Here is a 72089-nt window from a genome sequence, read left to right on the forward strand (position 1 = left end):
CCCAGGAATCCATAAGGATGATACCAGCTTAGACTACTAGCAATAGTGGAGAGGTGAACTGGCTTACCCTGGTAATCAGATTGGTGAATACCCTAACTGTCATCATAGAGCCTTCCTCCTGTACCTATTGGACGCAGATGCAGTGATCCACAGCCAAGCATCAGGCTGAACTCCAGGAGTCCAGTCAAAGAGAGAGAAGAGGAATTCTATGAGCAAGGGGCATCCAGATTATGATGGGGAAACCTACAGAGACAACCAAACGAAGCTAGTGGAAACTCACGAACTTTAGACAAACAGCTGTGGAGCCTCCATGGGACTAGACTAGGCTCTCTGTATAATCAAGGCAGTTGTGTAGTTTGTTCTGCTTAGGGGGCCCCCTGGCAGTAGTATCAAGATACACCTGTGGTGCATGCGCTGGCATTTTGGAGCCCACTACTTATGGTGGGACAACTTGCACAGCCTTGATCCAGGGGAGGGTTTGTACCTTCCTCAACTGATTGTACCAGGCTCTGCTGACTCCTCATGGGTGGCCTTATCTTGCTGGAGGAGGAAATCGGGGGAAGGGTGGGGGAGGAAAGGCTGGAGGTTGGGAGGAGGGAAGAGAGGGAGATCTGTGGTTGGTATGTAATGAATAAAACATTTCTTAATAAAAAAATAAAGTGGCACCAGTACTTTCTTCTGAAGTCCTTAACCTTACCATCCCAAGCAAAGCTGGCTAGGGTTCCACTGCCAGACATTTCCTTTATGTTAAGTGGGTCTTAAGTCCAATTAGACAGCTGTTGGTGACCACTGACATGTGATTGCTACTTCTAGCTCCTTTATGCATATCTCTCCATGCTGCTACTTGTCATGGTTTCTAGATATTGTATCAGAGTAGGACTGTTTTAATTATTTACCTCCCTCAGTAGCTTGCATAGTGTTTTGTAAAATCTTGGAGACTAGATAGCAGGAAAAATGTTAGATCCTGCTCAAGTTATCTGAATCTTGTGTTAAGTGTGTGGTGCCTTTAGCAATAGGTTTTGGCTATTAATTCCTGACAGACAATCCAGGGTTACATCAATCATTTATATTATTTTTGGAATCCCTTGAACTACTTTGACTGACCTTTTGAAGAGGGATGTTTCTCATGTCTGGTACTAGGTTCTATTTTTTTAATGTACCATTCTTGTAGGGAGTATTGTCAAACCAAATGACTTAACTTCCTTTAATATATATCTATATTATATATTATATATGTATATACTTAAATATATTTACTTAAATATATATATATACTTAAAAACATTTATGATGTTACATATTCTATTAAATATTATACTATATTACATTTATTGTATGATTACATAGAAAAGTGTGACTAGGGAAATAGCTGAGTAGTTCATTCAGAGATCACAGGGCAGAATGCATGTTGTAAACATGACACCTATAACTTTATTAGACATACACAAAATAATTTACTGAATGAGATCAAAGGCACAGGGCACCAACCTAATCATCTCTTTGGAAATGAGTGACAACAGCAAGTTTAAAAGTAACTATACATAAGTTATACTCTAGTTAATATTGTTGTGTCATTTGGTAAATGGTCTAAGGATTTTGAACTACTTTATATATCTGCTACATTTGGTAATAGAGATATTACTTAATTTTACAATAAAATACTACAAATAATCAATGAAAGTCACCTAGAGGATGCATTTGGTGGGTTATTTGAGATGATAATATCATTATATACCAATATTTAGTTACTTGAACTTCTAACCTATTAAGCTTATTAATATAGGAACTAATACATTAGATGTATTTATAGACATGTGTATGTACCTAATTTATGATCCACGTAATATATGTACACGTATATTCACACTCATATGTATATGACTCAATAAATAACAGGGCACAGAAATAATGGTACAAAAATAGCAGTGAACTATAAGGATTCATATTACTCAGAAATTGGCATTGTAAGGGACAAAGCTTCCTTGGAGAGATAGATGATTCTAGGACTTGAATCATGCAAGTTAATCCCTACATATTTTTTAGTACCTGATTAGAATAAAGTTATCATAATGAAAATTATAATAGTATGTCATAGAGACAGCAACCAAATATAGCAGTGTTTTTAGCTCTGTTAGAAGATTCAATTAACAGATAAGTAAATTTAGGTTAAAATATAGACTACAAAATGGATAACCAGGCTATACAATCCACAACTCCAGAGAAGTTAGGTAAAGAGGCGGACACTAAGAGGCATCACCCCAGGAAGGGAAAGGGTTAAAACCTCCTGTGTAAACTGGGAAGGGAGGAGATGGGAGGTGGGAACATGAGGGCTCCAGATGGCTGAGTTGGGGGAGACGACAGGGAGGGAGAGTAATGAAAGAGATAGCTTGACAGAATGTGCCATTAAAAGGATGGGGAGAAATCTGTAGTTAGAGAAATCTTTGGAACTCAGCAAGATTGTCCCCAGCTAAGACTCACATCAATGATAGACAGGGTGATTGAACTAGCATTCTTCTACTCTCAGATTGGTGTCTACCCTAATTGTTATCATAGAATCTACGTCCGGTGACTGATGGAAGCAGATGCAGAGACCCATAGCCAAATACTTGTCCAAGATCCTGGAGTTCAGTTGAAGAGAGGGAGGAAGGATTCTAAGAGCAAGGGGTTGGGGGACAGTGTTAGGATAAAGATGGTAAAAACCACCGAGATAGCTGACCTAAGCTAGTGGGAGCTCATGGACTCTGGAATGACTGCTGGGGAGCCTGCATGGGACCTCACTAAGTCCTCTGAATGTGGATGAAAGTTGTATGGCTTGATATGTTTGTAGGTCCCCTGACAATAGGACCAGGGCTTATTTGCATATAAGAACTGGCATTTAGAGCCATGCCTTACACAGCCCTGATAAGTGGGGAGGGGATAGTTCCGGCCCCAACTTGGTATGCCAGCCTGTGTTGACTACCTAAGAGAGGCCTTATCCTCTATGAGGTGGGGGTGGGGTTGGGATGGGGGTAAGTGGGGAGAGGAGAAGAGGAAGGAGGGGGAACCGGGATTGGTATGTAAAAGGAAAGAAAAACATTTTAAATAAAAAAATTTAAAGAAACCAAAAAAATGTAGCCTATAAATATTTATACTTGTTGTGTTGATTTAAGTAACTCTCTCTTACACCAGAACTCCAATTGTTTTATTTAGACAGTATCTTCCAAGTTATGAAGCTCATCTCTCCTACAGTTGGTAATTTTATTCAGAAGAGTACAACATGAAAATAGGAACAAGAATATTTGGGACATGGAAAATTCTGTATTCTAAAAAATGCCTAACTAATATGCCTGCAGTTTGTCAGGATCATCAAACACTTGAATTCTGAAAAAGGGTCCATGCTGCCTAGAGAGATGTTAATTCAATAAATTTGGTATTCTTCACAGGGTCAGAACTAGGAAAAGATATAGATAAAAGCTGAGACACTCCTAATAAATGGAGAACTTTAATCCATTGCAAGTAGTTAATACTGCTTCATTAATTATGATAAATGTATCATACTAAAATAAGATGTTAAAATTATAGGAGATTATTGGGTCTATAGAAATGGTCTGTTGTATCTATGAATTTTATAAATCTAAATATATTATTAAGCATAATAAGAAGCATGATAAAATCCTTATATAATTTATGAAATAATTGTACTTACAATGAAAAGTCAACTTCCATTTTAATTAGCAAGATTTTTTTTCCATATGGAGAAATGCACACTTGCTTTAGTGTTTTCCTTCAGTCACTTAGATGAGGACACATCTGGAATTGAGACTCTACTTAAAGATTCTGAAATTTTACATGTCTCCATATTTATTTTACTTATTAATATTCATTTGAACTTTGAATTAATAATTCAAAAGAACTAATTATTGAGAACTTAACTAGGGGGTTTTCCTTGGAAATTACACTCTACCTTTCTTAGTATAGAGAAAACAGCAATGTCAATATAATAAATGAAACATGTCAGAATATCCCATCTGGGTAGCAACACATCTCAGGCTTCAGAAAGGATGTCTGATCTCATAGTTCTTTTGTCCTTTCATAACTTTGTAATTTTCCATATTTTGGTTTGGTGCTGTCCCAATAGTCTTAAATATAAATTACATGTTGAGGCAAATTCTTCAGTCTTGTCCTGTTATCCTAGAGAAAAATTTGAATAACTTATACATCCAAATTGTTCTACAAGCTACAGTGGAAAATACTATTAAAGACAAAGCTTATAAAATATTTAGCATTCAAATATTTTAAACATCTTACAAGGTTTCGTTTCATAATGTAAGCATGTACTTCATTTATATCTAATTTTATAGTAAGCCATAGAAATGCAGACTATATTTATCTGTGAATAATAAACAATTTTATCCAAGACTGGCCTAGGCACTCCATCTGTATTGACCTATTTGACAGTGATGTTTCATTTGTAAGTCTTATATTCTAAGCCCCAACTTCTCTAAATTGGGAAATTCTATTTTTTATAATTGTTATACTTTGAAACAAAGATACACACACACACACACACACACACACACACACACACATTTACACATATATGTTTATATGTTTTCTTTGAAACAAAGAGATACCAGTTCATGGTGTGAAATGTAAATTTGATCTGAAATAGACAAAGAAAAAATCTTTGGTCAGTGAAGGATCAAAAGAGAAAGGAATTTTGTGAAATAACCTCAATAAGGCAAGAGTGAATTGCTTTTCACTGGAAACACTCATTAAGACAATTACTCATATCTTGCATATGACACATAGGAAAGCTCTATACAAGAGCACAAAAATATTCACTATCTTCAAATTTATATGGAACATGTGTCATAATGTGTCATTTTCTGGAGCATAAAACATAACCTAATGAATATTAAAGAGTAAACACCACATAAAGTATGTTCTTGGAATTCAATGAAATGAAAGAATTCAACAGTGATAAGAGATCTAAAAGACCCCATATACTTGGTGGTGAAATAACACATCTCTAACACTTGACTGTTCAAAAATTATTAAAAACAGTTAAATATCTTTAATGAAAACAAAATGTAAATACCACTTTTAGACATTGAGGGGTACATCAAAAGCAGTGTGGACAGGCAGTCTGTGTCATTGAACATACTATAAATAACCATGTACAGGATATTTTGTGTGGATGTAAGCACTCAACAACTTTGAGAATTTTCCAAGGAGTGTGAGTGGCACATGATTTGGTAAGTACACATTGTACCTTGTGAAAAACCACCAAACTGTCTTCCAGGTGACTGTATAATTTTGCATCTCAGTAACATTTTCCTGCTGCTTCTCATCCTTGTTAGCATGTGGTAGGTCAGTGTTCTGGATTTTGACTGCTGTCATAACTATGAATACCTGGACTTCTCATGGTTTCCATTTTGGTTTTCCTGATGACTTAAAATGGGAGTTCTCATGGGTATTTTTGCTATCTATTTATCTTCTTTATTGAGGTGGCAGTTAATGTCTCCAGATAACATTTTAGCATGGCTGTTTACTTTTTCATATCCAATTTAAAGGACCTTTTGTATATCTTGAATAAAACTTTTATCAGATGTGTCTCTTACTGATGTTTTTTACCAGTCTATTATTTGCATTCTTGTCTTCTTGACCTTGTATTTGTCACAGCACAGGTTGTTAGTTTGAATGAAATCTACATTACCAACCATGCATTCAATAGTTAATGCTTTGGGGTGTCCATTGTATTGTTGAAAGCTGTGATTATACCTAAGCAATGAAACCATCCTCCAGATAGCTAGAGGAAACGCCTTCAAAGATAAGAAATTATTTCCTTGCTTTGGGCCTGACCTCCTCATATAATCCCTATCGTTTAGACAAATTAGCAGTATCAAAGCTGTTTAGAAACTTGCTGCTTCCCTTTGAAACGGAAAGGATAAAGACATACCTTGCAGTACAAGTTGTGTGTATAAGCAAATATCAATAAACACACATAATGCTTTTTTTCAGGCATAGAGAGAAAGACAAGTTTAAGTGAGGATTTCTTAAACATAAAAATGGGAAGGAATGTACTTTATTAATGAAATGAGATTGAAGAAATTGATTTTTATTAATTATAATAAACAGCAATGTTCCAAGGGAAGCAAGTTCAAAAGGTAAAAGAGTCCAGGAAATCACAGTGCTCCTTTCAGAAATAATTTCAGCAATATTTTCTAAATGTTTATACAATATAGAAAAAAAGAGCAAAAGTAGGCCATTTAAACCCAGAGCTACATAATGATGTGAAATATATTTAAATTGGTGAACATTGAAAACGGAAAAGAACAAACAGGTCAAAGGTAGTTCAAAGCCATTCTTCTTGTGATAAAACACAAACAGAGGAACATTGTTTTAAGAGACATTCTGCATTTACCTGGAGAGAAAGCAAACAAAGATTCAACAGTTTATGTGAAGGTAATTGGAGTGGACTACATACCAAGCTAAGTTGCTATTATTTTTTTTTAAGATTTAACCTATGCTATACTATGCTTTACTTTTTGGAAGGATATCAATATGTGCAACCTCCATTTAAGATGTTTTGACAAATTCTTTGTTTGAGAAGACTGTGTCTATTTGATTAGGAATTATTTTTCAGGAGAGATTTGATTATCTGTCTAATCATTTAATAAATGATTTGTCTACATACATTTGAATTCATAGATGCTATTTTATGGTTTGATTCATGATTAAATACTGATTTACCTGAGTTTTCAAATAGTTTCAGCCTTGGGGGAATCATGTGGTAACTGGGGGTGTTTACAGCTAGCTGTCTTCCATATCCTTTAGATACCTATAAATGATGATCATTTTCAATAGTGTTTCTTTATTTTCTTGCACAACATGATGCTTCGGGTATTCTTGTACATTATCCATCATGGTCTTAAAATAATATATTTCTCTAGGAGGGCCTGATTCTCCTGTTTACAACAGTATAAGATCCTGGAGCTAAGTACAGTTATTGATATTTTAGGGCTCATCAACTCTAGAGTAGCTTTTACCTCACAGCAAGGAAGTTTACTTGAGCACACAGACACAAGTATACATCAACATCTGTATATATTTCTAATCTAACAACCCAAGTGTTTCTTATTAACTATAAACTAATTTCTAACATCAATACATTGTCACATGGGCTGATATAGCCTCGTCCTCTTGTTTATCTTTACATTCCTTCTGCAAATGTGAAAGCTGACTCACCATTCATCGCTTTAAGTGTGAAATTCCAGTGTTTGTGTAAAGCAGCGTCAGAATTATAGGACTGATGAAAAAACTCTATTCCCAAGAATTCAGCAGTCATAAAACTTTCTGGCCTTTGTTTTACAGAATAACTAATTCCCAAGATTAATTAGGTGAACACTTGTACACTAGTCCTGGAAATTGGCTTGTCCCATAGTACATTTTACAGAAAGACAGCTATAAGCGTCTCTGATCTTAAGGGGAAACTGGTAATTCCTCACTGTTAATACAATGTTCATGGTAGATGTTTCTCAGCATGTGGAAGAATTTGTCCTCTATTTTTAAGTTTGATGACTATCTTATTCTGAGTGAATACTTTACTATCGAATGCTCTTTTCTTATCGATTGGCATGGTATGCTTACTTTCACCTTACTGAAGTAGTGAAATATATGAATTGACTTGTGAATTTTGTAACCATTTTACTTGCCTAACAAACTCAGAGAAATATTTTGGTGAAATTCTGTTTGGCAATGATTTCTTGAATTTTCTTGTATTTATATTTATAAAATATACAAGTCTATTTTTTCATTTTGCAATGTTTCTATGGCCGCTTTTGTTACTAGCTATCACCTCAATTCAATTCATATAGGTATCTCCACCTCTTTAGAGGTTCTTTTTTAGTTTTGATAGCTTGTGATATTTAATAGTTATTATGTTTTTAATCTCAAATATCAAGTGTGAGAATAGCTGTCTGTGAAGAATCTATGTGTAAAACATCTTTGTAGAATCATTATATTATAATCTTCTCTAACTAGAGAAATATCTTCTTTCATCATTTTTGAAACTTGTAAAGATAGTCTTTTTCATATTAATGGTGTTGTATTAAATGATGTTTTACTGTACAAAATGATACAATTTTAAAATGCTGAAAATTGCTCATGGAAAACAATAATCAGGAAGTTTAAGAGTCTTCTCAATCATTTTAAGTTTTATTTTATTTTTTGAGAATTTCATGGATGGTCTTCTCTATCCCTTGTGATCCTCTGTCTGTCATCTAGCACCTCCTATGTACCCTTATTCCTCCCAAATTTATGACCTCTTAACATCATTGCACACACACGTGCACACACACACACATACACACACACACACACACACACATACATTCATCGGGTATCAAACAACTACCCATCAATATCTCTCTCTATATATGTATATATGTGCATATCAGGTATTAAATTATCTAATTAAAATGTTCTTTCAAGGATATCAAATCCTTACTTTGAATATTTTGAAAGTATTATGATTAAGGTAATATCTAAACTTTAAAAAAATATTATATTTTCATTATTTGAAACAAATTTCAACTCAAATATATTTTTATAATATTCTCGCCTTGCCCCGTTCTCTCCAGTTGCTCTTTCCCTTCCTCTTGAGAAAGAACTTTAAGCTCTTTCTCAAAAAAAAAAAAAAAAAAAAAAAACCACAATACAATAAAAAAAAACCCAAATCAAGAAAACAAACAAAAAACAAAACAACAACAACAAAACACTAGCACTGGGCTGAGCTCCTAGACTCCAGTTGAAGAGAGGGAGGGATCACAGGAGCAAGTGAGGTCAAGATCATGGTGGGGAAAACCAGAGACAGCTGACCCAAACTGGTGGGAGCTCATGGACTCTGGCCTGTCAGCTTGGGAACATGCATGGGACCAAACCAGGTCCTCTGAATGTGGATAACAGTTATGTGGCTCGATCTGTTTGGCGAGCCCCTGGCAGTGGGACCAGGACTTATTCAGGGTGCATGGAATGGCTTTTTGGAACGCATTCCCTAGGGTGGGTCACCTTGCTCAGCCTTGACACAGCAGGCAGGGGCTTGGTCCTGCCTCAACTTAGTATGCCAGACTTCGTTGACTCCCCAAGGGAGGCCAAACTCTCTCTGAGGAGTGGATGGGGGTGGGATTGTGGGAGGAGCGGGGGAGGAAAGCAGAGGGAGGGGGAACTAGGATTGGTATATAAAATGAAAAAAAAAAAACACTCTTTTAAAAATTTATGTCCTGTTTTAATTTTTTCTTTTTCTTTTTTTAATTTTTTTTAAAATTCATTTTACATCCCAACCGTAGATCCCCCTCTCATCTCTTCTCTGGCTCCCTGCTTCCCCACTGCCCCAGCATCCCTCCTCCAATAGGGTAAGTTCCCTCATGGGGGAGAACGTTCATTTGAGGAGGACCAAGCCACTCCCCACTTTATGAGGAGGATGAAAGGTGAAAGAAACAGATATCTTGATAGAAAATTTAAAAAAATAAAAATAATGAAGAAATAAGAAAGAAAGAAAGAAAGAAAGAAAGAAAGAAAGAAAGAAAGAAAGAAAGAAAGAAAAAGAAGGAAGGAAGGAAGGAAGGAAGGAAGGAAGGAAGGAAGGAAGGAAGGAAGGAAGGAAGGAAGGAAGGAAGGAAGGAAGGAAAGAAAACCGCATCCAAAAGCAAAACAAAAGTAAAGAAAATATGGAACTGAGACCAAGTACAAGCACATGCAAAAATATTGTGGAGTCTCATTATACATTTATCAACTACTCCTGAACATGAGGCTTGTCCCAGAGTGTTTGATATACCCAGTGCTAACTCTATTGGAGAAAACTGATTTTCCCTCTCCTAACAGATATATTTGTTAAAAGTTCAGTTGTTAAACTTTTACCCTATTGATTTGGTTTTAATTCTTTCATTCATTTAAAAAGTCTAACAAAATAAAATATAATAATATAAAACAAAAACTATCACATTGGAGTTGATCAAGACCAACAAACAGAGGGAAAAGTGTGCAAGAAAAGGCACAAGAATATCTAAATTTTATTCCAAAAAACATGTTAGCTGTAAAGTAACCATTATTATGATGTGGAGCCCATAGTTGAAGATCAGGGCAAAGTTAAGGACTGTGACCACAGCACCATTTTCTCTTTCTGAGCAAGTAGCAAAATCATATTTGTAAAATCTTTTGTGATTCACTTAGATGCCATGTGACTAGCTCATGAACAGTGAATGTGAACTGTAGCAATAGAAACTAATTACAGACTTCATGTTTAAAATCATCTTACACAACTCATTCAGATAGTTTTCCTTTTTAGGAAACATTCATTCTTGGATACCTTAGACTATACATGCATTAGATTTTGTAATCATAAGATGACAGTAGTCTGAGTGTCAAATCACTTTTGATGAACAGAAGTGTGTGATTCCTTCAGATATCACATAGATGAGACATAAATTATAGTGTATTAAGCACTTGAGATTTCTGTGTGCTTAGTTTAAATAGTATTAATTAGAATGATTAATGTAAGGATAAATAAGCATCTACTATTTTTGAGCAATAAAATGTTGTATATTAGTATATTAATCCAGAAACACCTCTCCCAGTATAGTCCTTGTTCTCTCTTCTAGATTTATGATCTTTTCTTGGAAACTGCTTCACAAATAAATGCTATGAAAGTTATTTGTTCAATAAATCGTCTTAATACATCTTGGATCATTCCATTTTCTGAAAAAAATATGTTTGTATCTGTCTGTCTTGAAAGAAAACAGGAATGATACTACGATTGGATTCTAAGGAAGAGAGACTTGAAAGTGAAGTCAGAATTGAATACATATATACATACAAAATATATATCAAATCTATTGAGAAAACCAAATAAATAAAGGTATGATGCTTGGAGATTAGAATGCTTCTTCTTCAACATACTATTTCTAGAAATACTCAGAAGGAATTTAGATAGTCACATACAGTCTTTTACTGAGGATTCTTGAAATTTTAACTATGGAGTTAAAAATTCACAGTGAAAAACCAGTGTGATTTTTGAACAAGTTGGTGACATGATTACAGTAGTACCTAGGAAAATTAATTTTTCAATTACATGTAGATTTCATCTCCGAAAGAAACACAAAGGGAGGATGTTATTATAACTGTGCATAAAGGAACAATGGAAATGAAACTAATGAACGAATTCCTGTCATATTGTGGGTAAATGAACACTGGGTAACTGCAAAGATTATAGTCTGTGTGTCTAAAAAGGACAGAAATTATCATATTCATAAAAATGAACAAAATAACTGGCATGAAATTGTCAAAGGACAAATTTCATAGTTAAAATGTAAGTTAATATTTAGATAGTACAGAATTATATAAAGTTAGATTCATAATACAACAATAATTTTCCAGTATTACTCATACATCAGATATTTTAAAGAATTATGGGGGTGTGAGGGGGGAGAACAAGGGAATCCATGGCTGATATGAAAAATTAAATTAAATTATAAAATAAAAAAAAGAACTGGAGAAGTTTACTATTCTAACAAAATCACAATGAAAGCTTTAATCAAACTTTCCCTAGATCCTTTCAGCCAACATTTACAAGCAGACTACCCTTTTTTATTAATAAATTAAAAAAAAGAATTATGGCTATAATGTCAACACATACAACATGTGATATTTATGGAGAGTTCAATATTTCGTGTAAAATATTTAAAATTATGAAAACACTTGTTTTGACTTTGCATGAATGTAGAAGAACTGTACTGTTTTTATAAGGTTGGGTTTAAGTTAGCCATTGGGAATTATTCCAGTTTTTTTATATTTATTTTATTGTGGCCTCACCTTTTACCCTCCATTAGAATTAATTTTCCTGGTGTTTTGGGAACCCATGCTTACTACAACAGTACTACAAAATGGAAGGAATTTAAATTTTTTTTTCTGAAAATGACTTATTTTATTGTACAAGTGAGATTTTAGAGAATGGTGGCATGTCTCTGAATGTAAGTGGACATTGAAGTTGGTAGCTCTCTTAGCATAAAATAAAAGAATGGCATTGATTGACAATCACTGACAGGTGGCTGCAACAGAATCCAAAACAGACACTAGAGATTGAAAACATTTAATCCATGTTCATAATGTTAATTTTTTCGTAAATTATAAAATGTAGTAATAGAAAAAAGAAGCACCTGTTTGATTGACCATAATTTTAAGATATGGAGTGATAAAATAGACTTAAAGATTTAGTTAGTGATAATGACATCTATAGCATTTCCTAATGACATGGAAATAGCTAAATGCTTATAGAATTTCAGTTACATATTTTGTTGAATACTTGTACTGATATTAATTAATATAAGGAAGTAATGCTATAACCAATAATTAAGTGAAGGCATAGATAAATCACATATGCTTATTTGTTATCCAATCATGTATTAGATTGTGATTTGACCTGATACTGTATAAATGGAAGAGGTTCTAAAATGTCCCAATACAAATATGACACAGGAGTCCAAACACAGACAGAAAATATAGGCTATCCAAACTCAGTTGCTACATAAAGATAATTTAAAAAAGAGAAATGGAGCTGTATTGTTCTGCTTTCTTCTCATTAGTAACATTGGACAAAAATATTGCATATTATCTTTAAACACATCCTTTTTTGAAATAAATTCATCTACCTCAGTATTATGCAAACTATGATTGAGTATGAACAATTTCATTTGTTTGGAAAGATGGAGGTATATTGCTGATTATAGTGCATTTTAAAGTAAAGTGCAATTACCAAACCAAACTATGAGTGTGGAGAATGAAGGAAAGGATCTTTGGCAGATGATGTCTAATTTTGTGAATGGTTTCATAATTCATAGACAAAACTTTTTTAAAACCAATACTTGCCAAGGAATTACTTATAGGTAAATTATTAGCTTGTTTTTTTAATGAGTATATTACAGTGTACATCTTTCAAACAACAGATAATTTGTAAGTATTTTTTTTTAAATGGACAACTGCTGTTTGAAATCTACAATTTGATTTTTCACTCAAGAATCTAATGCTATATCTAAAACATATCAAACACACTTTCTAGGTAGAATTTTCTTTAAAGTTTTTTATGTAGTTATGTCAACATTTTCTGAAGTCAAGAGTAGTGGTTATAAAAGCCTGAATATTTAAATAGATTAGAAAGAAAGATAATTTTGTTACTATTTTAAAATATTACAGTAGAAAACAATAATTTTATATTTTGCTAATTACAAAATAACAATGACAAAATATTTTTCTCCTTCAGTAAAAGAGAAAACATAATTAACGAACTACATCTGTTATGCTGCAGTTGTGTAATAAAATTATAATATCAGTAAATTTTTAATTTAGATTTTTTTCCCTATGTGTCATATTGGTGCTATTGTTCAAGATTATGTGGAGCAAGGCTCTGATCTCTTACAAAGAACTTCTGCGAATCTCATCTCATCTCATTGTATAATTGCAATTTGTCTTCTAATAAAAAAGCTTCATAAAATGTATGCATATATATAAAAAGAGTTTAAAACTAGTTGTCCTTAAAAGGGGTAACAATGCTCCTACTAGATAACATAGGCTAACCAATTAAAAGTCAGTTTTGGAATAGTTGGCTAGTGAGGGGACAAAGACCCCCAAGTTGTACAGGCTATTCACCATGATCTTGTTTATGGTTCAGAAACTGGAATTAAGACTCGGTTTATTGAATAAACCACATATTTGAGATGTGGAATATGGATAAATCAGGCTGGTACTCTCATGCAAGCTCATTCCTACTGGGTATCTTTTATAGTACTTGAAGTTAGTATAACTGTTTCTTTACAAATTAGTTTTCAGTTTATCCAGCTGTAACACTGAGCTACTATGCTAGCTTTTCAAGACAGGCCCACATTCAGTAGTGGCATGAACATCATGGGATTAACTAACCACTTTCTTTTTATATTTAAATCCCAATCCACAAGATGAAATCTCAACATGACAGCTTTATTTGGCTAAGAACTTCTGGGAACATGGGTCTAAGCTCTAAGGGAGAACTTACTACTCCTATTCTGCTAAGTAGACATTATATTCTTCCAAGAAAATATCCATTTTATTGTTCAGAAGACATCATTCAGATACTTTATTTGGTCCTGAAGAAAGAATTCCCAAATGTTAATGAGTTTAAGAATCAAATGTAAACTAGGCATTGATCGTGCACATCTGTTATCTCAGTATTCAGGAGACTGAGGAAGGAGGGTTGTGAGTTTGTGTTCAACTCTGCATAAGGAGACTCTTGCTTCCCACTCCCCACCCAACAATACTCATGAAACATCAAGGAAGAGGTGGAGAAAAAGAGTTAAATGTACTCCAGAAAAAAGTAGAGTGAATACATGTGTATTTTTGTGTATCTCCTGGTAGAAAATGGAAGATAACACACACACACACACACACACACACACACACACACACACACACACACACGTCAACAACATTTAAACTTCCTAAAAAATAAAGGAGGTTCATTTTTTTTTTAAGAAAAGAAAAAGCTACATAGGCCATTCAATGGAGAAAAAAGTGCTGTATCAAATTGAAACTTCATACAAAATAATCAAAACAAGACAGAAGCTTAACTCATAAATTTTATAGTTTTCATAAAAATAGGTTGTGGGTCAAAGATAGAAATGTAAAATTCAAATCCATAAAACTAGAAGGTAACATAAAATAAAATCCATGTGACAGTGAATTTGGTGTTGATGTTTTTGATATACATCTAAAGCACAATCCATAAAAGAAAATACTCAAAAGTTGGACCTCATTAAAATAAATAAAAATCAGCATTATAAAAATACACACTGCTTAGAGAATGAAAACAAAAGGCACAGATTGGGGGAAAATATTTGTAAACTATGTATTTTTTAAAAGACTGTTATTAAAAGAAACAAAATTAATATTGAATCAATAAAAGAAAGCAAACAAAAATAGGCAAAAACCTGAGAAGATACTTTAAAAGGAGATACACATATGGAAAGTGAGCAAATCGTGGTAAGGTAAAACTACAGTGATGTGCCACCACACACCTTTTAGCATGGTCAAAATATGAATTAATGACACCTTCAAATACTGATGGAGTAATAGGACAATATAAATTGAAATTCAAGGTTGATGGAACTGGTAAATGGTACAGATCTCCTTGTAAACGTTTGATAGTTTCTTGTCAAATAAAGTCTTGCCATAAAATAGTGAATTAATTCCCCCTGATATTTACCAAAAATTGGCACCTGCGTGTGTCAATAGTATCTCTATTAATGTTTTCCAAAACTTGGAAGCAAATACAATTTCCTTCAGCATATGAAAAGACAAACGGTGCTAGCTGCAAAGAAGGCTCAGCCATTAAAGGCTCGGCGCACAAGTAAAAACATACAGACACAGACACAGTGTTAAAGTCCGTCCTGATGACTGATCATTATACACACAGATAAATTTTCTCACATCCCTCATCTGAGAAGTTTCTATTAATGATGGCAATTTACACAGAAACCCACAAGTGATCAAGAGGCAGAGAATAAGAGACTGGAAGGCTTATACCTAAATGAAACATCTACAACAAACTCTGCTCGCAAGGCTCAGGGATCATGACAGAAAAGAGGAAGGGGAAGTTTCCAAGAATCAGAGACAGTGGTTTACTGCATGGGGCGTGTTTTCTGGACATAGAAGGACAGCTGATAACGCTGATTAGGACTGGCCTGAGAACAAATACTAGAATTAAATGTGTTCTCCATGTCTCTTCATTCTGATAATTAGAGGGAAGCAGCAGTTCTCATCTGGGGCATGAGGTTTTCATGAAGGATGGTAAACAAGAACATGGAGTGCCTTGACTCTTCAGAACTAGTGCTAGTCACTTTGATATAAGCGGTATCTATGCCTTCATTCAAGAACACATTGCAAACATTTTCAGCCCAGGTCATTTCATATTTCAGTCTTATCAAACTTTGTTCCAATGTTAAATGCAAGTTTAAGTTTTCCTAAATACTATAGCAGCCTAATCATTGATCATGATGTGTCTCAATGGCCATACTTTGGGTTTGATTGTGGCAACCTTTTGTACTTTGTGCCGGTGTCTGTGACAGTCTCATTTTATTATAAATTTTGCATGGCACTGAAGGCTCATGCCACCTCACATTTATCCAACTTTAGTGTCTAAAGCATTTCAGTGGCTCTTCAGAGCATGGATAGGGATGCCATTGCTTGAATCTACTGGGCTTAAATGTTGGATGTAAGCAGATGTTAGGATTGTTATAACTATCTTCTAAAGAAGTAATTTGACCAATGCAAAAGTTAGTGGGAGGTGACTATTTTATTCCCACACTAAGCCGTGACAACAAGAAAAGAGACTTCATGAATAAATGAAGCCATCTATATGGTGAATATAGCATATAAATACCTTTGCATTTTTTCATGTTGTAATCAGGCTATATTATTTACAATTTTATCTCAGAGCTAATTGAAATGATTATCAAATTAGCTAACTTGCAATCTGTTTTAATGTTATAGTCTTAATTATCATCAATTTTAAATATACAGTTTTCATCTTTATAGAACAGAAAAGCATAAAGAAGATTGATGATTTTTGATACAAAAGTTTGGATACATTTTACTCAATATTAATTCTAATTAGATGATAAATATGCGGTATATAACCATATGCCTAAATCAGATAAATTTGTATAACAATATTCTTGGTTTGGCTACTCAGCTCCTCAACTATCTTCTAATTTGTGCTTCTGTGTTGGCAGATGGAATTGTTGATATTGTCATCTCTCTAATACACCAGCAGGTGTGAGACTTTGGTGAGTTTTATTTTCTTATTAGATTTTAATGCACACATAGCCTCAGTAAAGCTGTGTTTGTCTACACACTCCGTGATGCTCTGCCTAGAGTTTCATGACCATAAAAAAATAAATGCAGTAACTGCATTTTCTGTACTTTAGCTTCTGTACATATTTACTAATAATGTGTTAAAGGGACATTGTAATAATCCTAAAAAGAATCTATGCTCTTACAGTTAGATTCCTTGCTTGAGTTTTGACTTCTAAACTTCTGTGAATATGATAAATTTCTAGTCCATTGTTGTTTCTATAACAAGATTCTTGAGCCTGGGTAATTAACAGTTGAGAATTTTATTTTCTCACAGTTCTGAGAGTTTGGAATCTAATTTTCAAGGTGACATCATGCTCAGCTGTCTGATGAGAGCTGATCTCTATTTCTCACAATGATGCAATGAGCTATATCCTCCAGAGATTGTCTTCATAATATTGTGTCATTCCCTCATTGCAGTGAGAATGGGGAAGCAGAGGTATATGTGAAGGTTTTTCTATCAGGTCCTTATTCCTGTTCATAACAGAGGAGGCCCCATGCACTGATCAGTACTTTAATATCCTACTTCTCAGCACTATAAAATTTGGCCATTAAATTTTAACAACTGAATTTTGGAAAAGAGACATTCCAATCAGAGTAATAGGCCACTCATTACTATACATCAATATATTATTAAAGTATATTGTAGAATTGACTTAATTTCCTTTTTAAAAATTAAAGTTTGTGCACACTAATATTGATCCTTGGATATCAGTAAAACACCACAGAGTTGAATACTATACAAACAGACACATACCTAAAAAAATATACATAGTCTTTTAAAACTTAATCTTATTTTAATCATTTCAAATTCCATTTAATGTTTTCATTCCACCCAGATATTTAGCTGTAACCACTTGTTTAAGAAATGAGTAGTAGTCCTGAAAACACATCATGTCATCTTTCCCCTAACATTATTAGATTACATTGCTCCATCCCTTTGAATCATGTTGAATCTATATGACTATGTGACTGCAAATATAATGTGACCTGCTGATATTTTCAAAGTCTACTTTTGTAAGTCAAGATAGAGGTCATACTCCTTCTTATAACAGCTGTTATAGCACAGAGTCATTCATTTCTCACTACTGAGACAAGGTAAAAGCTTTACCAAGTGTAACTGATACATGATGAAAGAAATTAAAGTTTTCTAACTAGAATTGTCCCGTTATCATTTCTTGGCTATTGATCTGTAATCATTTCATAAAAGAAAATAACTTTCACTTTCTTGTAGCTGAAAGTTTTTCCATGTCCTACCTAGCCCACAGTCAGGACAAATCTCCCTTGTAGTGGGTAGCCATTCCAGCTTGGTTCTGGAAGTTCCAACCCCCATTGAGACTCTGGCAACTGTCACGCCTACGAGGCGGGGCGAGGGGAGGCGCCTGGGGACCCGAGAGCTGGATGGGCCAGCGCTCTCTCTGGGCGCGCTTGGTGCCTGAACGCTGACCGGTGGAGATTGACTGTGCAGAGCTCCGGAGAACACCGCTGGACTGCTTTACACCTTCCCCAGACCCTGCGACCTACCCATTACTTAATTTGTGAGTTATGCCATTAAATAAATATCCTTTTAAGTACGTGGAGTGGCCAAAATAATTTCTCCAATACTCCCTCATCCGCAGGTCAGACCCAAATAAATACACACAGGCTAATATTATTTTTAAACTATGGCCATGGCAGTCTTCTTGTTATTTAGTTCTTATATCTTAAACTAACCCATTTCTATAAATTTATACTTTGCCACGTGGCTCATGGCTTACTGGTACTTTACATTTTGCTTCTCATGGCAGGTGATGGCAGCATCTCCTCTGGTCTCCTGTTAGAATGCCCTGCCTAAACTTATTCTGCCTTACCTTTGGCCCAACAGCTTTATTTGTCAACCAATCAGAGCAACATATTTTCACAGCATACAGAAAGACATTCCCCCATCACTTCCCATTTTCTTTCCAAACAAAGGGAAGGTTTTAACTTTAACCTAGTAAAATTCTTTCTTTCGATCACTGTATTAAGAGCATTTCTCACTAATATCAATGCACTCATTGGGATCATTAGATTATCAACAAGACATCATGATTTAATATCACAGTTTTGATAGGTTAAACATAAAAATATATCAGGACAGAATTCTTTTGATAATGGGGAAAATCTCTCATTTTTTTCATTACAGATTTTACCTAAAAATGTGCTTCCTATAATGCAAAAGATAGTCCTCATTTTACATTATTGTGCAAAATTTCACACAAATTGAATACAGTGGATATTTGAGAGAAACATTTCTAGGTTGCATATTTTTAAAAATCCATTTTGAAATATTCTATTTAAGATAAAATGATGTATTCTTGTATTCATCTTAATATTTAAAGTTTGACTTTCAGCTGGTTTTCAAATTGAAATAGAAAATTCACTGAGAATAAATAATATTCAAGATAATATTTGGAAGCTTTATATGGGAAATGCCTACTGCTAAGATGTTCATGGGATCAAATATGTCACTCTTTTTTGCTTTAACTATTTGTTTTTAAATGCAACGAAAATCTATATCATTTCCTAAAACCACAGTGTTTTTTCTTAAACCCAGAGTACATAATCAAATATAAAATGATGAAATCTCCATTGTGTGTGATGGAATCTGCTCTCCCATTTAAGCCCAGGAGATAAACAGGAACAGGGTGCTAGGTACTGGCATAAAGCATATTAGTTAACACATATTTCTGTAGAAAACAAATGTGAATCATATTTTTAAATCTGGCATTCATTGACATATTGATCAAGTAAAGTCATAAGGATAGTTTATTGACTCTAAAATTTGCTTTGTTCTCATTTTAGAGAAATAAAATGAACAGTTAATTCTTGCACAATTTCCCAATAACTTCAACTTAGTGTTGTAATCAGGATTTCCCAGGGGAAATAACATCTGAGATGACTTTCATGGCAGTTGTTCAGATTCCCTCACTACAGTCCGGAGACATAAAAGTGAGGAAGTACTAAATGTAGAAAAAGTAAAAACTAATATATTTCTGATCTAAGTCTTCCTGTTGCTTGAGTTTCCTTGTGACTTGGAGTGAGTATGTGCAGTGTTGTTTAAAAAAAAAAAAAAAAAAACTGAACATGACATTATGTGGCCCAACACAAGTGTCCTGTTATGAACATTTTAGCTTAGCGAGGGGAACAGACCATCAGAACAAAGCGATTAAGCCAGCAGGATGGCTCAGCAGATAAAGGTGTGAATAGCCTAAACTGTGTTCCTGGAATCCACCTGGCAGAAGCATAGTACCGGGGCAGAGTCCCACAAATTGTTCTCTGACCTCCAGCCATTATGGTAAGTGTACACTTACACACACACTCATGCAATAAATAAATGGCAAAAGGAGTTTTAAGAAAAAGAACAAAGCAGCCAATGATTATAATTGATATAGAGTATAAAAATGATCTCTATCAGGGAATGGAGAGGTGGCTCAGAGGTTAAGAGCACTGACTGCTCTTCCAGAGGTCCTGATTTCAATTCCCAGTACCCACACGGTGGCTCACAACCATCTGTAATGAGATCTGGCACCCTCTTCTGTGTACATAATAAATAAATAAATAAATAAATAAATAAATCTTTATAAAAAAAATTATCTCTATCCACTATGCTTTTTCCCAGTTAGATGAAAATGGTAAGCAATAGGTTTCAGCTCATCAAATAAAAACTTTGTAGCCAACAGTACAATTTAATGGTTCTCATATTAATAATTGTAATATTTTTGGTTGGGAGCCTAGCCTTTAACAGTTGAGCCATCTCTCAAAACTGTAATATTTTATGTATCATGATTAGTATAAATCTATTGGGGTTGGGGATTTAGTTCAGTGGTAGAGCACTTTGCTAGCAAGTGCAAGGCCCTGGGTTCGGTCCTCAGCTCTGAAAAACAGAAAAGAAAAAAGAAAAAAAAATACAACTATTAATGAATGTATGATTTGAATATTTTAAAGATAATCAAAATATTCTGACTTTGAGGGAATTAGTAGTATATTTAAAATATCTTAACATTTTTGTCTGTCCCTTTCTCATTAGGTATCAATTTTAAATAGCTTCTTAGTACATATATGTATATATATGCACAAATATAGAAATACAACCTGATGAATCTTGTTTTTTTTATTTGTGTGTGTATGATCAAAGGAATATTAAAAATTACCACATAATTGCATATAAAACTAACATAATTTTATAACTGAGTCCTGAAATTGATTTAAGCACTAAATTATGATATATCTATTAGGCACTCATATAAATTAACAAATAAGCTTTGCCAACTATATTTTCAGATTAATATATAATTTTATATGTTCCTAAAATTTTTCTGTACAGATTTATATTACATCATATATTTTAATAGGTAAATTGTATCATTAAATATTTTTAAAATTTTCTTGATCTATACACACTTAGGTTTTTTTGCAGGGTATTCAAACTGAAGACATTTTGGCCAGTTTGCAATTATATTTTCAGTGATTTTTATATTTTGAACTATCTTTTCATATAATGACATTCACATTCAAGAATTCTAAAAGCTGTCTAGAGGAAGTAACAGTTCATGCTGCTTGAACAGACAGTGTTATGCTGCTAGGACAATGGTGGCTTTGATTGCTCCATAAGGATCATAATTCCTACATACTGGAAAATGACTAATTCTATATACATGTGATACTCTTTGGGCATCTTAATGTTTAACTTCCTGTTTTTGATACATAAGCAGAATTCAAAATTAACTTTCATCAGAGTTAAAGGACACTTATGCTCATTCCCAGAGACACAGTGCAGATGATATAAAAAGGTGATTTAAAGTGTGACATGTAAAGTAACTGCAAAGCTGGAGTATGTGACCCATTCTTTGTACTCAAATTTGGTCACGTTTTCAGATTGGATTGTCTTTTCTTTCACTTTACCAGGATCCAGTAAGGGTAAAGCTCCTATCGTTGGCTTTTAGAATGAAAAGCTGTAAGATAAACAACTACCAAAGTCTTCCTTTTATGGGTAATAAGAACTAAAAAGAATTATTTGGAGAATAGTAAGGGGGAGATAACTTTGTGTTGTGGTAAGTACACTTAATTCTATACACACAGAAACAAAACTGAAGAGCATGAAGTGTTCTACAAATCATTACTAAGTACTGAACTTATATAGTGGTAGCCGTAAGCAGATAAAGGATGCTACAGATTGTTTACTTCTTTAATTGAGAGGTGAAGTCTATTACTTTACTCTGGATTGTTCAAAGGTGCCTCAGTTTACAAATACGGCACTGTAAAAATATAACAGGTGTCTTACCCTCTTGAACCCCTGCATTTCCCTGTAAAGTGTTCAAGAAGCTGAGGAGATCATATAGAAAAGTCCTAAACCTGAGAAAAGGACAGGAACAGCTGAGTTCTGCCTAAAGTTTTCTCTGTGTGTAAACCTTTGGAGCAGTCCAGATTAGGTTATCTGCCAGGTAAAATGCAGATAGTCCCTAACTTATTATCATCCAAATTACAATTTTTTGACTTTATAATAATTCATTAATATGGCCATTTTAAAAATGATTTTGGTATATTTTACAATTTTCATGATAGTCACTATTTCATTTTAAATTAGGTGTTGTGTTAGACTATTTTGTACAACCATAAGCTAATATTAGTATTCTGAGAATGCTTAGGAAAATTAGGCAAAGCTATTATACTTGGCAGATTAAATATATCAAATGTAGTTCATTTAAATAATTGAACGTTGATTTGGAGAGTTTGCATGAATGTAACCCTATTCTAACTTGAGGGCTATCATGTTTGCTATCTGGGGAGTTGATACCATATGGTACAGAAGGCTCAGCTTAGCTTCAACTACATGTGTGAGTCACAAATGCTGAACCACAGGAAGATGGGTGTTATTTAGTATTTGAGCATCCATTATTATCATCAAATATCAAATAATATGGACATAAGAGAAAACATTCTCTATTTTTAATAACAAATGCATATTTACACATTACTAACAGTAATGATATGTCTAGGTAGGCAATTTGGATTGGGGATTTTTTACCTACAATGCTCTGAGATAAAAAAATGAGAAGGCGATAGCTCTGAAAGGTTTCCCCTCCTAAATAATCTCTGACACATATTTTGCTTTTCCTTTGATTGGAAATTTGAATAGAGACACATTACTGAGACAAAAGTGCAGCCATGTAAATGAAAACGGTGGAAACAGCCAGGTGGATGACAGCAGTGAAACAGATATTTCATTGGCTCAGGATCAAAGCTGTGAATAATGGAGACGGGACTTTCTAGGCAGCAAGCCACTGAGGACAGGCTCCATCACACTTGGCTATCTTGAAGTCCCAGCTCCCTTCCTGCCTGGGTTTCCACAACCCTCCGCTCCGTCAAAGTTTTTCTTATGCTTCAGGACTCTTGGAATAAGCTTTGCCGAGTCTTCCTTCAAAAGGTTGTCCTCTAGAATTTTTTTTTAAAAAGTAAATAAAAGAATGTTTGAAACTTGATTATATTCAGAAATAAATACAAGAAATGCAAGAAACTAAGTTAGCAAGAAATATCTTTATAACTCACTTAAAACAAGTTGACATTTTGAGATTTATAATGTTAGTTGCCCAAAATGGGTTAAAATATTAATTATTCTAATTTTATGTATATATAATTACATCACTGCATTTTCTTTGTGCTGTCAAAAAAAAGGAAGAGAGTTAGATATGGTGTGTAGATATCTACTTCATTTTCTGTCAGGATACTTTGGTACATTCTTCACATATTATTATAGAACAGTTCTCAAGCCAGGCATGGTGGTGTACACCTTTAATCTTAGCACCCAATAAGCAGAGACAGGTGAATTCCTATGAGTGTGAGACCACCCTGGTCTACATAGAAAGTTCTAGTCAAGCCAAGATTACAAAGTGAGGCTGTGTGTCAAAGACTATATAAATAAATAAATGAATAAATAAAATTTTGCCTAAAGACAGTGACAAGACACAACAGTGTTTCATAGTGTCTATGTGACCAAGTGGCTTAAAAATACATGAAAAAATCATTTTTTCTTATATGATAATCTTATAAAAAGAATTGAAAATGTCACAAGACAGAATTGCTCAGTTTCTACTAAAGTAATTCATCGGCCTGTGAAAATAAGAAATTAGTATTGAAACTCTCAGCCTTAAAAGAGCAGACTGGCAAACACCAAAAAGTGAAATCATAGATGATTTTTTGTCACCTATTGGCTTGATGAAATATTCTTGTGTATTGAAGCATTCCATCTTGGAGGGAGGCTCTTTAGGATTCAGGAAGTAAACAAAACTTGTAAGACTCAGCAAGCAAAGAAAGCACAAAATTCAGGCAGTTACTGAAATCAACAAGATCCACAAGGCCCCTCCCCGGGGTGATAGAAGCAGTAACAGCTTCCTGGAAGGAGAGATGCTGTCCTGCTGGCTGCCTAGGTTTCACCTAAGGGAGCTCCAGGGATACAGCCTTTCTGAGTTATCACCCATGCTTAAGTGTGGTGGTATTGTGTTCCCCAAAATATCGTGTACCTTAATAAACTTATCTGGGGTCAGAGAACAGAAAAGCCACTAGTTAGGCAGTAATAGCACACACCTTTAATCCTAGCATTCCAGAGATAGAAATCCCTCTGGATCTCTGTGAGTTCAAGGCCACATTGGAAAATGCCAAGCATGGTGACACACGCCTTTAATCCCAGAAAGCCAGCCTTTAATCCCAGAGAGTGGTGGTAGAAAGCAGAAAGATATATAAGGCGTGACAACCAGAAACTAGAAGCTTTTGGCTGGTTAAGCATTTGTCTGGTTAAGCATGTGGCTGGTTAAGCTTCAGGCTTTGGAGCAACACAGTTCAGCTGAGATTCATTCTGGATGAGGACACAGAAGCTTCCAGTCTGAGGAAACAGGACCAGCTGAGAAGTTGGCCAGGTGAGGTTAGCTGTGGCTTGTTCTGTCTCTCTGATCTTCCAGCATTTCACCCCAATAACTGGCCCCGGGTTTGATTTTATTAATAAGAACTTTTAAGATTCCTGCTACACTTAAGTGTGATTTTGGTGATGTAGCTGACTTTGTGACATCAATGTTCTTTTAAGTAAACCCAATAAAACTATTGGTTCACTAAGCTAGACTTGGGTGGGAGGTTTCTCTGCTCTATACTCAGTGCCCTGTATTGAGGTGAATGGGTATTTGTTCACCATTTCCCCAGGAAAAGTCACATGAAAATACAGAGCAAAACAAAATAAAAATAGTCAACAACAACAAAAATAACTGCAGTACTCTTTGAAAGAGCAACCAGTAGCTAGGTGGTTTTTTTTTTTTTTAACTTCCAAGTACTGCCCCTTTGAAAATGTGGAAAGAGGCATAAAAGTCTCAAAGATAAAAGTGGGGAGACTGGCCCAAGACATGTTCAGCCCTTGGAGATTGTCACCAATTATAGCATAAACATAACATGAAGTTTAGACTGAATAGTAAAGAAATTATGGAGGATTTTCTTTCAATCCCAGACAGGAGATTTTGAACAAACTCTCCACCTTAGCAGCATGCATCCAAGTCTTCTGACTGTTACAATTTATCTACCCTCCTTTTATTATATTCCTTGAGCCTTATTATATAGGGCTTGCAATGCAGTTGCAGTCTTCTTACATAATTTTCAAATCTTCATGAAGTGTATAGTCTCTCACACTCTTTCTCCTGTCATTTTTACCAGTATATTGTATTTGCATGTATAGTGTTATCTCTAATTACATTTATTTTTATGTGAACATTCAATATTCCTAACATTTTGTAACTATCTGTGGCTACTGCTGCCCGTTCTGTGCTGTAACAGCCAGAGGACCAGGATGTGAGTGTGGAGATACATGTCCCCTTGAGAGGACAGGGAAAGCACATGGATGAACTCTGAACAATACAGTTGTCTGAACAAGACCAGCATAATGACATCACCTGCTGACTTGCCAATGGTAATGAGATACATTCTCCAAGGTTCTACCCTTAAACAGAGAGCTTCTGGTCATTAATGGCTATGGAGACAGAGAGAGTCATCCAAGAAATCATGGATTTAGGAAGGAGAAGTGGTAGGCTGAAATAGTTTGGGGAAGGGAGGGGACAGAGTGATGTAGATGCAGTACTCATCTATTACATTCACAAATTAAATCAAATGAATGAAAAAAGAAAATTCAGTAAAGACAGTAAAATGTCTCTATGCATAATATCTGCTTTAGAATGAAATGTACATGAAATGATCCAGCACAAAAGTGAAAAGTACAGGGGTATTTCTTATAATCTGGATAATCAATAATTAGAATGAGAGAAACAGTCAAGTAGTATGGGGAGTTTATTATATGATTAAACATATATAACACATATATGTAGCAGAGAGTAAAATGCAGCAAAAGATAATATGTACCTATCATTGCAAATGAAAGAAAAGTATGTGGACAAGGTAAAATAATTAATGTGGATAAGTTAAAATACAACTAATAAATATATGTATACAAGTAAGAGAAAAAGTAAAACAAACCCGTTAAAACTCACATAATCAAGCACGTAATCATCATAACTTAAGTACAAAAGCTGTGACTTTTATTACTAGAACTTGAATGCAGAGCAAAATGCATTCTTTTTACAATAGACAAACTTTCATTTTCATTGACAGAATGAAGAAAATTAAAATGTCCAAAAATATATTTAAAATATGAAAGTACATTTAATATCAAATACCAGTATGTTCTGGAAAAGTCCAGTAAATAGCTTGACTTGGATGAGTGGAATAAGATAAGCAGTATTTGCTCCTAATATACTCAAAATATTTTGTTTATTTACTTGGGTATAAATAAGCAGGCTTATTTCCGAATACCTGTTAGTAGTACTCATAGTGTGTTATACAAACAAAATAAATCATTTAATGTGCATAGCAATCATTTTCTTTGTGCTTTTGCACTAATTTTATATGTCTGCCATGACAAATTACTTCACATTTAGTGGTTTATATAAACACAGATTTTCTCATTGTATTTCTGTATATGATATGACTACCATTATTTTTTCGAGACAGGGTTTCTCTGTGTAGCTTTGCTCCTTTCCTGAGACTCACTTGGTAACCCAGGCTGGCCTCGAACTCACAAAGATCCACCTGGCTCTGCCTCCCAAGTGCTGGCATTTAAGGTGTGCACCACCACCTCCCGGCGGTTACCAGGTTTATTAAGGCTAGACTCAAGTACTTGTAGGGCTATGATCCTTAGTCTGGTCTCTAGGAAAGTATTAACAAGTTTTAGGCCATCTGTTGGTTCATTCCCTTACTATAATGGTACTCTCTTTGCTGTATATAAACCAATCGTTTTTCCTAGATTCCAAAGGCTGCCCACATTCATTGGTGAGTCAACACTTTTTCCATTATCCAAAGCAGCTACCATGATCAAGTCCTGTCTACACATGAGATCTTACTTTCCTTGCTGTTTCTTCCCCTGATTCATTTTTCTGCTGCCCTAGGAAATAGAAGGGGCCACACTGAGCCACCTGAGTCATTTAAATAGTTCCTCTATCTTCATACTACTGGATAAAGAGCCTTAATGCCATCTACAAAATTGTATCACATCAGTATCTAGACTGGCATTTGATTGAATAACCAGGCATGAAAATCTTGGGTGGACATATTTAGAAACTTTCTGAACACATTATTACTGTATTTTGTATAAAAGCAAGATAGATACTAAAGTATAAAGTAGAGTAGCTGAATATTGTCATAAAGAATTATACCCAGAAATATATCCTACTATAGCACCAAGTGTTACAGATATTTCAGAGGACAACAGAAACCAGGAAAATTATCAGCATCCACCAATAGTAATTCCAGAGACATTAAATATTTAGCTGTAAAAGTAATATATGAAATGTACCAGAAAAGTCAATGAGTTTCAACTTCCTTTTGGAAGGATAACCCTATAAGACACCAAGAGAAACAATGCAGCAGAAAAAGTCCCATCTATAATAGGGATACTATAATTCAAACACTATTTTAAAGGGAGAAAATCTCTTCAAAAGATTCAAATCATAGGTAAATCCCTTAGGAAATTGGATACAGGTATTTTTTCCACTCTCAGTCTTCTTACCATCTTACAAAAGATTTAATACTTAAAGGTGAAATATTAGTCTAATTTCTTTCTTCTTTTTTTTTTGGAGCAGCATTAAAGAATGGTTTCCACCTTCCTTGTATTACACTGTGAGAGGTCCTCGTTATCACAGCAAGTAAAACACAAGAAAGAAAATTTGCAACTCAGAAAGAAAGAACCACTGTCATAACTTGCTGACAAGATAATTGTTTAAATACAATATTTAAGCTAATATAACAGTGGCTTATGCATTTTTATCAAAATGAAAATCTGGCATTCATGAAGACAAAATTAAAACGGCCACTGGAAATCAAAGGTATATGAGGAATTACCATCAAAGGGAGTTCCCAAGGCTTCTGGAATAAAACAAGAGTCAACATAGTAAATTACCTGCATCCCTCAACACTGACATAAACTGTCAGAAAACATCACAGCTCAACAAGCAAGACTTCCTGTAGTCTGTAACTCTGGGTAAAGGTTTAAGAAAGAGGGCTGGCCGGGAGGCAGAGGCAGGCGGATCTTTGTGAGTTTGAGGCCAGCCTGGTCTACAGACAAGGTCTAGGAAAGGCGCAAAGCTACACAGAGAAACCCTATCTCAATCCCCCCTCACCCACCCCCAAAAAAAAGAATAAGAAAGAGGGCTGTGCTAATTGTGTACATCTCAGAGAAACATTAACTCAATTTGACTATATCTGAGATCATCTTTTTTCTAATTATACACCTCTTATATTCAAACCTTTTATGTCATCACTCCTGTAGGTGTTTATCTTTTTGAGGTGTACTTTTTTGTTCTTATGTTAAACCAATCTCTGTCCATGCATTAAATTTCATCCTTTCCATTCTCCTCAAGAACATCATACTAGGCATCCTTTCCTGTCTTATGTACTCCCATATGTTTACATGTTTTTTTTCCCTCTATTGAACTGTTTTCACTGTTTAGAAAAATGCTGTATTTCTCCCAGTCTGATTATGAAGCAAAACACAGACTTTGTCCTGAACACTATTTCATGGTTTCTATTTTGGCATTGTTTTGCTCCCGTGTTGTGGCAACAGTCCTGAAATGGCTTGCCTATCCTTATCTGCTCTGCCAGTCTCCTGTAAACACAATCCAATTGGGCCTTGGTCCCACAGACCCTGTGCTCATGACTTCCCTGATGGCAAATCAGCTCATGCGTGACCTAGCAGCAGCATTCCTCACCTTCACTGTGCTGGGCCTTTTCCTCCACATTTCCAGCTTTGCCTGATTTCTTTCATGCCTTCGCTTTTACCCTTCCAACATTTTCCTTATCTCTGGCTTTTGAGGTGGGCCACAACATGGACAGAGTATGTTCTTCCCTTCTTATTTACCTTTTGAGATCTCATTTATTCCTAATCTCTCTGCCAGCAATTCTGAAGTTTGCATCTACAGCCAAATAGTTTGCCTGAAACACACACACATACACACACACACACACACACACACACACACACACACACACACCAAGTAATCACGTCTAGTCAATTGTGGTTTTCTTGATACTTGAAAAACATATCCAGAATACAAACCTATCTTATTCTCTTCCTAGTTCATACTACATTGTTTGTCCTCGGCTTTCTGTGACACTAATATCCATACTTATGATAGTATTGAAAGTACAGAGTCATCTTCTAAGAATCAAAGTTTGATTTGGTGACTCCTCTCTTCAAAATCCTACACAGATTCTCATTGTGCTCCTAGGGCAGCATCGAAATCTTCTGTGACTCGGCCGGGTCAAAAGCCCTGTCAGTGTCATGATAGGCATCACATCTTTTTTTTTTCTTTTCTTTTCTTTTCTTTTTTTTCTTTTTTTTTTTTTTGTTTTTCGAGACAGGGTTTCTCTGCGTAGTTTTGCGCCTTTCCTGGGACTCACTTGGTAGCGCAGGCTGGCCTCGAACTCACAGAGATCCGCCTGCCTCCGCCTCCCGAGTGCTGGGATTAGAGGCGTGCGCCGCCACCGCCGGGCTGGGCGTCACATCTTAAAGCGATCTCTGCTCCCTCTTTTCTACACAGGTTGTCACTTTGTCTTTCTCCAACAGCAGTCAAGTGATCAACAACAAATAAAAATTACCAAGCAAAATGCTAAAATATGTGCAAAAAATGTCTACGGTTCTTATACAAGATAAAATGCAATTGAACAATTAGCATATGTTACAAAAAGACTGATGTACAGTCCTCAAACCCGTGAGGGCTATATTTACAAGAAGCCATGAATTATTATTGATGTTATTAATACTCTCCAAATAATGATTCCTCACCATGTATGATATGTGTGAAAATGATAGACATCTATGTCGACAAAACTTATTTCCCCTTTGTTACTTATTTTAATCAAATTTAGAGTTGAAATTAATTGTTAATTTGTAAATAAAAGTAAAATAAGGTATATTTTGCAGCACTCAAAGTTGTTTTGAAGAACATTTGGTGAGTCATACTTTGAAATGAAAAGACAGAATAAATATGTACATGCATGTGAGAAGTGATATAATTCTATTTTCAATTAAACACATGAAAAGGACACTAATAAATTACTGTCTCTAAGTAGTGGGGTTAGTTTTATTTCAACATACATCAATCACTTTAATATTATATGGCTATAAGATGGGAATTTTAGAATCAGAGCAAATTTCTTTTAATAGTCATAATGTTTATCACATAGACGTTAGCATTACTAGGTGGCTTTTCAGGGGTGTGTTCCCGTTGGTCCATAAAATAGTTTGTCACTCATATGTGCACAGTATTGTTTTAAATACTGAGAACACAGCAGTGAATAAGACGTCTCTGTTTCACAGGACTTCAACAATGATGGCTTCCATTTTTGTTCCAAGCTTACTTTTCTTCACTTCACTCTGTATTGCGGGATATTTGATTGCACTGTGACACTCCTAGACTGTGTTAATAAAGTTAACTTTGAATCAGGGAGTGGAACCAGTCGCTGGCTGATTGTAATTAGCTGTAGAGAAACCAGGATTATGGATAGTGGAGACAGACAGGAAGGAGAAGGGAGGGACTTGGAATTGACATGCTCTCTTTGATCTGGAATGTGTGGACAGAAGAGGTGATGGTGGGGTCTTTGGTAAGAAACGGAAGGTCGACAGTTAGGGTGTTTGGCCATCCTATCACCAGAGTAGGTCAGTTCCGGCTGTCTCTCAGCCATTGCCAGCAGTCTATTGTGGGGGTATCTTTGTGGATTTCTGTGGGCCTCTCTAGCACTTTGCTTCTTCCTATTCTCATGTGGTCTTCATTTACCATGGTCTCCTATTCCTTGTTCTCCCTCTCTGTTCTTGATCCAGCTGGGATCTCCCTCTCCCCCAAGCTCTGTTTCCCTCGACCCTTGCTCTTCATTGCTCCCACTCATGTCCAGGCCGTTCATGTAGATCTCATCCATTTCTCCGTCATTGGGCAAGAATGCCCGTGTCTTTCTTGGGGTCCTGTTTTCCAGGTAGCCTCCCTGGTGATGTGAGTAGCAGTCCAGTCATCCTTGTTCCACATCTAGTATCCTCCTATGAGTGAGTACTAGAAACCCCATCCAATGACTGAGGAATCTGGATGCAGAGATCCACAGCTAGGCCCTGGTGGAGCTCCGAGAGTCCAATTAGCAAGAAAGAGGAGGGTTTATATGAGCGAGAATTGCTGAGACCAAGGTTGGATAAAGCACAGGGACAAATAGCCAAACGAATGGAAACACATGAACTATAAACCAATGGCTAAGGGGCCCCTAACTGGATCAGGGCTCTGAATAGGTGAGACAGTTGATTGGCTTGATCTGTTTGGGAGGCATCTAGGCAGTGGTACCAGGTCTTGTGCTCAGTGCATGAGTTGGCTGTTTGAAACCTGGGGCTTATGCAGGGACACTTGGCTCAGCCTGGGAGGAGGGGACTGGACCTGCCTGGACTGGGTCTACCAAGTTGATCTCAATCCTCGGAGGAAGCTTTGCCCTGGAGGAGGTGGGAATGGGGGGTATGTTTGGGGTAAGGGGAGGGTGGCGGGAGGGGGGAGAACAAGGGAATCCATGGCTGATATGTAGAACTAAATTATATTGTAAAATTAAATTAAATTAAATTAAATTAAATTAAAAAAAAAAGAAACGGAAAGTCAGCTGGTTGCTCATCCTCTGCTTCTTTGATCTATAAGGGTTTCTCTCCAATATCTGACCCTCAAGTTTTTATTGATAATAGAACAATTTAGCAAAACACAACATTTTTATAGTTTTGTTTGTTTATTTATTGATTTATTTTTTGAGGCAGGGTTTGTTTGTATACAGCCCTGGCTGTCCTGGAACTCACTCTATAGATCAAACTCATAGAGATCCACCTGCCTCTGTCTCCAGAGATGGGGATTAAAGTTGTGAGCCACCACCACCTGCTAGCTTGAACTTAAAATATGGAATGAATCACTAATCTAATATTATTATTATTATTAATCTTATTATATTAATTCTAATCTAATCTAATCAGCCATTCTTATCATCTGTGTACCACTCCAATCTTAGGATATGTGCTGCCAAAGCTGGCGCATTGGGCACCAAAATGTTGTGTTTTGCTAAATTGTTCTATTATCAGTTAAAAACTTGAGAGTCAGATATTGAGGTGGAAGCCTTATAGATCAAAGAAACAGAGGAGGAAGGGCCAGCCGACCTTCCCTTTCTTACCAGGGACCCAACCAGCACCTCTTCTTTCCATATCACAGATTGAAAAGACAGCAGGAATTCCAAGTCCCTCCCACCTCCTTCCTGTCCGTCTTCCCTACCCATATTCCTGGCTTCTCTATGGCTAATTGTGATCAACTAGTCACTGGCTCCACCTTCTGATTCAAAGTTAACTTTATTAACACAGTCCAGGAGATTCAGAATGTGATCAAATATCCTTCAACAACTCGGCTTCTTTAAACAGATATTTAGGTAAAACTTTTGAAACATCAGGATTTTTTTCATTCGTCTTCTGATAAAGTACTTAATCTAAGTAACAACTGAGCAAAAACTCAGAATGTATGTATACTGTAAATAATCCAAATAATGCCTAATGCATTTGAATAAAATATTTCTCTCTTATACTTCAGTTTGCTGTAGATGGCTGTCTACACTGAACACAAAAGCTGCCAAGCCAATGTATCCTTTGCACTTGGTGCAGAGACACCTTTCAAGCCATTACCTTTAACAACGTGCTTTGTCTTAGCATTAATTTTAATACTGTAATAATTCACTTGGCACCAGAATTTCATCTACCATCCAAATACTTCTGAGTGTGTACAAACATTAATTAAGTAGAACAATATCTCTGTAAGGAAAACTATTATTACAATCCTGGAACTGAATAGATCATTGAATAGGAAAGGATAATAGTGGGGAATTCATTTTAAACTAATCAAAAAGGGAGGAGACTGTCAGCTGTAATACTTTCAGTTCCTGACTTTGCTCAAAGAAAAGAGGGTGAGGAATGGGTGGGGCCAAATCCTGAAATTAGACTGTACCATTCAAATCACCCCTCAGTTCAGAATATAAATAGAGAGTGATGATTAATTTGAATAGTGTTTGAATGACAACTTATTGAAAGTGAAGGCACTATGGTTAAAGCTACAGAAAATTTCTCCAACTCAAATACAATCACTAAAAGGACTATGCACTTCTTAGTTGCTTGTGGTTCTTTGTGAAGGGCTGAGGTGACCTCAGCTTTTCTGCATCTGTGTAAGCCTGTCTATTGGTGCTGTCCTCCAACTGGTTATCCGATATTAATGGTCAGCCCTGAAACCATATGCATTCAAGTAACATGATGCAGCCTGGGCAGGTTATATTTATGTATTTAGGAGTGTTGTGTGTGTGTGTGTGTGTGTGTGTGTGTGTGTGTGTGTGTGTGTGTAACAACAGTAAATAAAGAGAGAGGGAGAGAGAGAGAAACCATTAATTTAAAAGAGAGCAAGGAGGGCTTGGGCTGTATGGGTTATATGGGATGTTTTTGAAGGGATCAAAGGTGGAGAAAATGATGGAATTATATTATTATTATTTCAAGAAAATCAAAGAAGTAGTTATCAACAAAATGAGATAGATGTGATTAGTTATAAAAAAAGGTCACATTGGAAAAAGATTTTATGCTCACAGAAAACGCATCAGGAATCCCTGAGGTAAAATATGAGGTATTTGCTTAAGCACAGGTTTTGAATCTGACATTGAGTGCATTTGTTCTACAGAACAAAGGTTATCAGGAAAGATCAATTACCTACAAGTAAACAAAAAAATAGGATACTGAAGTTTTTGTTCCAATAAAAATTCTGCTCTGTTTGATGAGAGACTTAAATATTGGACAAGGAAAATTTGTTCATCACTACCCATATGCCATGGAAGCAGTTCAATAGTTTGTATCCCAAGTTCTTTATCCAAAACAAAAAATGCAGGGCAGGGGTGGTGGCAGGCACAAAAACTATAACCATATGTTATCTATACCCAACAAATGGTCCAATAATTTATAAGGAAATAAATCTTATTTTCTTTTAATGCAGCTTGGTTGTATTTAACATCATCTACTTTTAATAACTGTCAGATTTCGTGCAGTTTCACTGTGACGAAGATTTCATGTTTTGTTGGTTTGTAATTGGCAATGCGTTTGGAAGGTAAAGCTGCGGAAGACATTGGTGTTAAAGGGCTTACGCTCTGCTCAGGAAGCACATTGCATTTGCATTTTCCCGAGCTCTCAGAATTAGGAGAGATATATTGTGTTTGCATGGAAGATAGTTTCAGAATTACTTCAATCCTTCTCAGTACAAGTGGGTGAAAAATGTTGAATGAAAATGAGATTGGTCATTAAGCTGTGGAATATGTGGAGGATGTTATAGTGAGGTTTTGCACTGGAGCTATGTCATCCATTAAAAAAAATACCTTCTCAGTTATTCCGATTAACTTTTCAAAAGTTGACAGCTGCCTGCTATGGTAATAGATGAGATTTGAGGAATGCACATCTTTGCTGAATTTTAATATAATGAAGATCATCTTATAAAATACTAATGTGTAGTGCACTGAAAACTCCATACTATTTAATATGAGTTAATGGAACCTTCTACAAAAACAGTTAATGATTTCAATATACTGTATCTACAAAAGAAAATAAAATTAATTTTACCTAAAGCTCAAAGTCTCAAAATACCTAACTTCTGAAATATTTTATCTGAAAATTTAGCTACTTGATACTTATTTTTACTTGTTCCTCCTTGATTTAACTAAATGATTTACAGATAAAAAGCTGTCAATCTAAATATTTTCTTTTTATTATTATTCTTATCTCATACATTACATCCAGACCACAATTTCCCCTCCAGTCACGCCTCCCAATCCACCCCACCCCACCCCACAAATCCTCTCCCCTCCAGATCTGTTCCTTCTCTATTTCCCTTCAGAAGAAAGCAAGCCTCCCAGGCCTATCAACCAAACATGGCATAATAAGTTACAATAAGACTATGAACAAATCATATCAAGGATGGATGCAGCAATTCAGCAGGAGGAAAATGTTCCCAAGAGCAGGCAAGAGACTGAGAGATACCCTCCACTCCTCCCTTTAGGAGTTCTACAAGAACACTAAGCTACACAATCATAATGTATATGCAGAGGATCTAGCTTGGACCCATACAGCCTCCCAGACTGTCACTTCAGACTCCCTGATTGTCACTTCAGTCTCTATGAGCCCTTATAATCACTGCTTAGTTGGTTCTGTGGGCCATGTTCTCATCTCTCTCGCTCCCATCCCTTTTCTGCAGGATTCTCCAAGTTCTGCCTACTTCTTATGACTCAGATGTATGCATTTGAAGAAAATTATGCTGGAAAACAAATTAATATATTTTATTTAAACAATAACTATTAGCAGTAATAAGGAAAAAGATTTTTTTTTTTTCGAGACAGGGTTTCTCTGTGTAGCTTTGTGCCTTTCCTGGAACTCTCTTGGTAGCCCAGGCTGGCCTCGAACTCACAGAGATCCGCCTGCTTCTGCCTCCTGAGTGCTGGGATTAAAGGCGTGCGCCACCACCGCCCGGCAGGAAAAAGATTTTATCAGGCATAAAATAAATGCCATGTATGCACTTATTAAATCTGTATAACTCTTTGAGATAGACATTATACCAAGAAAAATTATAAAATTACACACACACACTCATGTATATGTTTGGAAATATAAAGTAAAGATAGAATCAAAAAAACATTTTTACCCAAAGCAGTTACAAGCAAATGACACACCTCCTAATTAATGGAATACTGTGTAGCATGAATCTTAAAAAGTTCTTATTAATAAGATCAAACCCGGACCAGGTATTGGGGTGAATTCTGGAAGATCAGAGAGACAGAACAAGCCACAGTTAACCTCACCTGGCCAACTTCTCAGCTGGTCTTGTTTCCTCAGACTGGATGCTTCTATGTCCTCATCCCAATGGCTCTCAGCTAAACTGCTGCTTGAAAGCCTGAAGCTTAACCATCTAAAAGATTAACCACCCAAATGCTGCTTATTTCTGGTCTTCACACTTTATATATCTTTTTTTCTACCATCACTCCCTGGGATTAAAGGCTCGCTTTCTGGGATTAAAGGCGTGTGTCACCATGCTTGGCTGTTTCCAATGTGGCCTTGTAGCTAGTTTTCCTACCTTGCCCACAGTCAGGACAAATCTTTGTCACCCGCCAGTCCCACAGCCGCTCAGACCCAACCAAGTAAACACAGAGACTTATATTGCTTACAAACTGTATGGCCATGGCAGGCTTCTTGCTAACTGTTCTTGTAGCTTAAATTAATCCATTTCCATAAATCTATGCTTTGCCACGTGGCTGGTGGCTTACCGGCGTCTTCACATGCTGCTGGTCATGGCAGCGGCTGGCAGTGTCTCTCTCCTCAGCCTTCTGCTTCCCAGAATTCTCCTCTCTCCTTGTCCCACCTACTTCCTGCCTGGCCACTGGCCAATCAGTATTTTATTTATTGACCAATCAGAGCAATTTGACATACAGACCATCCCACAGCATGGCCTTGAACTCACAGAGATCCAGAGGGATTTCTACCTCTGAAAGGATTAAAGGTGTGAGTGCCACCATTTTCTAGCCTTTGTATCTAGTGGTTGTTCTGTCTCTGACCCCAGATAAGTTTATTAGGGTGCACAATATTTTGGAGAACACAATGCCCCCACAATACTGTATTGTAACTGGAGGTTATTCTGTTCTGCCTGATCCTGGGGTCATTTCCAAATAATCACTAATAGGCTTAATATTACTTATAAATGTTTGGCCAGTGTCTAAGGCTTATTATTAGCTAGCTCTTACATTTAAATTAACCCATTTCTATTAATCTATGTATTGCCATGTGGCTGTGGCATTACTGGTCTGCAAGCATGTTGTTCCTTGGGCGGCAGGATGGTATCTCCCAGACTCTGCCATTTTTCTCTGGTATATCTGCTTGGATTTCCCTCCTGGCTCTACTGTGCCTTGCTATAGGCCAAACCAGCTTTATTTATCAACCAATGAGAGCAACACATATTCACAGGGTACAGAAGGACATGTCACATCACTTTATTATATCTTGAGAAGCAAATGGAGGGGAGAAGAATTTCCTTCTTGTAGAGAATGGGATTGTGCAAGCTGTAAAAAGATGACTTCAGGTGCCAGCGTTCAAAAGAAAAATCTTAGATCTTAGATCTCAAGAAGCGGGCAGAAGTATCCATATCTGTAAAGCGCTGTTGAATTTGGCAAGAAACTAATATTGACATGTTTCCTTGGTGACTGTATTTGTCAATGTTGTTTATGTGCTATTAAGTATCTCTCATTGTTCCTACTTCTCAGAAATACATGTTTTTCCATATTTGAACCCTCTCTGATATATTTTGTAATTTGTTATCTTAATTAAGCATAATACCCTGGATGACATCCTGTAGAGTGTGAGCTAACTGTTCTAGGTCACTGATGGTATGTTTAAATTACATTGCAATTGACTTCCAGATAGTAAACTTGCAGGAAATACTGATTAAGCTTACAGGGTAATGCCTGACAATCAAAATATTTTTGGAAGTGTCATATAATAGAGCAGGGCAAATGTATTACAGGGAAACTAAGGAGCATCAAATTGTTTCAAGTGCTTATAAAGAAGAGAAGAAAGTAAAACTACAATCAAGAGGCAATATTGTTACCAACAGGGCAGCCTGTGTAACTGGCCTAGGTGCCTGTCTTAGAGTGTGTCTTGCTCAGAACTGAGCTCTTCAGTGATTAGTGATCAAAGTGTCTTCACCTCTCTTGGAACCCAGTCTTTCACTGGTTGCATACATCATCTCATGGATGGTATTTGATAGTACTAAAAGCTGCTTTTCTTGTGTAATACCTAGCCTTTGCTCACTTTGACCAGTTTCCTCTTTTTCAGGAAGGGCCAAGACATTGATCCACAAATGCTTCCTGTAACACAATGAAGCACTGTGTTGTTTTTGAGTGCAACACCTTGCAGCTTCTTCCACACACACAACCCCTTCCTGCCTCACAATCTTCTTCTTTGCTGTATATTTGAGCTGAAATAAGATCCTTGAAAATGAGAAAAGCAAACTTTGATATAGAAATTCATAACACACACTGGCTCACATGGCAAAAGTTATTAGTCCTCCGTGAGAGTTTCACTTATTCCCCAAGGACATGAGGTTAGACTGCCCCACAGCCTTTTTTCTACTCTGGTATGCCCAAGAAACTAAGGCCTTGCCAAGGCCATCTTGACTGACCTAAACCATGATGTGTGCACACTCCTCCAGGGGCTTTTGCCATTTTTGTTTCCACCATTGACAATGACTCATGAGAGTCCTTGGAAGCTGTGTGTTGAAATGTGAAGTCATGTCTCACGTGAGTCTCTAATGGTTAATCCACTTCACCCTACCCTAATCATCCTACCCCATAACACAGCTTCTTTCATTGACACTAACACCTGCTTCCCTAAACTATTATGAAAATAATTATATATTTGATAGCTTTAGTCTTTGACATTTTGTTAAACTGTTTCATTGGTATATTTGCTGCTATATTTTAAATTATTTTACTGATTCAAAACTCTTTCTGCCTTAGGAAACATATTCATTACAGGTAAACACACCTTTGTATCTTGCTAATATCTAATCAATGAAGCTGCTATGATAAAAAAACAAACAAACAAAAGTTAGTCTGACATATGTTGTTTTCTTTATAGCCAATGACATTTTAAATATGCCCAAGTAATTCCTGCAAGTTTAGTAAGTTACTTCTAAGCCCAAGGGACAAAATGATTTCCTTTGATGGCAAGTTCCTCTCTGATGTACCACTTTCTGATTTAAGTGTCCAATCTCTCTTATTCAAGTGTTTCAAATGCATGAAATCAAGTTTTTAAAGCACTTTTCTATAACCCTTCAAATGATAATTCTGAGTGGAAAGATCTAATTTGGACCTGTAATTGTCTCTTTTCTACTTCAATACATTTTATAGAACTATGATAGACTTTACTACTTTGTTCTGAAACATAGTTATCAGGTTTCACATAAAAATTTGAACATTAAAAAGGTAAAACCTATTAAAAAGGCATAGTACAATATAGTATAAAAGTATATGAGTACCTAATTAGATAATTAATACTGATCATGATTATAATTTTTCTATGATGGTTGTATTGAAACTCTGATTTGTAAGGTTATGTAGACTGGGAACACTCAAGGGTAAGTTCCTGTACAAACTTTGGCATAGCTCACTGCATATAAAAGATTTCTATGATTCTTCTCTGCAAATGCAGAGACAAACTTGTTTCCTTTGTTATTTTCCATTTGTATAGATAATCATAAAGTGAAAAAAGAAAGCTCACAAAATTCTTACTTTCATTAATAATAGTAAAACTATTAACAATATACTTAATATCAAAATAACTTTATAAATAGAAAATATAAGTGATATTTTTCTTGGCACAAAGAATTTAATGTAGGAAATCAATCTCTTTATGGAATATATTTCATTCTTTTTATTTTTTTTCTTTTGTAAATAGTTTTTATTTTTCATACCATATATTCTGACTACAGTTTTCCCTCTCTCAAATATTCCTCCTTTCCCATCCAAATCCACACCCCTTTCCCACTCTTCTTATAAAATATCTAAAGAAAAATAATAAAATAAATATAATAAAACAGAAACAAACCAGAATAAGAAATATAAACAAACAGAAATAAAAGACCCAAAGAAAAAGTATAAGAAGCACATTTAGACACAGAGACAAACACGCTCATACATTTAAGAATCCTATACAAATACAAGCTGGAAGCTATAGTATACCTGCAAAGGGACTATGAGGGGGAAAAGCTCTAACAAAACATTATCAAACAAATAACCTCCAAAAATATCTTTGAATTCATTTTGTGTTGGCCATGGACAGCTGGGCATGTGACCTGCCCTTAAGAATGGTTTGGCAACCAATGATAGTATGTTCGTGAAAACTAACTTTTTTTTTTTTTTTTTTTTTGGTTTTTCGAGACAGGGTTTCTCTGTGTAGCTTTGCGCCTTTCCTGGAACTCACTTGGTAGCCCAGGCTGGTGAAAACTAACTTATCCTTTGCACATAGTTATCAAATGGATATAGCTTCTGGGTTAAGGATAGGGAATGGTGTAAGGATTATATCCTTAATTACGTCACCAGCCTGTGACAGTGTCCCAGCCTAAAAAGTGGGCGTGGCCTCTCTGTGCTCTTTTCTCCATACTCTCTCCTTCTGTACTTACCCCATGCAGTTTCTCTCCCTCTCTCTGTGTCTCTCTCTGTGTATCTCTGTCTCTGTCTCTGTCTCTCTCCCTCTCTCCCTCTCTCCCTCTGTCTTCCAATAAAGCTCTAGAAAGATAACTATGGCTCCTGACTCTTACGCCACCAGTACATCCAGCACTCCTTTCTGTCAGCATGGCCACCGCCCGTAGCTGCCAGCCACGAGCGCCACCATTTAACCAGCAAATGGTGTTCACAATTCTCAGCACTGGGACCCATCTGGTCTAGACCTGTGCAGGACCTGTGCATGCCACCACAGTCTCTGTGAGTTCATGTATGTGTTGGTATGCAGTGTCTAGAATGCCTTGTTTCTTTGGTGTTCTCCATCCCCTCTGTCTTCCACACTCTTCCTCCCTCCTCTTCTGTAGGATTCCTTTAACCCTGAGGGGAGGAATTTTATGGAGACAGCCCATTTAGGACCAAGTATTCCAAGATCCCTCACTCTCTGCATATTGTCTTGCTGAGGGTCCATCTACTGCAGGAAGAAGTTTCTCTGATGATGACTGAACAAGACACTTATCTATAGCAGAATGTCATATGGAGTCATTTTATTCACTTTCCCCTAGGTCCCTGGACTATCTGGTCTAGCAGTGTCAGGGATAGGTTGCATCTCATGAGGTGGGTTTTACAGATATTAGTCAGATAATCAGATATTAGTTCGTAAGTACCACAAGCTTGATGTCAGTGTTGTAACAGAGCCTCTTGCATGTAGCATGAATTCCAATTGGTTTTAATAATTAAATCCAGAGTCAGATATCAGGGTGAAAGCTGAAAGATCAGAGAAGCAGGGCAGCCAGACACTGGAAAGACTTCTTACCTCTAGGAATCCTTAGACTGAAAGGAGGCCGAGCTCTTGTCTCCTTCCCACCTTATCACTTCCTCTCTCCACCCAGCCACATCACTTCCTGCTTTTTCCTCCAAAGTGCTAAGATTAAAGGCCTATGCCTCCAAAGTACTAGGATCAAAGGGATGAGATGCCAAGTGCTGGGATTAAAGGTTTGTACTACCACTACCTGACCTCTAGTAGTGGCGAGCTCCACACTCTGATCTCCAGGCAAGCTTTTTTTGTTAGAGTACAAACAAAATATCACCACATTTGTAGATATATCACCTTTGTAAACTGAAGAGTGTTTGTAGCTGCATTGGTCTTTACATTTCTGCTTTGGTACCATATGGAGTAACCTCTAGTCTCTTATGTTGGTGGTTATTTGTCTAGTGAAACTTGAACTCCTTCTTGAAGGCAATTAGTGTTAGTCTCATAAGCAGCAATTTTGTCTCATATCTTGAACTGACTTTAAAATGAAAAATTTCCTGGTGTTAATAGCCATTGTTCAGAATCTTGAAGGCATTGCCTACATGTGTGTATGTCTGTGTGTCTATGTAAGTGTGTGTGCATATTCATGCACACTGTGTGGGTACATCCATATAAATGTTCTTGCATGAAGAGGCCAAAGATCAACTTCAAGTGTTTATATCTCAGGAACCATTCATCTTGTTTTTAGAGTTAATGTTTCTCCTTGGCCTGTAGCTTGTTTAGTAGGTTATGCTGGCTCATAGCAAGCTGCTAGGTTCAGGCTGCCTCCACCTCCTCGGTGCTGGGATAACAAGTATGTGCCAGCATGCTTGACTTTTTATGTAAGTTCTGAGTATTTGTAGTGAATACTTTACAAAATGAGCTATTTCCTTATGCCACTTAAAATATTTTTATTCAAAATATTTTTATATTTATATAATATCAAAATATATTCTTAAAAGATAGTCTTTGAGCCAGAAGGTGGTGGTTCACATCTTTAATCCCAGCACTTGGAAGGCAGAGGCAGATTAATTTCTCAGTTTGAGGCCAGTCTGGTCTACAAAGTGAGTTACTGGATAGCAAGGGCTATATACACAGAGAAACCCTGCTTCAAACTCCAACTTCCCCAAGAAGAAAAAAGAAAAAAGCCCAGAAGCAAGAAAGCAGTATGGGTTCTCTACTCTGTGTCAATAACCAAGTTAAGAGATGTCTTACTTTGGAACTGAACTCTAATTCTAATTCTAACACACATACACACATACACAAGCACAAGCACATACATATATTCATGTATATATATATACATGTACACACACAAAAATTCCCAAACACAAAGTTCAAATTATTAGCTATGAGTTTTAGTAAAATAATATTGACATTTTTTTTTACTTTTTGCTTTTTCATGCTAACATTAAGAAAAAAATAGTTCTAAATGCACACATAAAGAAGATGGAGCAATCCCATACCAATGAATTAATAGAACAACTGAAAGCTCTAGAACAAAAAGAAACAAACTCACCCAGGAGAAATAGACGCCAGGAAATAATCAAATTGAGGGTTGAAATCAACGAAATAGAAAACAAGAGAACAATACAAAAACTCAATGAAACAAAGAGTTGGTTCTTTGAAAAAAATCAACAAGATAGACAAACCCCTAGCCAAATTAACCAAAAGGCAAAGAGAGAGCACCCAAACTAACAAAATCAAAAATGAAAAGGGAGACATAACAATAGACAATGAGGAAATCCGGAGAATCATCAGATCATACTTCAAAAACCTGTACTCCACAAAAATGGAAAACCAAGAAGAAATGGACAATTTTCTGGATAAACACCACATACCAAAATTAAATCAAGACCAGATAAACCATTTAAATAGACCAATAACCCCTAAAGAAATTGAAACAGTCATCAAAAGTCCACCAACCCAAAAAAGCCCAGTACCAGATGGTTTCAGTGCAGAACTCTACCAGACTTTCAAAAAAGAACTAATACCAATACTCTTCAAAGTGTTCCACACAATAGAAACAGAAGGAACACTACCAAACTCTTTTTATGAGGCTACAATTACCCTGATACCCAAACCACACAAAGATGCAACAAAGAAAGAGAACTACAGACCAATCTCCCTCATGAACATTGATGCAAAAACACTCAACAAAATATTGGCAAACTGAATCCAAGAATACATCAAAACAATTATCCATCACGACCAAGTAGGATTCATCCCGGGGATGCAAGGATGGTTCAACATATGAAAATCAGTCAATGTAATACACCATATAAACAAACTGAAAGAAAAAAACCACATGATCATCTCCTTAGATCCTGAAAAAGCCTTTGACAAAATCCAACACCCCTTCATGATAAAGGTCTTAGAAAGACCAGGAATACAAGAAACATTTCTAAACATAATAAAAGCAATTTATAGCAAGCCAACAGCAAACATCAAATTAAATGGAGAGAAACTCAAAGCGATACCACTAAATTCAGGAACAATACAAGGTTGTCCACTCTCCCCATATTTATTCAATATAGTACTAGAAGTTCTAGCTAGAGCAATAAGACAACAAAAGGAGATCAAAGGGATACAAATTGGCAAGGAAGAAGTCAAACTTTCACTATTTGCAGATGATATGATAGTATACATAAGTGACCCCCAAAACTCTACCAGGGAATTCTTATAGCTGATAAACTCCTTCAATAAAGTGGCAAGATACAAGATCAACTCAAAAAAATCAGTAGCCCTCCTATACACAAATGATAAAAGGGCTGAGAAAGAAGTCAGAGAAACATCACCCTTTACAATAGCCTGTGGTGATATTTTATTTGTACTGAAATGTTATTTTAATTTTATGTTAATAAATAAAGTTGCCCTGGGGTCAGAGCTATTAGAGCCATAGTAAGAGCGTGGTGGTTAGAAGAGCTAGGTAGATTTCTGTGTGTTCAGGGATACAGCCAGTATTGGAGACATACGCCTTTAAAACCTGGAGGGCGGTACTTACAGGCAGTGATGAGGCAGTCATGTGGTTGGGTTTACAACCAATGAGAAGGCAGAACAGAAAGATTATTTAAACAGGGACACAGGAAGTACCTCCCTCTCTCGGGGAAGCTAGGAGCACTGCAGGAGGTAAGATTTTATCTCTGAGCTCTGACCTCTCGGCTTTTCTCTTTTACCTTGGCTCTGTGCTTCTTATTTTAATAATACGATTGGTTACATCTACATCTGGTGCCCAACGTGACAAGAATCCATTAAAAACTGCTTGGGGCCGGCTCCCTAGCCGGAGCAGCCGGCTCCCTAGCCCCGGCCCAGGTCTGCTTGGGCTCAGGCTGGACTGTGAGCTGCTTGCTTAAAGCCAGTGCTACAAACAGCTCAGGCCTGCCCTGCTAAACAGGGCCCCTGCCTGTAAAGCCAAGCCTTGACTCGGCTCAAGAGGAAACAAGAGGCTGGCTTTAAGCTTTAGCCGGCTACCCTTTCGCTTTCACTTTCACTTTCACTTTCGCTTTCACTTTCGCTTTCACTTTCGCTTTCGCTTTGCTTTCTCTCTTGCTTTCTCTCTGTCTCTCTGTTTCTGTCTGTCTGTCTGTCTGTCTGTCTGTCTCTCTCTCTCTCTCTCTCTCTGGATTTACACCTAGGACTCTAGGTGGCTGTTTTGAAATTTGCTCGGATTTCTACTGTTCTACGCAGATTTGGTAAGTCATAAAGGAAAAAATGGCTTTTCTGTGTACATTGGAAGAAAATTGGGTTTTTGAAATTTTAGGCAGTCTGACAATGGAACAACTATATGAAAAGATTAGTATTATGGGAATTATGCAGTTAATCACCATGCTTATTCTCATTTTACTATTTAAAAAGATAGTCGATTTAAGTGCCAGGATAACAGCTTTAGAAAAACCTGTTAATTTTAACAATGAAGTTGGTTCAAGTTTGGATCATAAGGTTACAGAAAGAAAGCCTGTTTTCACACAGTCATCCTTAATTTATCCTGTAACCGTACAGCAGATGCCTGATCAAATGGCTACACAAAATATCTGGGCTCCAATTGAACTGATGGATTTTAAAAGGTTTAAGGAGGCAATAGTATCTTATGGCATGCATTCCCCATATGTAAAGCAAATGTTAAACTCTTGGTCAACATATAATAGGATTATACCACAGGACTGGCGGGACCTTGCACAAGCTGTTCTGGAACCCAGCCAGAGACTTCAGTTTCTAACGTGGTTTAAGGACGAAGCTAGAAATGTAGAAACACAATGGAGGGATAAAGGAATACAAGTTTGTCAGGATCAGCTTATTGGAGAAGGCCAATATGCTTCAATACAAACACAATGTTTATATGATGTTCAAACCGTAATTTTATGTCGAATGGCAGCCTTGAATGCATGGGACAGAGTTGAGGAACCAGGAAAAAAACCAGAATCATTCACAAAGGTGATGCAAGGCCCAAAAGAATCTTTCACAGATTTTTTAGAAAGACTGGCTTCAGCAGTAAACAGAATGGTCTCAGGATCAAAAGCTAGTAAGGCAATAATTGAAGCTTTGGCATTTGAGAATGCGAATGCAGCATGCAAAAAAATAATCAGGCCGTTAAGGGCAAGATCTGCACCTTTGGAAGATTGGATTAGAAAAACAATTAATGTTGAGGTTGATGAGCATGATACGTGGGTAGGAGAAGTAATTTCAAAAGGTTTGAGGAGTGTTAGATGTTTTGGGTATGGACAGCAAGGACATTTTAAAAGGGACTGTAAACAGGTCATTCCTAGAAGCAATGTTTCTTCAAGGAACAATGGCAACAGAAGGCCCCTTCCTTCTGGAATATGCAGAAGGTGTGGTAAGGGAAAACACTGGACCAACGAATGTAGATCAACAAAGGACAGACAGGGTAATCCTTTGCCTCAGTTTTCGGGAAACTCCCGGAGGGGCCTCATGCAGGCCCCCATAGCAAAACCAGTTCAAACCTTTCCTGCAGCTGTAGAGGAAATCCCTGCTCTGAGCGATTAAATAACCAAATGACTATTGGAATAAATCATGCTGGTCAGGATGATGAAAAAGAGAGAATAGAAAATTCAGGAGAAAACATAAAGAAAATTTTTTGGCAAACTTCTATTAATGAACAGAGACCAAAATTAACGATAAAAATAAATGGTGTTTTGTTGTCTGGTCTGGTAGACACAGGTGCGGACATTACCATAATTGCACCAGAATTTTGGCATCCAGCTTGGCCTCTTCAAGAGGTAAACGTTCAACTGTTAGGAATTGGGACATTATCTGGAGTGAAACAGAGTGCAAGATGGCTGGAATGTATAGGTCCAGAAGGACAGAGAGGAAAATTAAAACCATATGTCGCTAACATAGCTATGAACCTGTGGGGTCGAGACTTGTTGCAACAATGGAATACTCAGATTAAAATCCCTCCAATCTCAGAAACAAATCATAAACTAGCACATGTTTCTGAGAGAAATATTAGAAGGCATTATTTTGAGTGGTCACCAGCCATCCATATTATACAGGAACAGGGCACAACAACTGATAATCCTCCAAAAATACCAACAGCTCTACCTTTAAAATGGTTAACAGACAAGCCTGTATGGGTTCAGCAATGGCCTTTAACAACAGAGAAACTCCAGGCTTTAGAAGAGCTGGTAGAAGAACAGTTAAATGCTCAGCATATTGAACAGTCAACCAGCCCTTGAAATTCTCCTGTATTTGTTATTAAAAAGAAATCTGGTAAATGGAGAATGGTAACAGACCTTAGAGCAATTAACAAAGTAATTCAGCCGATGGGCTCTCTACAATCTGGAATTCCTTTGCCTACTCTGTTACCAAAAGGATGGCCTCTCATAGTTATTGATTTAAAAGACTGTTTCTTTTCAATACCCTTACAAGAAAAAGACAGAGAAAGATTTGCTTTCACAGTGCCTACTTATAATAATTCTCAACCGGTTAAAAGATTTCAATGGAGGGTCCTCCCACAGGGAATGTTAAATAGCCCAACTCTGTGCCAATATTTTGTACAACAGCCATTGGAAGTGATACGTAAAAAATTTCCTAAATCTATAATTTATCATTATATGGATGATATTTTACTAGCTGACTCAAATGCAGATACTTTAGAAAGAATGTTTGAAGAAGTAAAGAAAATTTTGCCTTGCTGGGGATTACAAATTGCTCCTAAAAAAATACAAAGAGGAGATTCTATTAATTATTTAGGATATAAAATAGAGCTACAAAAAATTAGACCCCAAAAGGTACAAATTAGGAGAGATAGACTACAGACTCTTAATGACTTTCAAAGATTGTTTGGAGATATTTCTCATCTACGAACTATTGTTGGGGTAAAAAATGATGAACTGACTAATTTGTTCAAAACCTTAGAAGGTGACAAGGACTTAAATAGTCCAAGAGAATTATCACCTGAAGCTGAGAAAGAATTGGCCTTGGTAGAAAAGAAAGTACATGAAGGGCACGTGGATCGTATTGATCCAAAGCTGGATTGCATTTTGGTTATTTTACCTTCTAGGCATTCCCCTACTGGAATATTAATGCAGAGGGAAGATATTATATTAGAATGGATATTTTTACCAAATAAACCAAATACTAAATTAAAAACTTATGGGGAAAAAATCTCTGACTTGATTTGGAAAGGAAAATTGAGACTTCGTCAATTAGCAGGAATAGACCCAGCAGAAATTGTCGTACCTTTAACTAAGGAGGACATTGAAAAATTATGGACAGAAAGTGAACCTTGGCAAAGAGCTTGCAGTAATTTTTTGGGAGAAATTAACAGCAAATATCCCAAAAGCAACAGAATTGATTTTATAAAGAGAGCTGATTGGATCTTGCCTCGAATTGTACGGCAAAAACCCATATCTGGAGTTCGTACATTTTATACAGATGCCAACAAACAAGGAAAGGCAGGTTACAAATCAGAAAATTTAAGTAAAGTGGTACAAAGTCCTTATAATTCAGTGCAAAAATCAGAATTGTATGCTATTCTGTTGGTATTAATGGATTTTTCAGAACCTCTCAACATAGTAACTGACTCTCAGTATGCTGAAAGAGTGGTATTACATATTGAGACTGCAGAATTTATCCCTGATGCTTCAGAATTAACTTCACTATTTATTCAATTACAAGATACAATCAGGAAAAGGAGTCATCCTTTATATATAACTCACATCCGATCTCATACTGGTCTGCCAGGCCCTCTAGCACAAGGCAATGATGAGATTGATAAATTATTGATAGGAAATGTGCTGGAGGCCTCAGAATTTCATAAAAAACATCATGTCAATAGTAAAGGTTTAAAAAAGGATTTTTCCATAACCTGGCAACAAGCCAAAGAAATAGTAAAGAAATGTCCTACTTGTTCCTTCTATAATCAAACGCCATTACCAGCAGGATGTAACCCAAAGGGTACTCAGAGAAATGAAATCTGGCAGATGGATGTGTTTCACTTTGCAGAATTTGGAAAACTGAAATATGTACACCACACTATCGATACTTATTCAGGATTTCAATGGGCAACTGCTTTGAGTTCTGAAAAAGCTGATTCTGTAATCACTCATTTGCTAGAAGTTATGGCCATTATGGGTATACCTGCACAAATCAAAACTGACAATGCTCCATCATATGTCTCTGTTAAAATGAAACAGTTTTTTGCTTATTACAATATAAAGCATATTACAGGTATACCACATAATCCTACAGGTCAAGCAGTTATAGAAAGGTCAAACAGAACTCTAAAGGATATGCTAAATAAACAGAAAGGAGTAACAAAACCCCCCAGAAATAGACTGCATAATGCTCTATTAACTTTAAATTTTCTGAATGCCAATGAGAAAGGAACAACAGCTACAGAGAGACATTGGGTAATAGAAAAAACTACAGAATTAAATCAGCCTATATACTTTAAGGATGTGCTGACCTCAGAATGGAAACCAGGGTATGTATTACGTTGGGGACGAGGTTTTGCTTTTGTTTCTACAGGAGAAGATAAGCTGTGGATACCCTCAAAATTGATAAAGGTTCGATTTGAACAAGAAAAACCTCTTAATTAGAGGAGGTGATAGTTCATCAATCAGCATGAACATCCAATTTAAACTAACTTGTACCTGTAACACATGTCTTTTCATTTAATCAGATAATAACTTGCCAAAAAGAAACATCCCCAAAATTAGTCTTGGGGAAAGGTTTTTGTTTTTGTCTTTTAGGAGAATGAAGGTTAAGGAATCTGAAGGACACAAGACAAATGAGACAACTGAAGAAAAGGGACAAATCATCTATCCCAGGAAACAGAGTATATGGGAGTATATGGCATATGGGTATATATTATCTAAAAAATTTTATGTCTTCTTAAATGTTTGTTTCTGCTTTTCTCTAAAGATTTAACACTATTGGTTTTCTAATAGTCCCAGTTCAATTAAAATTTAAAGCTGACTTTGGAGTTGGAGAATGGCTCTCTCCTTCTTCAAACTCAAGCATGTTGTTAAAAGGAAAATGCAAACTCCCTGTATCATGCCAGAAAGAGCCATTTTCTGCTATGGGACAGGACAAAAGCCAAATTAATTAAGGGACTATTCTATTACTAATCTCAACTCTTTGATTCTATTCTGATTCTTTAAACTTTTCTTAAAGTATAAATTTTATATCAAAATTTACAAGATTAATATATATACATTTTAAACTTTGTTAAGATATGAATGGTCATATAGAGTACTAACTAATTCTAGAAAAAAGACTTCAGTTAGCTACATATATATGTCTTTGTGTTCGAGTCTCTTATCAGTTTTCTGCAGGAAATCACGGCCAGGCCTAACATCAACTGAAGTCTCCGGAAAGAAGATGGGGCCCCACCACCACCACCACCACAACAACAACAACAACAATTCCACGTGGACAATAATAATATCACTAAACTGACAAACATCATCTACAGATCAGCTTTGAACTACAAGGTGCTCAGAGCAATTTTGAGATGACTAGCTGAGATGATCCAGTCTCAAAGACTACTTGAATAAGGACTTGAGATAAACCCTGAACTTTGGCTTTATACACAGACTGGATAATAATGAAGGATATAGTTACCTTTCCTAGAATTTGACAATTAACCTAAAAAATTTTCTTTCAGGATAAAGATAACTTCGCCCATACCCAGCAGGAAGCAATTTTAAGAATATGACACCCACATTGCCAAAGAAGTGGTGTGGGGCGGATGGTTTTTTGGTTCTTTTAATGGGTTTTGGGTCTGGGATAATTTTCATTGTTTAGGGGGGTTGGTTACAAGTTGTCAAGGGTTAGGAAAAAGGCTAAGCAAAGGAGATTAGATTTAAGGTTCTTATTTAAAAAAAAAAAAAGAAAGAAAGAAAAGAAAAAGACAATTACTAGTTTTAAATACTTTACATTATTACCAACTATTAGGATATAAAGAAATGAAAGTTAGTAGTTAGACATTACAATAGAAATTGTAGCCATATTAGATATGTTTTAAAAATTGAGCAGATATATTTTAGACAGGTCATCTTCAAACCCTTCAGAGATCTACAGAATATGGCATTTAAAATGTTTTAATAACTTAGAAATTTTTCTTTTTTGAGACATGTCGGCTCCTGGCAGTACCAATCTACTTCAGAAAAAATATGGGCATTGAAGAAACTGCATATGGAGTTAATTTTCATTGTGGCAAAAGTTAGCCACTGGACAACAAAGTATCCTCGTATCAACAAGACAAAATGGACAGACAGAACATGAAACAAAGGACTACCGATTCCTGCCAAAACAAGTGTGGTTATGGCTTTATCAGACGGCATCTTCTGAGGCCAGGACAATATGGCACCATCCCTGAAGTAGCCTTCACAATCTGGAAAAGGTACAGTGCCCTTTTCTTTGAAGGCAGCTGAACAGGCAGTGGGCCGATGGCTTCTGTTGTGCAATGGAACAGCAACTGAAAGCTCACGCCTCTCAATAGTAGACTGGCATTTAATAGAGGGATGTGGAGAAGGGCATGCTTAGATGAAGCCATATATACACAGCCAAGAAGAATGGACAGCTGAATTCAAAAACCATCAACAATTTCCAGAATTTAAAATCCTGAATCATGACATGACACTAGTGGAATTCAGGTGTTTCTGGTACATGGACTGCTCTCACCCAAATGGAGGTTGAACTGTTGACCTTGTGTACAACCTACTTCACAAATGAGTCTGTCAGATACGATAAGCCTATAGGCTGAAGATGATGCCCCAACACTGTGGAGAAACCTCAGATGACTGTCCAGGCAGCTGGCTGTTTCTGTCAACTCACAAAATTTTTGGAAGTTGCTTTTGTGCACTTCTTGTTTTTATTTTTGTTAGCTAATATTATTTCCTTCTTGGGTCTCTGAGGGAGTTGAAGATTAGTTAGTTATAGTTGAAGATTAATTAGGATAGAAAGTGAATTAGATACATTTTGGACTTACTAAAATAGGATAGATAAGGGAATTATTTTCTCTGATTTGTCAAATACAAATGGACTAGACATCGTTTAGGTATTTGTTACTTGTATATATTGTATATAGTTATTGTACTTTTGTATATAGTTTTTCTTTTGTTAGTTATAACCTTTTGCCTTTTTTCTTTTTATTAAAATAGAAAAGGGGAAATGTGGTGATATTTTATTTGTACTGAAATGTTATTTTAATTTTATGTTAATAAATAAAGTTGCCCTGGGGTCAGAGCTATTAGAGCCATAGTAAGAGCGTGGTGGTTAGAAGAGCTAGGTAGATTTCTGTGTGTTCAGGGATACAGCCAGTATTGGAGACATACGCCTTTAAGACCTGGAGGGCGGTACTTACAGGCAGTGATGAGGCAGTCATGTGGTTGGGTTTACAACCAATGAGAAGGCAGAACAGAAAGATTATTTAAACAGGGACACAGGAAGTACCTCCCTCTCTCGGGGAAGCTAGGAGCACTGCAGGAGGTAAGATTTTATCTCTGAGCTCTGACCTCTCGGCTTTTCTCTTTTACCTTGGCTCTGTGCTTCTTATTTTAATAATACGATTGGTTACATCTACAATAGCCACAAATAATATAAAATACCTTGGGATAACACTAACTAAACAAATGAAGGACCTTTTTGACAAGAACTTTAAATCTCTAAAGAAAAAAATTGAAGAAGATATCAGAAAATGGAAGGATCTCCCATGCTCATGGATAGGTAGGATTAACATAGTAAAAATGGCAATCTTACCAAAAGCAATCTACAGATTCAATGCAATCCCCATCAAAATCCCAACACAATTCTTCACAGACTTGGAAAGAAAAATACTCAACTTCATATGGAAAAACAAAAGACCCAGGATAGCTAAAAGAATCCTATACGATAAAGCAACCCTTGGAGGCATCACCATCCCTGACCTCAAACTCTACTATAGAGCTATAGTAATAAAAACAGCTTGGTACTGGTATAAAAACTGACACACTGACCCATGGAATTGAATTGAAGAGCCTGACATTAATCTATGCACATATGAACACCTGGTTTTTGACAAAGGAGCCAAAACTATACAATGGAAAAAAGAAAGTATCTTCAACAAATGGTGCTGGCATAACTGGATGTCAATATGTAAAAGATTACAAATAGATCCATATCTGTCACCATGCACAAAACTCAAGTCCAAGTGGATCAAAGACCTGAACATAAATCCAGTTACACTAAACTTAATAGAAAAGAAAGTAGGAAGCACTCTTTAACACATTGGCACCAGCGACCATTTCCTAAATAAAATACCAACAGCACAGACCCTGAGCACAACAATTAATAAATGGGACCTCTCGAAACTGAGAAGCTTTTGCAGGGCAAAAGACACAGTCAATAAGACAAAAAGACAGCCATCAGAATGGGAAAAGATCTTCACCAACCCCACATCTGACAGAGGATTGATCTCCACAGTATATAAGGAACTCAAGAAACTAGACATCAAAATACTGAACAGTCCAATTAAAAAATGGGCTAAAGAGCTAAACAGAGAATTCACAAAACAAGAACTACATATGGATGAAAGACATTTAAAGAAATGCTCAACATCCTTAATCATCAGAGAAATGCAAATCAAAATGACTCTGAGATACCACCTTACACCTGTCAGAATGGCTACGATCAAAAACACCAATGACAGTCAATGTTGGAGAGGATGTGGAGCAAAGGGAACACTCCTCCACTGTTGGTGGGAATGTAAACTTGTACAACCACTGTGGAAATTAGTATGGCGGTTTCTCAGAAAATTAGGAATCAAACTACCTCAAGACCCAGCCATCCCACTCTTGGGCATATACCCAAGGAATGCTGATTCATACCATAAAAATACATGCTCAGCTATGTTCATAGCAGCACTATTTGTAATAGCCAGAACCTGGAAACAACCTAGATGCCCGTCAATGGAAGAATGGATGAAAAAAAAATGTGGTACATATACACAATGGAGTACTAATCAGCAGAGAAAAACAATGAAAGCATGAAATTTGCAGGCAAATGGATGGAACTAGAAAAAAAAAATCATCCTGAGTGAGGTAACCCAAACCTAGAAAGACAGTCATGGTATGTACTCACTCATAAATGGATTCTAGATATAAAATAAAGAACAATCAGACCACAACCCATAGAACCATGAAGGCTATATATATAGCATGGAGATCCCTAGGACGACTGTAGCTTATAATAAATTTCGGTTTTACTCAATTATTGAAAATAAATAGCCAAATGAATGGAAACACATGAACTATGAACCAAAGGCTGAGGGGCCCCCAGCTGGATCAGGCCCTCTATAGGTGTGACAGTTGATTGGCTTGATCAGTTTGGGAGGCAACTAGGCAGTGTGACCAAGTCCTGTGCTCATTGCATGAGTTGGCTGTTTGAAACCTGGAGCTTATGCAGGGACACTTGGCTCAGGCTGGGAGGAAGGGACTGGACCTGCCTGGACTGAGTCTACCATGTTGATCTCAGTCCTCGGGGGAGACTTTGCCCTGAAGGAGGTGGGAATGGGGGGTGGGCTGGGGAAGGGGAGGGGGGAAGGAGGCGAAGAACAAGGGAATCCGTGGCTGATATGTAGAACTGAATGGTATTGTAAAATAAAATAAATAAAATTAAAAAAAAGAAAAAAATAACATAGTATAATGATCCTTGTTTTAGGAACCCAATAACAAAGATATGGAGATATTAATTACCTACTATGCATTTATTTATCAGAGCCTCTGGAGAAAGAAAACTGAGAGAACAAATACATATGTAATAAAAAGACATTATTTTTATTTACACACTATGACTGAGTAGTTCAACAATGGCCTATCTATATGCTGAACAGACCCAGAACTCAGAGCTCCCTCCAGAGTCCCCGAAGTTAGAAGCCTCAGTAGTCTCAAATCTAGCTCTGACAGCATGAAGAATTCCTGGAGAGCAGCTAGTCTTCAGTCCATCTTGAACTGAAGTCATTTAAACTCCAAGTTTAGAACAAACTAAAATTGAAATGCAAAGACCAGATGAGACATTTTTTTATGTTTTGGGGGGCCAAAGAGTCAAAAAGAGAAGCAAAATTTGACATGATTCTAGATATTTATGAAACAAGGTAGAAAGTCAGTAGGAAGAGATGAGAAAGCACCGTTAGAGATAGAAATGATCACAGGGCTCATAACCTGCGTGAAGCTGTTGTATTTGGTCACTATGACCTTTTTCCTAGGTGTGAAGAAAACATGGCCTGTCATCAAAAGCAATATGCTTTAAGGTTATTTTGTAATATTACTAAAATAAAATATGGACAAATGCACTGAAATAACATTAGTGTTTCTTGATTTCTATTCTGATAAGGTATTTGAATATATGCATATGGTTATATACAAATAAATATTGATTTTTAACTTCAATGGAAAGATAGAACATGGGTTTATCAATAAGACAGCAATGAAATATATCTGTGCAGACTATATCGTATAGCTATTACATTCATGCTGTGTGGAGATGTAAATCAGAACAATGGAAATGCCCGGTGTATTGATTGTAAGAATGGTGGCATCAGTGTTAAATTTGCTAAAGTTTACTGAACTATCATCTGTATATTTTGTTGTATGATGATTTATATCAATAATGAAATTGCAAAGAAACAATAATTGATAGTGTGTAAAAGACTCTACTACTATTAGAAAAGAAGCAAGCTTGGGATCAACAATGCCTATAAAACAACCCAATTAAAATGAACTGTGGCATTGTAGGATACATATTTCTCTTTGTTAATTCTCCTATCATAAATTGTCCAATAAAGACCTTAAAGTGTCTTTGATTTGTTTTAAGAACTCTTAGTACATTAGAAGCCAGCACTGGAGTAGATGCTACATCAAGGAAGTGCCGCCAAATAAAGTTAAATTTCCATTTGTATTATATGATGTCCAGTGGTGAGATGCCTATAGATAGCTTCAGGGTAAGGCTCATATTGGAAAGACTGGGGTACACTTAAGAGATCTTTATTTATATACTACCGGGAAGTGAGAGAAGTTAGAAATTTGAACTGATTCCTAATGGCTAATGGTATCATGAGTAAGGTCTATGGAATGAGGGCCCCATTACAATCCCCAAAGAACTGTGTTCTAGGAGTTTCTGGATGGCTCATTATGTGGATGCTGATGGAAGGTGGAGCCTGGAAGGCACAGGAATCTCCACACCTCTTTCCAAACATTCTATTCAGTTTTTCCCTGATGTGACAAATTAAACAAAGAAACATTTTAACAGAGGAAAGCTTTGAGCTTCTGCTTTCAGAAGTTTCAGACCACAGTCATTTGGCTATGAGGCTTCTGAGCTTAGGCATGGTGGGGAGGAATATCCTGCCTGGAGATGTTGTAAGGTATGGTGATATTTTATTTGTACTGAAATGTGATTTTAATTTTATGTTAATAAAGTTGCCCTGGGGTCAGAGCTATTAGAGCCATAGCAAGAGCGTGGTGGTTAGAAGAGCTAGGTAGATTTCTGTGTGTTCAGGAATACAGCCAGTATTGGAGACATACGCCTTTAAGACCTGGAGGGCGGTACTTACAGGCAGTGATGAGGCAGTCATGTGGTTGGGTTTACAACCAATGAGAAGGCAGAACAGAAAGACTATTTAAACACAGACAAACAGGAAGTAGCTCTCTCTCGGGGAAGCTAGGAGCACTGCAGGAGGTAAGATTTTATCTCTGAGCTCTGACCTCTCGGCTTTCTCTTTTACCTTGGCTCTGTGTTTCTTATTTTAATAAGACGATTGGTTACATCTACATCTGGCGCCCAACGTGACAAGAATCCATTAAAAACTGCTTGGGGCCGGCTCCCTAACTGGAGCAGCCGGCTCCCTAGCCCCGGCCCAGGTCTGGGCTCAGGCTGGACTGTGAGCTGCTTGCTTAAAGCCAGTGCTACAAACAGCTCAGGCCTGCCCTGCTAAACAGGGCCCCTGCCTGTAAAGCCAAGCCTTGACTCGGCTCAAGAGGGAACAAGTGGCTGGCTTTAAGCTTTAGCCGGCTACCCCTTCGCTTTCACTTTCACTTTCACTTTCGCTTTCGCTTTCTCTCTTGCTTTCTCTCTGTCTCTCTGTCTCTCTCTCTCTTTCTCTCTCTCTCTCTCTCTCTCTCTGGATTTACACCTAGGACTCTAGGTGGCTGTTTTCAAATTCGCTCGGATTTCTACTGTTCTACACAGATTTGGTAAGTCATAAAGGAAACTATTTAAAAGACAAATTTTTTCCACATTTAAAAAAATGGGTTTCCTGTGTACATTGGAAGAAAATTGGGTTTTGTTTGAAATTTTAGGCAGTCTGACAATGGAACAACTATATGAAAAGATTAGTATTATGGGAATTATGCAGTTAATCACCATGCTTATTCTCATTTTACTATTTAAAAAGATAGTCGATTTAAGTGCCAGGATAACAGCTTTAGAAAAACCTGTTAAACCTGTAAAAATTCAGACAGGAGAAATTAACAGTGAAGTTGGTTCAAGTTTGGATCATAAGGTTACAGAAAGAAAGCCTGTTTTCACACAGTCACCCTTAATTTATCCTGTAACCGTACAGCAGATGCCTGATCAAATGGCTACACAAAATATCTGGGCTCCAATTGAACTGATGGATTTTAAAAGGTTTAAGGAGGCAGTAGTATCTTATGGCATGCATTCCCCATATGTAAAGCAAATGTTAAACTCTTGGTCAACATATTATAGGATTATACCACAGGACTGGCGGGACCTTGCACAAGCTGTTCTGGAACCCAGCCAGAGAATTCAATTTCTAACGTGGTTTAAGGATGAAGCTAGAAACGTAGAAAAACAATGGACGGATAAAGGAATACAAGTTTGTCAGGATCAGCTTATTGGAGAAGGCCAATATGCTTCAATACAAACACAATGTTTATATGATGTTCAAACCCTAATTTTATGTCGAATGGCAGCCTTGAATGCATGGGACAGAGTTGAGGAACCAGGAAAAAAACCAGAGTCATTCACAAAGGTGATGCAAGGCCCAAAAGAATCTTTCACAGATTTTTTAGAAAGACTGGCTTCAGCAGTAAACAGAATGGTCTCAGGATCAGAAGCTAGTAAGGCAATAATTGAAGCTTTGGCATTTGAGAATGCGAATGCAGCATGCAAAAGAATAATCAGGCCATTAAGGGCAAGATCTGCACCTTTGGAAGATTGGATTAGAGAAACAATTAATGTTGAAGCTGATGAGCATGATGATACGTGGGTAGGAGAAGTAATTTCAAAAGGTTTGAGGAGTGTTAGATGTTTTGGGTGTGGAAAGCAAGGACATTTTAAAAGGGACTGTAAACAGGTCATTCCTAGAAGCAATGTTTCTTCAAGGAACAATGGCAACAGAATGCCCCTTCCTTCTGGAGTATGCAGAAGGTGTGGTAAGGGAAAACACTGGACCAACGAATGTAGATCAACAAAGGACAGACAGGGTAATCCTTTGCCTCAGTTTTCAGGAAACTCCCGGAGGGGCCTCATGCAGGCCCCCATAGCAAAACCAGTTCAAACCTTTCCTGCAGCTGTAGAGGAAATCCCTGCTCTGAGTGATTAAATAACCAAATGACTATTGGAATAAATCATGCTGGTCAGGATGATGAAACAGAGAGAATAGAAAATTTAGGAGAAAACATAAAGAAAATTTTTTGGCAAACTTCTATTAATGAACAAAGACCAAAATTAACGATAAAAATAAATGGTGTTTTGTTGTCTGGTCTGGTAGACACAGGTGCGGACATTACCATAATTGCACCAGAATTTTGGCATCCAGCTTGGCCTCTTCAGGAGGTAAATGTTCAACTGTTAGGAATTGGGACATTATCTGGAGTGAAACAGAGTGCAAGATGGCTGGAATGTATAGGTCCAGAGGACAGAGAGGAAAATTAAAACCATATGTCACTAACATAGCTATGAACCTGTGGGGTCGAGACTTGTTGCAACAATGGAATACTCAGATTAAAATCCCTCCAACCTCAGAAACAAATCATAAACTAGCACATGTTTCTGAGAGAAATATTAGAAGGCATTATTTTGAGTGGTCACCAGCCATCCATATTATACAAGAACAGGGCACAACAACTGATAATCCTCCAAAAATACCAACAGCTCTGCCTTTAAAATGGTTAACAGACAAGCCTGTATGGGTTCAGCAATGGCCTTTAACAACAGAGAAACTCCAGGCTTTAGAAGAGCTGGTAGAAGAACAGCTAAATGCTCAACATATTGAAGAATCAACCAGCCCTTGGAATTCTCCTGTATTTGTTATTAAAAAGAAAACTGGTAAATGGAGAATGGTAACAGACCTTAGAGCAATTAACAAAGTAATTCAGCCAATGGGCTCTCTACAATCTGGAATTCCTTTGCCTACTCTGTTACCAAAAGGATGGCCTCTCATAGTTATTGATTTAAAAGACTGTTTCTTTTCAATACCCTTACAAGAAAAAGACAAAGAAAGATTTGCTTTCACAGTGCCTACTTATAATAATTCTCAACCGGTTAAAAGATTTCAATGGAGGGTCCTCCCACAGGGAATGTTAAATAGCCCAACTCTGTGCCAATATTTTGTACAACAGCCATTGGAAGTGATACATAAAAAATTTCCTAAATCTATAATTTATCATTATATGGATGATATTTTACTAGCTGACTCAAATGCAGGTACTTTAGAAAGAATGTTTGAAGAAGTAAAGAAAATTTTGCCTTGCTGGGGATTACAAATTGCTCCTGAAAAAATACAAAGAGGGGATTCCATTAATTATTTAGGATATAAAATAGAGCTGCAAAAAATTAGACCCCAAAAGGTGCAAATTCGGAGAGATAGACTACAGACTCTTAATGACTTTCAAAGATTATTTGGAGATATTTCTCATCTACGAACTATTGTTGGGGTAAAAAATGATGAACTGACTAATTTGTTCAAAACCTTAGAAGGTGACAAGGACTTAAATAGTCCAAGAGAATTATCACCTGAAGCTGAGAAAGAATTGGCCTTGGTAGAAAAGAAAGTACATGAAGGGCACGTGGATCGTATTGATCCAAAGCTGGATTGCATTTTGGTTATTTTACCTTCTAGGCATTCCCCTACTGGAATATTAATGCAGAGGGAAGATATTATATTGGAATGGATATTTTTACCAAATAAACCAGATAAAAAATTAAAAACTTATGGGGAAAAAATCTCTGACTTGATTTGGAAAGGAAAATTGAGACTTCGTCAATTAGCAGGAATAGACCCAGCAGAAATTGTCGTACCTTTAACTAAGGAGGACATTGAAAAATTATGGACAGAAAGTGAACCTTGGCAAAGAGCTTGCAGTAATTTTTTGGGAGAAATTAACAGCAAATATCCCAAAAGCAACAGAATTGATTTTATAAAGAGAGCTGATTGGATCTTGCCTCGAATTGTATGGCAAAAACCCATATCTGGAGTTCGTACATTTTATACAGATGCCAACAAACAAGGAAAGGCAGGTTACAAATCAGAAAATTTAAGTAAAGTGGTACAAAGTCCTTATAATTCAGTGCAAAAATCAGAATTGTATGCTATTCTGTTGGTATTAATGGATTTTTCAGAACCTCTCAACATAGTAACTGACTCTCAGTATGCTGAAAGAGTGGTATTACATATTGAGACTGCAGAATTTATCCCTGATGCTTCAGAATTAACTTCACTATTTATTCAATTACAAGATACAATCAGGAAAAGGAGTCATCCTTTATATATAACTCACATCCGATCTCATACTGGTCTGCCAGGCCCTTTAGCACAAGGCAATGACGAGATTGATAAATTATTGGTAGGAAATATGCTGGAGGCCTCAGAATTTCATAAAAAACATCATGTCAATAGTAAAGGTTTAAAAAAAGATTTTTCCATAACCTGGCAACAAGCCAAAGAAATAGTAAAGAAATGTCCTACTTGTTCCTTCTATAATCAAACGCCATTACCAGCAGGATGTAACCCAAAGGGTACTCAGAGGAATGAAATCTGGCAGATGGATGTGTTTCACTTTGCAGAATTTGGAAAATTGAAATATGTACACCACACCATTGATACTTATTCAGGATTTCAATGGGCAACTGCTCTGAGTTCTGAAAAAGCTGATTCTGTAATCACTCATTTGCTAGAAGTTATGGCCATCATGGGTATACCTGCACAAATTAAAACTGACAATGCTCCATCATATGTCTCTGTTAAAATGAAACAGTTTTTTGATTATTACAAAATAAAGCATATTGCAGGTATACTACATAATCCTACAGGTCAAGCAGTTATAGAAAGATCAAACAGAACTCTAAAGGATATGCTAAATAAACAGAAAGGAGTAACAAAAACCCCCAGAAATAGACTGCATAATGCTCTATTAACTTTGAATTTTCTGAATGCCAATGAGAAAAGAACAACAGCTGCAGAGAGACATTGGGTAATAGAAAAAACTACAGAATTAAATCAGCCTATATACTTTAAGGATGTGCTGACCTCAGAATGGAAGCCAAGGTATGTATTACGTTGGGGACGAGGTTTTGCTTTTGTTTCTACAGGAGAAGATAAGCTGTGGGTACCATCAAAATTGATAAAGGTTCGATTTGAACAAGAGAAACCTATTAATTAGAGGAGGTGATAGTTCATCAACCAGCATGAACATCCAATTTAAACTAACTTGTACCAGTAACACATGTCTTTTCATTTAATCAGATAATAACTTGCCAAAAAGGAACATCCCCAAAATTAGTCTTGGGGAAAGGTTTTTGTTTTTGTCTTTTAGGAGAATGAAGGTTAAGGAATCTGAAGGACACAAGACAAATGAGACAACTGAAGAAAAGGGACAAATCATCTATCCCAGGAAACAGAGTATATGGGAGTATATGGCATATGGGTATATATTATCTAAAAAATTTTATGTCTTCTTAAATGTTTGTTTCTGCTTTTCTCTAAAGATTTAACACTATTGGTTTTCTAATAGTCCCAGTTCAATTAAAATTTAAAGCTGACTTTGGAGTTGGAGAATGGCTCTCTCCTTCTTTAAACTCAAGCATGTTGTTAAAAGGAAAATGCAAACTCCCTGTATCATGCCAGAAAGAGCCATTTTCTGCTATGGGACAGGACAAAAGCAAAATTAATTAAGGGACTATTCTATTACTAATCTCAACTCTTTGATTCTATTCTGATTCTTTAAACTTTTCTTAAAGTATAAATTTTATATCAAAATTTACAAGATTGATATATATATAGATATATATATATAGATATATACATTTTAAACTTTGTTAAGATATGAATGGTCATATAGAGTACTAACTAATTCTAGAAAAAAGGCTTCAATTAGCTGCATATATATGTCTTTGTGTTCGAGTCTCTTATCAGTTTTCTGCAGGAAATTATGGCCAGGCCTAACATCAACTGAAATCTCCAGGAAGAAGATGGGGCCCCACAACAACAAACACAACAACAACAATTCCACGTGGACAATAATAATATCACTGAACTGACAAACATCATCTATAGATCAGCTTTGAACTACAAGGTGCTCAGAGCAATTTTGAGATGACTAGCTGAGATGATCCAGTCTCAAAGACTACTTGAATAAGGACTTGAGATAAACCCTGAACTTTGGCTTTATACACAGACTGGATAATAATGAAGGATATAGTTACCTTTCCTAGAATTTGACAATTAACCTAAAATTTTTCTTTCAGGATAAAGATAACTTCGCCCATACCCAGCAGGAAGCAATTTTAAGAATGACGCCCACATTCCCAAAGAGGTGGTGTGGGGCAGGTGGTTTTTTTTTTTTTTTGGTTCTTTTAATGGGTTTTGGGTCTGGGATAATTTTCATTATTTAGGGGGGTAGGTTACAAGTTGTCAAGGGTTAGGAAAAAGGCTAAGCAAAGGAGATTAGATTTAAGGTTCTTGTTTTAAAAAAAAAGAAAGAAAGAAAGAAAGAAAAGAAAAGAAAAAGACAATTACTAGTTTTAAATACTTTACATTATTACCAACTATTAGGATATAAAGAAATGAAAGTTAGTAGTTAGACATTACAATAGAAATTGTAGTCATATTAGATATGTTTTAAAAATTGAGCAGATGTATTTTAGACAGGTCATCTTCAAACCCTTCAGAGATCTACCGAATATGGCATTTAAAATGTTTTAATAACTTAGAAATTTTTCTTTTTTGAGACATGTCGGCTCCTGGCAGTACCAATCTACTTCAGAGAAAATATGGACATTGAAGAAACTGCATATGGAGTTAATTTTCATTGTGGCAAAAGTTAGCCACTGGACAACAAAGTATCCTCAAATCAACAGGAAAAAATGGACAGACAGAACACGAAACAAAGGACTACCAATTCCTGCCAAAACAAGTGTGGTTATGTCTTTATCAAAAGGCATCTTCTGAGGCCAGGACAATATGGCACCATCCCTGAAGTCGCCTTCACAATCTGGAAAAGGTATAGTACCCTTTTCTTTGAAGGCACCTGAGCAGGCAGTGGGCCGATGGCTTCTGTTGTGCAATGGAACAGCAACTGAAAGCTCACGCCTCTCAATAGTAGACTGGCATTTAATAGAGGGATGTGGAGAAGGGAATGCTTAGATGAAGCCATATATACACAGCCAAGAAGAATGGACAGCTGAATTCAAAAACCATCAACAATTTCCAGAATTTAAAATCCTGAATCATGACATGACACTAGTGGAATTCAGGTGTTTCTGGTACATGGACTGCTCTCACCCAATGTGAGGTTGAACTGTTGACCTTGTGTACAACCTACTTCACAAATGAGTCTGTCAGATACGATAAGCCTATAGGCTGAAGATGATGCCCCAACACTGCAGAGAAACCTCAGGTGACTGTCCAGGCAGCTGGCTGTTTCTGTCAACTCACAAAATTTTTGGAAGTTGCTTTTGTGCACTTCTTGTTTTTATTTTTGTTAGCTAATATTATTTCCTTCTTGGGTCTCTGAGGGAGTTGAAGATTAGTTAGTTATAGTTGAAGATTAATTAGGATAGAAAGTCAATTAGATACATTTTGAACTTACTAAAATAGGATAGATAAGGGAATTATTTTCTCTGATTTGTCAAATACAAATGGACTAGACATCGTTTAGGTATTTGTTACTTGTATATATTGTATATAGTTATTGTACTTTTGTATATAGTTTTTCTTTTGTTAGTTATAATCTTTTGCCTTTTTTCTTTTTATTAAAATAGAAAAGGGGAAATATGGTGATATTTTATTTGTACTGAAATGTGATTTTAATTTTATGTTAATAAAGTTGCCCTGGGGTCAGAGCTATTAGAGCCATAGCAAGAGCGTGGTGGTTAGAAGAGCTAGGTAGATTTCTGTGTGTTCAGGGATACAGCCAGTATTGGAGACATACGCCTTTAAGACCTGGAGGGCGGTACTTACAGGCAGTGATGAGGCAGTCATGTGGTTGGGTTTACAACCAATGAGAAGGCAGAACAGAAAGACTATTTAAACACAGACAAACAGGAAGTAGCTCTCTCTCGGGGAAGCTAGGAGCACTGCAGGAGGTAAGATTTTATCTCTGAGCTCTGACCTCTGGGCTTTCTCTTTTTCCTTGGCTCTGTGTTTCTTATTTTAATAAGACGATTGGTTACATCTACAGTAAGGCTTCTGGGGTGGGGCTGGACATCCTCGTGGGAAATGTAGTGGAGGGAAAGTTTTCATCTCAAGGCAGCTGGAAGAAATCGTAGATGAAGATCTAGTAATAAACTACAGGACACTTAGCTGATGTCTGATATTTTCTTGGGATGTGTATATACATCTGTTTTGATTGTTGTGTTCTATATTAAGTGACTATGAAAACAGAACAGAGAAAATACTTTGGTTTTATTCAGTATTTCTATTCATGCATGCATACATGTGACAGCGAATCCAGATTATTGACAAAGTTATATCACATTGGCAAAGTAAAACATTAGAGAAATGGAGATCATCACTTCTTGATAAATACATTTCTTTTCAGTTTGCACTTTTCACAATCACTAATTTATGAGGCATTTTTATAAATCAACAATGAAAACACTCCAGGACAAATAACCACATGAAGAAATAGAGAAAATATGAAAATAGATTCTCTCTTCGTTATCTCCTTCACAGTAACTAATACTTCTTAGGGATGTGTCTCTAAAATTTGTACTCCTGATAGGTTGTGCCTGCCTCTAAAACATGAATACACATTGCTGCTAATGCATAATTATGGTAGGAAAAATAGTCATAAATGATCATTTTTAGTACTGACTGTTATATTCTTGTAATCCCTGGATGTGTGCTGGGAAATGAACATAAGCCACAGCAGGATAAAACACCCAAGAGGATGTTAGAAAACCTGGGTACCCAAGACTGGAATGCTCTGTAGCAGATCCCGGAAAATCTCTCTGGAGTGCCTTTCACACTGTTTAGTACTTTACCCTCTGACTGACCTCAATTACCAGGCACAGGCACATTGCCACTTTGTGAGCTGGCTGTCATTGCTAGGCCCTAGCAGTTTCCCTGGACAAACAGAACAAAATGTCTACAGCACTTAAAGCAAACAGCAGGCACTGTGAGTTTTGATGAGATGTATTTGGGCACAGAAATAGATTTTAGGGAAATACATTTAGTATATGGCTAGATATTAAGAGCAAAACAATAAAATAAGTTCCTTATATGAAGACCTGAACAGAAAAGAGGAAACACAAAGTCATCGCAAGCATAATAGACGAGTCAGATAAAAACTTAAGAAAAAATAAAGATGTGTACGTACGAGTATTAACCAGTCCCTCATCCCCAGAGAACCACCTGTAAAGAGAGAGTACAATTTTCAATGACCATGCTTAATTTTTTTTTAACCAGGGATATTAGATGGTTGCCATTACAGAGCCAGAAAGAGGTCTTGTGTGGTCTCTCTGTACTTAGCACCACAGTGTGCCTAGTCAGAAGACCTCTTATCCATGATGGAAGGACTAACTCCGGGGCTTAAGATAATCTCAGAGTGTTGGAGCCACATCCAGATAAGCTGATTACCATGGAGGGTTTAAAGCGAGACAAACTGGAAAACAGAGCACTAAACATCTCTGATTATCAGCAAATGTGCACAGCGGCTGCTGATAGTCTCCAATCACAACAAGTCGATCAACAGAAAAGAGAAAAATATTGTGGGTGAGCCCAAATTCTGAATCTTGGCATCTAACTGAATTTAGCACAGAGCATCAGCATGAATTCAAATATGTGTGAATCACAGTAATCACACGAAGTGCTAAATCACACATTTCATAGTTTAGCCAAGCTACCAAAACACTGTGGTCACTGTGGTTCAAGTTCTGCAGGGCCTTTCAGGGTCAGACTTCTAATGTCTCAAATTTAACACACACACACACACACACACACACACACACACACACACATTATAATCCTTCCCAATAGCCCAATGTAATAGAATATCACACAGCAATGAGATATTTAAAAAAAAAATCAGCCATTTAGATATATGAATCAAAATTGCTGATAAGGGTTTTTAATAAAAGTCACTGTAAGAATATGTCCTTGCCTTTTCCTATATCTTTTACCCATATTTTTCTGGAATAGTTTCAAACTTTCCTTAAGATCAAATTCTATTTTCAGTTAAATATTGTGGAGTGAGAGATAGGGATTCAGTTTTTTTCTTCTACATGTAGATAGTTGGTTTTCCCAGAACTACTTGTTAAAGACATTTTGTTTCCTACTGTTTTTTTTTAGCACCTTTACAAAAGCAAAGGTGGGCTACCCTGTCTAGGTTTATACCTGAATCTCCCACTCTGTCCCAGTGATGTGCATGGATTTTTAAATGCCAGTACTATATTATTTATTATCTCAAGATTTAACAAGTCATATTTTATCCAGATAAACAGCTTTTATACAGCAAAGGGAATAATCACCAGAATCAAAAGTCAGCCTTGAAATGGAGAATAAGTATTGGCCAACTATACATCAAACAGAAGATTGATATTTAGACTATGAAAAGAAGTGAAAAAAATTAAATGTTCCAAGCCAAATTATCCAAACAATAAATTTCCCACTGAAGAGAATAGATTTCTCAGAGACAATACAACTGATCCATAAATTTTGGCAAAAGCTTTCAAAATCCTCAATAATTATAAAAGTATAAATTAAAACTGCTTTGACATTAAGCATCAATCCAGTTAGAATGACTATTATCAAGAAAACAAAGTATAATAATAGCTATTGTGGGGAAAGAAAAGTCCTTTATTTCCTGCTGGCCAGGATTTGACCTAGTGCAGCTAGTATGGAAATCAGTATGGAAGCTTGAAAAAATACAACTAAAAGTAGAACTAATATATGGCTCAGTTAGATCATGTCTTACTATATACCTGAAGGAATCCAAGTCAACACACCAAAGAAATAATTCCATATGTATGTTTATTGATGCAGTATGCACAAAAATTAGCAAATGGAATCTAGATGTCCATCAGTACCTGACAAGGTAAAGAAACTGGTACATTTGCACAGTGGAATTTTGTTCAGTTGAAAAGAAAAAAAATTATGACTTTTCAGGCAAAATGAAAGCAGAAATTCTTACATTAAATAAAATATTCCATATTTAGAGAGACAGATATGGAAAGCTTTCTCTCATATGTGTGCTGTGTGGATGTGAGTGTGCGTGTATGCATGTGTGTGTGTACTTGTGTGTGAGTCCTGAAACTATAACAGACCCATAACACCTCAGGGGGAGACCTTAAGGGAGGAAAGAGAAAATAAAGAGAAGGCAATGTAATACTGTAATACAGGTGGCATGAAATCAGAAAAGGCTTCCTATTTGTGTGTATGGCAGGGGAAGTGGGGGAGAGAAATAAAACAGAAGTAAGATAGGGAAATGGGGACAGAAGAAAACGAAATATATTGACATATCTCTATGAATTATAATTATGAAACCCGTTTGCTTATATGCTGACTTCAAAATAATTAAAACTCAATTTAACAATATGCCAATTTCAAGCATCGCATATATGCGTTGTGTATAGTTATACATACATAACACATATATATTAAATAAGAAAACTTCAGCATTCAACATATATTACTTACCATTTATCCCACAAGTATGTAGTTTATTAACAAGTTACCAGATGTTAAATTTGGGGCAAATAATCATAATAAGGTTGCTTATAGTGTGTAAGACACTAAGACTGAGGCTGGGGAGATGATAACTTCATGAGTAAGCACATTTGCTCTATAGGAATGAGCAGCAGAGTTAGCTCCCCCAAACATAAAAACCCTGATATGCCTGTTCATAGCTGCTGCTTCAGCACTCGGGTCCAGGGACAGGCATAACCCGGGAGTACACTGGCCAATCTGCTTCACAGAGCTGGTGAGTTCCTCTTTTAGCCACAGACCCTGTCTCAGGACAATAAGATGATGAAGGAAAACACCAGATAACCACACGAGCGTAGAGCATGTGCACTCGCACACCCTTATTCACCACACAGTCTTGTATGTGCACAGACATATTCCCACACACAAAGACCAGGGGTGTTTCACAGGAAGCAGGGCAACTAGTTTATACTGGAAGGACACAGGGAGGCTTGACACATGAGGTAAGACAGGCGTGATGGGAGATGGAGAATCTGGATATATGGAGAAAAGGGAGATAAGGGTAAAACATAAAGACATAAAGATAAGAATATATTTCACACATGGAGATAAAAAAGGCCAAGACATAGAATAATCTATGAATCAATTGGATAGTGAAAAAAGACATAACAAAATATGAAAGAGTACACTTCTACATTAGAAGATAAATTTGGACAATGACAATTGAACAGCAAGTGTTAAGTCTGAGTCCAAACATGAGGGTTGCTAGAGGAGGTTGATGGGAATGTGAATAGCTTAAGTGGACATATATTCCAAGCAGAGTATTGTGGGAAGGCAGTTTGCCTGTTTCCTTTTAAGAAAGTAATCTCTGCCTCCCTTTAAAGGAGACTATGGGAATCCAGCCCCTCTATAGTCCCCTCCCAGGGTCCAGGAAGAATCTACAACCAGCTGATAATTTAATCTGTGATGATAGGAAATGAATCTACATACACAAAACTCCTTAGTCCATACACTTTATTATTCTGAGTCAGTTGTCTCTCTACACAGCTTCTGTTCTGCTCCCATGCCTAGCTCCTTACTTGCCTGATTTCTATCTTCATTTATCTGCTGTCCCCTCTAAGTTCTATCTTAATTCTCATATGATAGTTCTGCCCCATCTAGGTTTTCATTAAGCTAGTTCCTTCCCATCTTAACTGCTCTCCCTTTTCTTTCTTTCTCATCTTGTTCTTCCCCATCTGGCTCTTCCTCATCTTCCATCTTGTTCCTCCAGTACTCTCTTCTAGCCCTTCAATCTAGTTCTTCCCCATCTAGTTCATTCCTCTCCAATTCTTACCCATCTAGTTCTTCCATTATCCTTTCTCTTCTCTGTCTCCTCCTCAAGTCATATCTCTAATCCTCCTCCAAGTCTTCTTATACCATTCAGCTCCCTCATCTCTCAGGTATTCGTTTATAAAACCAAGCAATAGCAATCCTCTGGCCAAGCAAGTTCACCAGGCTTGAGTTCTTACAGGGTCATAAAGACAGACAAGAGTTTTCCTCAGGCAGTGACCATCAGGCTTTCTATTACAGCACAAAAGAGTAGTTGAAGGAGGGGGTCAATTGAGAGCTAATATCAGTCAAAAAGCGAATTTATGTACTCAATCTACATTCCTAGAAGTGGTTAGGTAAGAAGTTGGGAGACTACAATGTTAGTAAGGCTGTATAAGAAAGGAGGGTCTCAGCTTAAATTTCACAAGAAATAAAGCTATCCGTCTGACCTAGGAGACAGGCGTTTCCATAAGGGTGTTAGCTTAGTTAGGGAGATCATTTAGTCTTGGATGCTTGATAGGTATTTTAGATAAATACACTGTTAGGAGTTCTTGGAACCACAAATAGCATAAATGAAAATGAATGTAGGAATTGGCATATATATATATATATATATATATATATATATATATATATATATATGCTAAAATATCACCAAGATTTCTTAAGCCATGACTTGACCTTCAGAATGTCCTTGACCTTTCCAAGAAGTAGCTTCTGTCATAGTAGCTGGATTCCGTTACATTTTCCTGAGGCTTGCAGCATCCGTTGCCTATTCATTCTTTTCAGTTCACTGGATCACCGAGGTTTCTACCTTCTCACTCTATGTGATTGCCTATGTTAAAAGTTTACCAATGACATGGCTGACTTGCCCTAGGTAGACCTGGTCCTGTGATAGCACCAAAATCAATTTATGCACAAACTACCCTGTCCCTTGGTGACATGAAAATTAAACGTTAATTAATCTTAAGTTCTTAAGGAGAAGTTTAAATTTGATCTTTAAATGCCAAAGTTAAAGATTTAGAAATTACTTTAAATAACAGTAATGACAATGAAAATAACAAAACCGTGCCATATACTGCCAAGAAGTGATGACATTAGTTAAAGCCTGGAGAGGGAGAAAAAAATAAATAAACAATTAAGAAATGTGGATGTTTGCAAACACTACGGAAGACATCTGCTTTAGAAAGATAGGTGCCTTATTCACTGTGATTCCTCACCATCAAAAAGTCATAATCCATCAAAAGTGAGTTAAATATTTTTGGTGTTAAGTCTAAACTATGCCTAGAAGTGAAGCCTTGAAAAATTTTCTCTTAAGACTTTTCTCTAATGTTTTATTTTTTGAATTTTATACTTGAGTAAATATTCATGTTAACACAATACTTACATATATGAAATTTAGATAAGACTGCATTCATATTTTGGTTTGTGGATATTCAAGTATACTCACATCATTTGTTCAAAAGTCTCTTTTCTTCATTGGAGTCAACTCTAACAATAATAACTTAGGCATATTTGCAGACTTATCTGTAATCCTCTATTCTGCTCCACTGGCCCTTGTGAGAGGCCAATATCACACTGTAATGACTATTGTAACTATGTAATGAGTTTTTATCAGAATACACTGTATGAAAAAAATCTATTCTCAGCAAAAGAGAAAAAAAACACATCCATAAAAAGAAAAAGGAATTTCCCATTAATGTTAATAGAAATCAATGCATTATATTAATGTCAATGTCATTATTTTAATAATAGACTATATTTTATAAGACAGCACATTGAAACAAATTTAATAAAGACTGTGTGCAGGGGGAGGGTGTTTTTGTTTGTCAACTTGACTATATCTAGCTCTAGCTAAAACCCAAGTGACTGGGTAGGCCTGTGGGAATTTTTCTTGATTGAATAATTTGAAGTGAAAAAATATACCACCAAATCTGGATCTTTTGAAGTGGGAATTAGCCCAACTTAAATCTGGGCTTATAGTGGCAGCCTACATAAATGACATGGAAGAAGGATGGTCTTGTTCTTTGCTTGCTTGCCCTCAATCTTGCTGGCAAGTTCATTCCTTCACTTCTTACCTCTGGATTCTGGCATATGCTGAAGACCAGATGAGACATACTGTCTAGCAGACTGAATAACTGCTGGAGTTTTAGACTTTCCATTTTTGAGAAAGACATTGTTGAAATAGTCTGAGCATAATAAAGTCACTCTAATAAATCCTCTTTATATACTAATTATATATTAACAATATATATTCATTCTATCAGTTGTTTCTCTAGAGGAACTCATATAATAAAAAGCCCATATGGGGTGTCTCTGTGGTATTTCCTATTATTGTATAAAATTGTACAATATTCTCAAACTTAAAAATGTACTTAAAATAAAAAGTGAAACACTGTAGGATAATTTCAAAGATGAATGTAATCATATATCTGTAGAGACCCATACTAGTGTTGGCAAAGAGACTGAATAGCAACTAGCCAGTGAACAAAATTGAAAAAAAAATGCCTCAATCATAAATATAATTTTTTTGTAAATACTATAGAATAGAACACATGCTTCATATTGTTAAGTAGAATATTCTCCTTGGGA

Source organism: Peromyscus maniculatus, chromosome 3, assembly GCF_049852395.1.
Source record: "Peromyscus maniculatus bairdii isolate BWxNUB_F1_BW_parent chromosome 3, HU_Pman_BW_mat_3.1, whole genome shotgun sequence".
NCBI classification, from domain to species: Eukaryota; Metazoa; Chordata; class Mammalia; order Rodentia; family Cricetidae; genus Peromyscus; species Peromyscus maniculatus.